The sequence below is a fragment of the Carassius auratus genome, chromosome 20 (assembly GCF_003368295.1).
Source record: "Carassius auratus strain Wakin chromosome 20, ASM336829v1, whole genome shotgun sequence".
In the NCBI taxonomy this organism is placed as follows: Eukaryota; Metazoa; Chordata; class Actinopteri; order Cypriniformes; family Cyprinidae; genus Carassius; species Carassius auratus.
This window is the reverse complement of record NC_039262.1, coordinates 15,445,876-15,498,510: the sequence shown is the minus strand read 5'-3', so window position 1 is coordinate 15,498,510 and position 52,635 is coordinate 15,445,876. Positions and strand designations below refer to the sequence as shown.

General features: G+C 36.4%; 2 protein-coding genes across 2 annotated transcripts; both read right to left on the bottom strand.

Moving 5' to 3' along the window:
- Window positions 1-17,933: 17,933 nt before the first annotated feature.
- LOC113037757 (tyrosine-protein kinase Blk) lies at window positions 17,934-27,676 on the bottom strand. The gene is made up of 15 exons (XM_026195107.1): window positions 27,333-27,676; window positions 26,930-26,966; window positions 26,634-26,731; window positions 26,468-26,555; window positions 26,086-26,122; window positions 25,776-25,869; window positions 25,295-25,393; window positions 24,957-25,060; window positions 22,405-22,554; window positions 21,845-21,997; window positions 20,328-20,507; window positions 20,152-20,228; window positions 19,374-19,524; window positions 18,865-18,996; window positions 17,934-18,764 (listed from the first exon to the last, which is right to left on the bottom strand). Exons 4-15 carry the CDS (start codon window positions 26,552-26,554, stop codon window positions 18,562-18,564), a joined length of 1,467 nt encoding a protein of 488 aa, XP_026050892.1. The 5' UTR covers window position 26,555; window positions 26,634-26,731; window positions 26,930-26,966; window positions 27,333-27,676; the 3' UTR covers window positions 17,934-18,561.
- A 7,561-nt stretch (window positions 27,677-35,237) lies between these two features.
- Window positions 35,238-51,673, bottom strand: rp1l1b (rp1 like 1b). The gene is made up of 4 exons (XM_026195262.1): window positions 51,041-51,673; window positions 47,507-47,684; window positions 45,791-47,134; window positions 35,238-45,378 (listed from the first exon to the last, which is right to left on the bottom strand). Exons 1-4 carry the CDS (start codon window positions 51,536-51,538, stop codon window positions 36,236-36,238), a joined length of 11,163 nt encoding a protein of 3,720 aa, XP_026051047.1. The 5' UTR covers window positions 51,539-51,673; the 3' UTR covers window positions 35,238-36,235.
- Window positions 51,674-52,635: the final 962 nt, after the last annotated feature.

Sequence of the window (52,635 nt, the reverse complement as noted above, 5' to 3'; positions counted from 1 at the left end):
TATAACCAATGGATGTATGAAAGTTTAAGGAAATTTTTATTAAGGTTTAGAAAAGTTCTGGCCCTGGCTTCTGATTGGTCACAACACTGATCCAGCCACTCTAAAATTTGGTTTGATTTGGTTTAGAAAAACATTCACATAGCATTTACTTTTTTAAAAAGACAGTTTATTGTTTAACTTTGTAAACATTTTATGACACAGTAGAAGAAAAGGAAAATTATTACAGTTATTTCCTTTCTTTCTTTTTTTAGAAGAACACTACAAAATATTTCAGACCCTGAAAATAATATAACTGGATATTCTGCCTTGTAAAGATTGTTAAATATGAAAGTATTTCAGGCTAAAAAAGTTTGTAAAATTGGCCGAACCAAATATATGAGAGCTAAGGTCAGACCAAAATGGCTTGGCTATAATCCAAAAAAACAACAAACAAAAAAAACTGTGTGTAAATGGCTCTTACTTGTTTACAAAAAGAACACAGGCTGTCTGTACCCGTATCCTAGAAATATCAGAATTGACAGTTTCTATTTTGTGTAAAATTTTGAAATGATTTACCTGTTGGGAGATGGAAAAGCCGATGATGATGTCACCCTCAGGCACCTCCCAGGACACCGTTGCTGAATCAGCTCTCAGGTGCATGACTGACACATTAACTGGAGCAGGTGGGCGGTCTGGAAATACAAAATTAATACTAATAACTTACAATCTTTGAACCCTAATTTATACATAATTCATAACTTGTCAGGCTTAATTGCCATTGTCAGGCCCACTTATTCTATGTTATTAATTAGAGGGAAATAGAGACAGGAATCATTTGCTGCAATAACTGAAATAATATATTATTATATTTCCATTTTAGTGCAGAAACTAGTGCAGCCAATGCTTCAAGAAAACTAACTTACTGTCGAACAACAATGTTATCATGGACAAGTTATTATCATGAAAACACACCAATAATCCACATGTTTGAAATATGTTGCTGTGCTCTGTTTTCATTTGCTGTCCTTTTAAAGACTGTCCAAGTCACTTGCCAAGAAAGCTTTCCAATCTGACCAATCAGATTTGGGATGTGAAACATTTACTCTGTGGCTTGATGTCTTCTCACCGGCTAGCTCTCTGAGGGGCTACAGCTCTCTCTAAAAGCAAACCCACTACAACACCCAGAGATGTTTATGCAAAGCTACATTTCTTTTTCCTTAATGCTAGTACATCCCCTCTGGGCAACATGTTTAAATTGGTATCTTGAAAGTTGTTTGGGTCCATTATGCTGTTTGCTATATCACCAGTTCACCCCTTCTTTTGTGATTAAAGAGTCTGCATTCAGAAGTGACTGAACTGAAATCAGGACAGTGGCAGAAATCACCAAGGATTTAATCAAAGAATCAGATATGTTTCACAAAAAAAAAAAGAAAGAAACTGATATAAAGATATACTGTAAAGCAGAAGTGATTTGCTCATGACTATATTTTATTGAAACTGCTTTCTGAAATTGACTGAATTTAGCACACTGTGTCCTATATGAGACTTTTATGCAGATCATTTTTTTTTTTTTTATTTAGCTCAGTTGTTGGGTGCTAAATCGTGATTTTGGACAAAATAGACCCGGTAATTAGTCTCACAAAAAAGCAGATGAGAACAGGTGGCAGATTCAATGCACCAGCACATGCCTCTGTCGATCTGGAAAATAGAAAAGCAGTGAACTAGACTGAACTGCGAGAGCATTTTCTAGCATCTCCTCTGTGCAGTGCTCTAATGGACTTTATGTGTTTGTGTGGGCGATTGCAAAAAGGGGAAGGGGTGTTTTTTTGTTCCTGTACACGAACCCATGGAATAGCATCAACAATGACAAATACAGACTCTTAGCTATGTTACGTAACGGCTGTTTTGAAACAAGTTATGGCTTGTTGCACAATTAATTCTGTTCCAGATCTGTATGATGCATCTTTACCAAAGGACCACGACATTAACAGGAACTTAACCAAATAATGCCTGAAAATAATCAGAAGATTACCCCCAGAAGAGTAAAAAATATTCAGGCATTACTTTCTTCAGAAAAAATAATGTATTATTAAAAAATATGCCAGAATGGTTCTTTATCTCTCTCTCTCTCTCTCTCTCTCTCTCTCTCTCTCTCTCTCTCTCTCTCTCTCTCTCTCTCTCTCTCTCTCTCTCTCTCTATATATATATATATATATATAATATTGCACTCCAAGAGAAAAAGCAGAAAAAAGCTAAAGAAACCTTTATTTATATTGATCAATAAAAAAATAATAATAAAAAAAAAAAAAAAAATATATATATATATATATATATATATATATATATATATATATATATATATATATATATATATATATATATATATATATATATATATATATAAATATATAATATTGCACTCAAAGAAAAAATCTGTCACTGGGGAAGTACCCTGAGATACAAAAGCTAAAAGGTGCATGTCCATACTTATCTACCCCTAAATTATACATAATAGCTCCTTAAAAGTTCATACAGTATTAGTAGACTACTTTAAAAGTACGTAAGTACAGTTTTAAAAGATAATATAGTGTGGTGTTTTTTAGCGCTAATATGTTTTTGAAAACTAAGTTAAGGTAATTTATGGATTTTGTAAAATGTTAGTTTCAATATAACTAATTCAATATTAGTTTATCTAAGATATCCAATTGTTTTCACTAGGGAAAGCATATACAGCAGAGGCATGCAGTTCATTATGAGTTCAGAGAATGGCTATGATTAATATTAACATTACTATAAAGTTCCTTGTTATTTTAGGTGTGACATAAGTATTACATAATAAAACATTGGAATATGTATGTAACTGCCTGTAAATTATTTATTTGCCAAACAATGGTAATTTCCTGCAAATCTGTGTAAGTTACAGAGGTATTCAGGTTTTAGTGCTCTGTGCTCTGTTGCTATGGATCGTCATTATAGTTTGATGTAAATCTCAACTAAATTAAATAATAAAAAAAAATAATAATTAATTAATAAAAATTGTACTTAAAACATATCAACATATCACTTACAACATGACAAGCACTGCCTATTAGGTAATTAAATAGATAGGTAGATATCCACTTAAAAAAATTACTCTTCAGCACTCAGTAAGTCAAGCAGAGGAGCTTGGATCTGCATTTGTCATTTGTCTGCTGTTCTCCAACGCTAATCATCAGCAACAAAACCCATAATGCATCACAACTCTGAAGAATCATACGCAGCATCAGACTGATAATCAATGCCCTGTGTTGACGCCCTAGGAGGTCACTAGTATGGCAGTATGGCATGAGTAAGTCATCTCTATGCAGCTGTGATACACTATAGGGGTCACGGCTGATTATGCTGGTCTTCCTTGCCCTCAGGAATGGCTGTGTAAATTGGATGGAGAGAGGTCTGACTCCAGCTCTGCACCAACGATAATCATTTGGAGGAGAGGGAAGGCCACCTCGGTGAAGGCTGACTGTGACATCAAAGCGTCTATGGGGTCACATGCATCAAACCTTCCATTTTAATGAGTTCCCAGATTTGCAACTACATTGTTGTTTTTGTGTAATTCTGTGGTTATTATGAGCTCTGCATCTACACTGGTCGTTATGTGTTACATAAGATATTTCTACAATACATGTGCAAATGGTAGTATACTTTGGGCTGTAAGCACAAGATAAAACAGCACAATTGTGAGAATTAACTATATATTTTGTATAATTATGCCAGTATATATATAGTTTTGTCCATTTGTGTAAGAGGAAAATGTATCACTGTTATAACGTGCTGTTACACACTAAATGACAAGCCAGTTTCACTCCATCTGTCCAGCAGATGCTCACTGAAGTGAAAAATTAAAGATTTTCATAAACTGATATCATGGAAGATCATCTACAAATGTATTTGCAACTATTAAATTATGTCTCATCATAACTGATAATTTGACACAGAAAATATTTGTACGCTGAACAAAATGTTCCAAAGTCAAAACACATCGTGAATTGCCAAGATTTGTTTCAATATATTAACCTAACAATATAATGAACTTTCTCCACTTACCAGGAATAGACGGATCTTATGAAACAATTAATCAGGTTTTTGTCATTTTAGCTCACCCCTTCCCAGCGAGAGCTCATTGTCCTTGAAGTAATAGAAATTACACGTGTCTGAAGGTAGCTTCAAATAAATTGTAAGACATGGCCAGGCATAAGCTCTTTAGTGATGTGGAAAATAATTGTTTAGATTAATGAAGACGTGAGTTATGGTGGTACTGTCAGCATTTACATTGCATTATCTTACTGTCTGAATGAATGAAAATATACAATAAAAATAAAAAAGACACAGTTCACCAACCCCACTGCATTTTCCAATGCATTATGCTGTACATCTCTAAGGTTTTGTCTTCTACATATGTTGATTTATACTGCTAAGCTGCATATAGAACATACATCATTTGTAATGATACGGTATGTGATATATTCTATATTTTAAATCTTACATAAATCATCTTCCACTTTTGCTGTAAAGAAAACAGTAGTTCTCAAAATTCTAATTTTGTGCATTCAAAGAATAAAAAAAGGAAGGGAAAGATGTAAAGGCGAGAAAATAACAATAAAATCTAAAATTTTCAGTGAACCATTTATGGGTTACAGCTAAAATAGGACAATGTGGAAACTATCAATCCATTATACATATCCTTAGATATAGTGACTAAACTACATCACATCAGAAGTTGGAGTATCTCCCAAATGTGCACTGCAAAGCAAACGTAGATGAATATACTGATGCAAGCTTTGCTTACTTCCATTAGCATCTGACAAGAAGTGATGCTTAAAGCTCTAATAAAACTTAAACCCACTAAAAGCAAGTATACATTTTATATAAAATAAGATCTAAAATAAGTCTGTCGTTATTTCAGTCATGTCTCAACCACTCAAGCTCAGATGCACTCAAATCTGTTACATAACAGAAAGAGGAGCGCAAGTCACCCTGGGTAAAACACTGAGCATACAGTTAAAAAGCAAGAAGGCATGAGACACACAGACACTCTGTCAGAGTAATTCACAGGAACCAGGCACATAGCACTTCAACTGTTCCTCATGATCTGAGAACAGACCAAAATCTCCTTCAACGAGACCTTCAACATGCAATCGCAACTACGATCCACAAGAAGAACACCCCATACTGCCCTTGAACAGTCAAAGAGGTTTTCTGAGGACAAGATGGAGAACTATATTATATATAGTTATATATATATATATATATATATTATATGTCCTTATATTTCAAGGCAAAACACTTTTCAAAGACACGTAATATAAGTATCACACAGAAAAAATAAACTGAACATGCAGAGACTGAATCCTTTTACGTGGAAATGTTGAAAGTCTTTGTGAAAGACATTTTCAGTGTCTGTCCAAACGTATGAAAATGTAATTGTGCTTTTTTTTTTTTTTTACTCTACAGACAAATACAATACTAATGAGATGAAACAGTCATGCATTTCTGCTCCACCATATCACCTGTGCACAAGTGCAACCTCATTTCCCACTGTCAATGACGTTTCTATGTAAACTCATTTCATTGGTTTGTGAAGGGTCTTGCAGTGATCCATGAACACCCCCCTCCCCCGGTCCACCAGAGGTGGAATTGGATGGTGTGTCAGTTTAAGGTCAATGTAATTGGTGACCACGGTCCACCAGGTCTTGCCTGGCGATGCAATTCTCTTGTCACCTCACTATGAGCCAGATGAGGCATTGGAAGTCTGACCATTTTTAACAGGAAACCAATTTCAGCACAAATCCTCTGGATATACACTGCATGGCCAAAAGTATTTGAACACATCAACACCATAGTATATGTGCTTGCTGAACATTTAATTTCAAAATTTTAACAATAACAGCTTCTACTCTGCTTGGAAGAAAGATTTTAGAGCATCAGGTCTGGTACTAATGGCTCACAGCTGCCATTCCATAAAGTTCTTCCCAAACTTAAAGTGTACGTAAAAAAAAAAAAAAAATCCAACATCAAATTCAGTCTTGATCTAATGTGGGTTTAAAGGAATAGCTTGCCCAAAAATTTACATTTGCCGTAAATTTAGAAATGTAGACGAGTTTGCATCTTCATCAGCACAGATTTGGATAAATTAAGCATTTCATCACTTGCTCACCAATGGATCCTCTGCAGTGAATGGGTGCCGTCAGAATGAGAGTACAAACAGCTGATAAAAACATCACAATAATCCACAAGTAATCCACATGACTCCAGTTCATCAATTAATCACTTATTGTGTAAAGTGTAAAGCTGAGTGTTTCGAAATGGAAGACGTATTAACTTTAAACTGTCTTTTCTGGCCAAAATATGTGTCTATAATCCACAATAACATCCATCCCTTGTTGTCCTCTCACTTAAAATCCACTAACAGATTTGTTTGACGAGTTTCTGCTTGTAAATTGTCCTTGGTCTGTGCATATTTCTCCCCAGACTCTTTTTTTCAGTAATGTTATAGACAGAGGCCTTGTCTGAAGAAAATGGCCTTGATGGTTTTGTATATTACATAGACACAGCTTTTAACTTCACAAACAATAAAAGATGGACTGTGGATGATGGATTATTGTGCAGTCTTATTGGACTGCTTGAATTCTCATTCACTGGAATGGATCCATTGGTGAGCAAATTATATAATGCTAAATTTCTCCAAATCTGTTCCGATGATGAAACTCATCTACATCTTGGATGACTTGAGGATGACTACATTTTCAGCAAATTTTGATTGTTTTGTAAACTATTCCTTTAATCAAGAGATATTTTGCTATAGTATTTTGTCTGCATGACACTAACTAATTCATTTCAGGTGTCTGTTGACAAGGAAAAGAAACCAAAATGAATTTAAATTATTCTCCCATCCTAAATCTCTGCAAAGAAGCTGGTCTGGATCATAAACTAGGACAGATTTTAAACTGTATGATCATAATTTCTCACATATCTTTAATCATATAGTAAATCATTACTTTTAATATACATCCATAGAGAATTAATATTGGGGTATTCTGTAATGTTGCCTCTGCAGGTGTAATCTAATTTCCAAAAGGAGAGATGTCTTGCTTTCCGAGAAGAAACTTTCAGCACTGAAAGTGTTCATATTTCAGCCAGAAACGCTGTGCTTGTGAGAACAGAAGTGCCAACTGCTGCCTTATCAAAGCTACCACAAAATCCCAGATGACTCAATCAGGAAAAAAGGGAAAAGGATTAGAACAATACAGGAATGCATTTTCCTGACATGCTTCCATACCTTCATCTCATGCTTGAAAATGCACTAATTCCTCCCAAAATATTCAAGAAGGATACAAGAAAAATCTGCTCAGTAAAAATATTGCCAGAATTTTACAAGGTACAACTATTCCTGTAACTCAAACTGTAAAGCATGATGCTAGCAACAGCAAATTCATGGGTTCGATTCACAGGAAATGCATAACCCTCTAAAATGTATACCATGTATGTATGCAACATTAGACGCTTTTGATAAAAGTGTTTATCAAAATACATGAATGTTAATGGTTATTTCTTGCTGTTACATTTTCTGTTATAAACAATGAACTTTATGTAATCTTCTATCCAATGCAATATATTGTAGAAAACAACTGCTGCTGATTGGTTAATTGTTATGTGACCAGCATTATATAGGCCAATTGTTATGATAGTTTTACTATTGATTTTATATTTTAGAATCAATTATTTTCCAATCAACTCATTTATTTGTGATATACTGCATAACCACTATAAAACGTATAATACGCTCAGAAATCAGACTCTGATCTGATTTGAGTCCAGTGTTCAATTGAATGTCAATAATCCAAAAACCAATGATAAAAAGTCAACTCTTAGCCCATTTAGTCTTAACCAGTCAAAGCACTTGAGCAATTCAACACGGATCTTTGCTATGTTAAAAATATTTAACATACTGGATGTTATTTAAGTATACCTGTCGTTCAGAATTTAAAAATCTTTATTTTTTGCAACCTATTGCATGACATGATTTTGCTGACAGGCGCACAAAGACCCCCAGCACAGAGCATCCTAGCAAAACCTGCAAAGGTTCGGTACATCTCAATTACAGAAGCTCACGTGCATCCATAAAATACAAGACAGAACACTGATTATCAGTCAAATAAACTTACTTGCTCCCACCAGAAACATTTCACTACCGAAGAGCAACAGTCCGACTGAGTTAACAAGGACAAGAACGCGAGCCATATCTCCACTTCGAGGATCCAAATAGATGTAGTTATCTTCTTTCGCTTCTAAACGGATATGTTTATAGCAACATTCTGAATATAAATTCATTCAAATAACACACATCTTAAATAAACTACAGTAAAAATCTCACGATGGGCATCATGTTCGCAAATCCTATTAAAACACGTGCCGGAACGTCCACGTCAACATCAGGTTTGATACTGACTTTCCTTCGACTTCCAAAATGCCTCCGTCTCACTACAGATCCATGCTCGATTATTTTAGGATTTCCTCCGAAACTGAAGGTTGTGAGGGAGCATCAAGTTCAGTGTCGGAGGTCTTCAGATACGGACGCTCGAGCATGTCAGTGTTGATCTCGAGCGAGCGCGCGGCGATCAGCACCACGGTCAGCTCCAGAGAACGCGAGCCAGAGACGCAGCTGATTTATTTATTTATAAATGTGCGCGCATCCTGACAGTGTGGAGATCTCAGCGTTGCTACATTCCTCAATGAACAAGACTCAGTGAGTCCACTCATTCATAACAAAGCCTTCAGAAACGAAGCATTTACACGAGTTTTCTTTCATTTTACCTCACTGATAGTGAATTCAGGCAGCCAAAAAATATTATTTTAAAACATATTTTGGTGTCAGTTTTGGAAAACAATGCCTTCCCAAGAAGAGTAGGATGTTTCTTAAATACCGGACAGTGCAGAAATACTACTCTTTAAAGGTGCGGTCACATGTCATTTATACTATAATTTTTGCAGGTGAAATACATCCATTTTGATCCATTCCTCCAGCACTGTCCTGTGTTGTTCACCAGAATTCACCAAAAGAAAAATGCTTGGTTTTAAATTAACTCAAAGCTTCATATGTCGTTGCAGAAGTAATGGATAATGGAACTTTTTTGTCTGATTGAACTTTAAGAAAAAAAAACCAATAATAATAATAATAATTAATAAAAAAATACGTCGAAAAAAACGGGAAAAAAGTTATCTGTTAAGTTTACAAACGTATTTTTTAACCCTAAAAATGCAACACAATGCAATTCAAAATACTGTAAATCACCTGTGAAAAATCAATGCAGAAAAATTCCTCTTATTAACAGAGTTCTACTGCATACACCTTTTATGAACATATCTTACTGTAGGCCTACATTTCACTGACCACCTGCATAATGCAAATTTATAGAATTTCATTGCTTTGGCCTTCACAAAAGTCTTAACAGTAATTTTGAATGCTGAAACTATGGCATTTTAATCACAGCAACCTTCTGACATAATTAAACTTTAGAGAGTGTCACAGGGTTGCTCTGCAATGATTACCATCCTTCTCACTTACAGGCAAGGGCTTTAAAGGTCAGTGCAGCACATCAGCTTCTAAATATACATTTTCAGGTATGTTAACTCCTTAAGGATTCAGTGATGTGCAGGAATATTGTAGAATCATAAAAGAAATCATCTGGAGTTTTCTGTCATTTACTGAATAGGCTCCAATCTATAGTGTAGTGTTAACAACTAAAGCCCACTGTGGCATTTTTATATAAAACTTTGGGTTATACATTTTTTTCAATCACTAAAAATACTGCATGAGCAAATATTTCCTTGGAAAGCTGTTAGTTTAAAACTGTAAAGAATAGTGTCTGTAAACTGTAATCATAACAAGATGTTGTGTGTCAGCTATATGTTCCCTTCTTTAATTAAATAATAATAATAATAATAATTAATTTCAACAAGTATTATATTTCGTTATAGGTCTTTGAGAGATAAATTCCTCATTGCTCATCTTTGTCTCTCCTTTATCAAGAGATAAATTGCCTCCTGGCAACAGACAGAACTGTCACTCTAAACATGTTTTCCATTAATGCTGAGGCATAACTCAATCATGTGACATATTAGTCTACTATTTTCTTCAGCCTCTGCTCAAGTCATATACATTATGCCAACAATTTAAGGCAGGCCCAAAGATATTTTACCTCTAGTTCAGGTGACTGCCTGCAGTACACAATGGTAGAAACTTAGTGTATTTAGTTAATGCAATATTCATCATTATCCACCAAATATATTATTGTTATAGTCTCATTAAAAGCTCTGTCCAGTTTTTCACCATCTTCACATAAATTCTAGCTAATCTTTAGATTTCGGGTATTATTTAAAAAAATGGGGGGGGGGGGGGTGATTGGTGGACCTATTTGGCAAATGCTTTAAGCACAAAACATGCTTTTCAAATTTACACTAATTGCTTTGCAATTTGATCACAAGGTGGCGCTACAGTTGATCACTAAGTAGGTTACAGTTGCAACTGAATATATTGCTAGGATGTTCTGCAATACAACAAATAATTCATCTTTTAGGGAATAACAAAGGCTGTGACTGCCTCTTTATTATAAATTATACTAGCAATTTAAAGTTCATTACAGTCTGAATAAAGTTAAAAATTAAAATCTGTGCATTCAAATAATATTTCCAACTGGTTTCAGTCAAAATGAAATATTTTCAAAATCAATGGAATAGTGAATTAAATAGCTGAGGAAGTAAATTCCCACCATGAAAGAAAAGCTTCAGAACAGTCTTATCTATTTGTTTATAAAAAAAAAAAAAAAAAGAATAAGCACGTACAGCTATTGATTTTTGCTGCAACAGGCTCTCTAGAGCCTTCTAATTGTTTCTGTGAGAGGGAGAGAGAGACCATAGTCAATTTCATCATCAGAAAGGACAGTATTCTAGGTCACAGAAACATTAATATTTATGCCAAGGATGTTTCTCCTATAGATTGATATTAATTATCCACATCCACTGGTCTGACTCTGCAATAGTTTACACTCCAGAGACCTGTATTGTTTCTCTGTATATTTAAGTCTCTCATTTTAATTGAAATGAATTACAAATCTGAAACTTGTATATAACGTTTTTACATTTTATTTATTTTGCTTTTTTTTGATGATAAACTGCAAAGGAAAATGAGAGGGGGAATGAGATAAACTGCAGGCCAGATTTGAACCTGCGCCATGCATGCCTACATATTTAATGTTTTAAAGTCAACATAAAAAACTATTATTAAACCCATCTTACATTACTTCTGTTCTAACATATTTCTGAATGAAACATAATTTTCATTGAGCTGCAACTAAATATGTTTCAGTTCTAATCATTGTTCTGATCTCCCATTCTCCCCATCCCCAATATGCTAGGAACATGCTAACATAAAAATGTGTTAAAGTACTGGGGTAATTTCTCAATATGCATTCAATCTTGTGTAGCTACTCAAGTTCAATTCCGCTACTCAAGAATGCAAGTACCTGGATGTGTTCTTGATGTCGAGGATGCATCAAATGCAGACTTGAGAGGACTGAACCATCAGAAATCCCAGAAGACACTGTGGGCAGATGACATACAAGGCTGTATACTTCAGACTTGGCATTCTCACTTAAGAGGTTCCCGCTGCATGCTCGTAAATACATTATGGTTTATGAGACCAAAATACACAAGAATGCAAAAACCATTCATTGCATTCTTGGAAGTGAGAAACAGCAAGCGGTAGCAAAGTGCTAAACATGCTAACAATAGGTTGCAAAACATGCTAGAATTCAGTTAAAACACATAACGTACTGTAGTAAACACGTAGTAAATTGCTAGTATGTTGTTAACATGCCAACAATGTTTTAAACACACCACCCACATGTTAAAATATACCAACAAAAGCCCAGGAAAACGCCTGCAACTCCTAGCAACCAGCTGAGAATTTCATTCGATTTTTTTATCAAATTATTTTTGTGGATTTTTAGCATTTTGATGAAGTCTGTATAGTCTAATATAATCTGAGTATTTATATGTCTGACTTTTCCAAATTTCTCTAAGTAAAACCTTCAAACTTTTTAAACCTCACTGATTCTTTTAATCTTGTGTAATCTATGTCTGGACCCACACAAGAACATGGACACACACTTGATCTTGTTTTATCATATGGTTTGCCTGTTCTTAATCTAGAGATATGTGACGCATTGTTTTCTGACCATATGCTTGTATTATTTGAGACTGCTCTTGCCTTTCATACAGCGCTGCTGCACGGCGCTGTCATATGATTAACCCTTCCACTGCTGTTCAGTTCTCGGTTGCTTTCAGTCAGAACTCCATCACTCCTGAGTCTGTATTGCAGACAGATGAGCTTAGCTCATGGTTTCACTCCACCTGCCAAACTGTTTTAGACAATGTGGCTCCATTTAAATCCAGGCAGCCTAAAACTAAATCTGAGCCCTGGCTAAATGACATGATTCATGCTGCGAGACATGAGTGCCGTAGAGCTAAGCGCAAGTTGGAAGAGGGACAAACTGCAGGTGTCTCTTCAAATTTTAAGGGATTGCTGGCGTCATTACCAGGAAACTGTGAAAGATCCTAAAAGAAAAAATTCTCAGATATTATTCTGGCGAATTTGTTTAACACCATTGACTCACTTTTAAATGCCCCGCAGAATGCTTGTATGGAGGCATCCCCTGCTATGTGTGAAAAATTCCTTTGCTTTCTTATTGATAAGGTCACTTCTATTAGGTCTCAGATTGTTCCTTGAGCTTCAGACTCTTCAATCTCTGTCCCCTGCTCGGCTGTCTTTGATCATGATCATTTTGATCATTTTGAGCCAGTGACTTTTTCCTCTTTAGAGGAGGTTGTTAGTCCCTCGGGTTCTGCAAATGATGCTGTCCCCCTTCGACTATTTAAGGAGGTTTTCCCCACTGTAGGACCATCTGTTGTTGCAGTTATAAATAGTAGTCTGACCTCGGGTGTGGTCCCTGAAATTTTAAAACATGCAGTAGTTCAACCTCTGATTAAAAAACCTGCTCTAGATCCATCAGTTCTTGCTAATTTCAGGCCTATTTCCAAATTGCCTTTCCTTTCAAAAATCATGGAGAAGATTGTGTACAGTAAATTATTGACCTTTCTGGAAGAACATAATATACTAGAGGTTTTCCAGTCAGTCTTTAAAACCTTTTACAGCACCGAAACTGCTATTTTAAGAGTTTTTAATTATATATTTTTAGCTACTGACTCTGGTGACTGTATTTTCCTTGTGCTTTTAGATCTAACTTTTTGTGTTAGCCTTTGTGTCTTTCCTCTTTCGTGTGGTGTCCCACAGGGCTCAGTCCTCGGCCCTCTACTTTTCTCTCTGTATTGCTTCCACTTGGTTCCATACTTAGAAAGGTTATGCAGATGACAGTCAGATTTATGTACCTTTTAAAAAGAAAAATGATAACTCTGTTGGACAACTACTCGATTGTCTAGACGACATAAAGGCCTGGATGGCTCTGAATTTTTTTCATTTTAATGATAAAAAAAACAGAAGTGATGGTTTTTGGAGGCACCTCTGGCATCCCCGCTGTAGATCTGGGCTCCTTGGCACCCTATATTAAACCTAGTATCACAAACCTAGGAGTTAAAGTGGACCCTGAGCTTAAATTTGACAGTCAGATCAAAGCTGTTGTCAAATCAAGCTTATTTCATTTGAGGCAGCTGGCCAAAATAAAGCCAATTCTGTCAAGACAACATTTCGAAACTGTAATTTCCACGCCTTTATAACTACACGGCTGGACTAATGTAATTCTCTATATGTGGGGGTTAGTTGGGACCTCCATCACCCGTCTCCAGATGAATGCAGCAGCACGTCTTTTAACGGGCACACATAAACATGAGCACATTTCCCCTATTTTAGCTTCATTACACTGGCTGCCTATTCAATTTAGGATCCATTTTAAAATTCTGTTATTTGCTTTTAAATCACTAAATGGTCTTGCCCCGCCATACCTCGATTTTATTTACTTGATTTAACTTGTTACTTTGAATGCTTTTATTGTGTGGTTATTAATTGTTTATTTTTTTCTGTACAGCACTTTGGTCAATTTTGGTTGTTGTAAAGTGCTCAACAAATAAAGCTGGTATGGTATGGTATGGTATATTGAACTATCAGACAAGGCTTTTGTCAACATTTTTTTATCAACTTGTATCTGTCTAGTACAGGTAAAAACTAACTACTATTAAAATATGTCCTTTTGTAAGGCACTAGTCATTAAACAAAGGGAGGTTTCGGTCAGTTTAGTCGGGTCTTTTAACTTTCCCCCCTCTTTATTTCCTTACTGTTTTGTAATCATATCGCTCTCTTTCCACTGATGGTATAGTATAGAAGCGAGGGATGAAGTGATTGTGAGGAGAAAATATTGGTCTTTCATCTGGGGTGAGTAAATGTAACGAAGCACAGCAAAGTCAACCCAAGGACAGAAATCACAATGAATGCATCTGACAGAGACCCTTTTGTTATGTGAAAACAATAACAGCAATCAGTTTAACAAGTGCATTTTCTCCCTTGGTATGACATAAAAATAGCTGTGAATCTGTCTGCTACAGTGCCCATTTGATTGTGAAACATGTCAGTCAGATTCTTTGTTTTGTTCTCAATGGTTTTGACTCAACTGCAATTTAGTAATTTAGACAATGTTGTATAGAGACATGACACAAGAGTATTTCTGTTTGAAAGACAGAATGACTGCAGGGAGGTCAGAGGCCCTGAAGTGATTTTTATCAGAAAAGGCAAATGATTGTGGAAAAACATGTTGACTCAAGTTCACAGACAGACCACCAGCCTTGAACTGTACACATATGATACAAAGATAGTAAAGGAATTCCCTTAACAACAAATGGTGCACGAATCAGACCGACTCCTCAAGTTCAACTCAGTGATCCAGTCGTGAAGAATGTCAGTGAGTAACAGTTCACAAAAAAAACATCATTTATTTTATTATTTATTTTAATTAATGCTTTGTTCCTCACACAAGACTATCGTACGGCTTCAGAATATTTTTTTTATTGTGGTTTTGATTCCCTTTTGAAGCTTCATAATTAAAAGGAGGGCCTTCATCTGAAATCATTATTCTACAGAAGAAAGAATATCATACAGATTTGGAACGACGTGTGGGTGAATAAATGAAGACAGAATTCACATTTATCCATTTAACTTATTTGGGATCAAATCCTGATGTCATATTGAAGAGAGTGACATTTATTTAAGAAGGCTTAGGGGGGGGGGGGGGGGCATTATCAGAATATTAATATATATTGTTATAGATATTGATATAGATTTAAACTTCTAATTAAAAGGTATTAAGGCTCACTGTCTGGCAGATGATTCTGAAGAAAAGTGCAGTGTTTGACCAGAGATATAATTTATGATGTCAAAAAAAACACAACATCACTCCTGTGCTGGACTACCCTCTGGTGGAAATGACTGAGAGAGACAGAAAGAGGAAATGAGTGTGCACAAACAGAATACATCACTTCAAGCTTTAGCCTTTAAAAGGTTCAGCCTCTTCTGATTGAGGTGGTTATGATATATTTTCTAATTCAAACTTTAAAAACACTCAAAATCTAACCAAGATTTTGAAACAATGACCACTAAAACCAGCACAGTACTTAAGGATGTCAGTCTCAAAGACCTATTTCCAAAAGTTATCAAAGCTTGTTTTGATGAATGTTCCTGTTTATTTATTTGTTTATTTTAAATTATTATCTTACTACATTATCAAAACAGTATGGGTGAATGGTCCAGCACATTCCAAAGCTGTGTTGCAAATGTAATAATTTGTAACTCTTTGCTTAAAGTGTTAAAAATTGCTGATGACACTGATCAAGTGGATTTTACAGTTTTGGAATTTAAAAAACGAAATCTTTGGCCTTACATGCACATTTGCGGGGGCTTAATTATCCAATATCAGGCCGTTTTCTTCTGCCAAGAGATGATGTGGAGTAAATGGATCCATAAAGAGAATTTGCAGCCTGATGGAACATGGCCAACCTTGATGTTTAAACTGCATATTTTTTACAGCGAAAACTTCCTTCTGTAATCTTTGTAATGGGTTGAAGTTTTTGCAGATAAGCAATTTGTGATGATGCATTAGAATAATTGGTCTTCTGTACATAAATCACACAGCTTAGAGAGCTGGCCAACACAGAGAGCTTGCTGACTACGAGTACCTCCTATTTGTCTTACCAAAAAAAAAAAACAACACAGCCATATCCGTTTCTCAAATCTAATGATGCATTCATCTAATATAGCAGTGAAAAGCTAGATAATGACCTGATTAAGGAGTATGACAGTAAAACGCACTCTCAGTAATGATTCATTTCCACTGCCACAGTCAACAAAGCCACTAATGTCAGTGATAAGCAAGTTAATTCATCAACTTCTGTTAAATATCATCATTCCATCAAACGAACGTTACTTACTATATGAACAGATATCAAATAAGCTTGCGTAAGTACCTCCTGCATCATTAACACATCTTGAGAGCACTGACGAATCAAAACTTGGTTTCAGCATGCACCTCCCAGAAATATTTTGCTTAAATGGAAACCTTTGCTTTTCTATGAATGCTGAGAAAAGCTTCAGCAGCATGTTTGGAATTCCGAGCCATAGAGTGCTTAGCTTATGATAGGAATGCTGACTCACTGCTTCCTGTTTCAGTTGCATACAGGCAGGCAGGAAACCACAGGAGAAGCTCTTGGGTGTTGGTTGCGTTCTTGGTTATCTACAAACATATAAAGCCCCAGGGGTGAGTTTAAGGCAGGAAGTGTAGCTGTATAAATGCTGGGCATTACCCATAAACATCCGAGTCACCAGAACCAGAGCTTTACACTGAGCAATTGGAGAGACGTGCCTCAAAGCATTTTAAATTAAGAGGGTGCTTTTTAAATTCTCTTAAAATTACACCTTCTATTAAGCAAACATTTTAAAAGACATGCAAAAATGAAATTCCTTTTTTTTCTTAAGGGTTTACACATTGTACATTGATCATATGATCATACGTTTAATTCAGCAAGGATGCATTAAATTGATCAAAAGTGACAGTAAATAAATTTTATTTAAAACTTATAAATATTTATTACAATAAATAAAATAAATGCTGTTCTTGTGAACTTTCTATTCATCATCTATTTCTTCTGAAAAAAAATGTATATATCATGTTTTCCACAAAAGTTTTAAGCCGAACAACTGTTTCGATAATACGAAATGCCAGTGGTTTCCGAAGGATCGTGTGACTGTGAAAAAGAGGAAATGTTCTCAGAACTTTGGCTGTGTTCTCAAAGTTCTGAACAAATGTTACATTAACAGAATGTTTGTTTAGAATTATCTTTAATGGTCTTTAATGATGTTCTCAAAACATTAGCAGAAAAACTTGATTCATGTTTCATTCATGATTTTGGCAATGGGTATATTTGTCCATCCTTTTGACCTACATGTTTTTGTACATACCCTTTAATATAAACTATATAATCTGAATTAATTATATTTAAAAATATGTTGAAATTGTTATTTGAAATTGTAATACTGCTTCCCGATAGTACTGTTTTTACTGAATATTTGATCAAGTAAATGCAGCCTTGGTGAGAATAGAATTTTTCTTTTTTTTTTACATTAAAAAAATCTTACCAACCACAAACTTTTAAATAGTAGTGAATAATCACAAATTCCTTGACTGTTATCTAACTATTTAATCTATTCATGGTGAGCAGAACATTCACGGTCTGTTATCTCAAGAGGAAGCCCTGTAAGTGTCCTGTAATGACTGATCATTTTATGGTTTCCTACATGAAACTTCACTGCTCATGTAGTCAGCTCATTTAAACACATTCAAATTATTTCAGAGTTCAAATGATTCATAGGTATGTGCAGAAATAATGTTTAATATCTGTGCATGCTTTTAAATTTCCAACTGAAATATAAGAGGATTTTGTTTACTCACTGTTAAAAACCGATTTATCAGAGAGTTAAAGTGTTTAATTTCTGTGAATAAAATAATCAAAATTAACTGCATAAATAATGACTGGTAAAACACTCCCCCAGTCTTCCAATTGGTTGGATAAAATGATAGCTCCGCCCCAATCTCGTACCATTGTTTAGGCTGGGCTGGTCAAATGCTCAAACAAACAGAGCCACAGTCTTTCAGGGGAATCAAACAAACGTCATATTTACATTTGTCTGCATACTTACAGCGGTGATAGAAGAAAGTAACTTATCGGAAAAAAGTGCACACTCACCTTTAAAAAAATAATGAAATACCCTAAGAAGCCCACAAGATAAAACAAATCTAAGAAAAAAATCTTGACAAAGCTGGCATACAGTAAATGTAAAAAAAAATGTTTTACTGATATACAGGGATTCATTATTGTTGCTTTAGTATATTCCCCATAATCCATATTTTGATCTGGAGTTTAGTCCATCCTATCATTCCATATGTTTTCGTGCATCCCCTTTTCAGTTCATCTATTGGTTCTGCATTGAGGTCATGGTTGCATCTCGTACTGGCCCTCTGTAGCAATGAAAAAGTCATTGAGTATGTCCTGCAGGTGGTCAAAGGTGGGCCTGTCCTCTGGCCTATCCCTCCAGCACTTCAGCATGATGTCATAAAGCTCCTCTGGACATCCATCTGGACACGGCATCCTGTAATCCCTGTCAAGATTACGGATCACCTCTGGATTCGTCATGCCTGAAATGTAATAAAGCCCAGCCAGGTTTTTAAAGATCTATACATCTATCCTACACTGTTCTGAATGGAATACGAAACCCAAGAGAGAAAAGCCCATTACCTGGATACGGCACTCTGCCGTACGTGACAATCTCTGTCAAAAGAACTCCAAAGGACCACACGTCTGACTTGATGGTGAAAGTACCGAAGTTGATGGCCTCAGGGGCCGTCCATTTAATAGGGAACTTTGCACCTGATTGGTAAAAAAAGATGTGATAAAAGGTGATAAATGGGATTTTGGAAAAAGCAATGTGCAAGCATGGAAAATTTGTATTTTGCAAAAGTTTATTAATGATCCAGAAATACTATAAATAAAGCCTAAAGTAATGAAAGAAATACTATAAATAAAGCCTAAAGTAATGAAAAATCTGCCTTCATGTGGTAAAATCAGACAACACGGAAATGTCACCATGGAAAGAAGCTGTTCAATATCAGTAGCTCATACCCAACCTTAAAGGTCAAATATGTCAGATCATCACATTAGAAATCAAATGTCAGCATTGACTGGTGCCAATGAATCTGTGGCAGTGGAAAAAACACTGCACTGTGGGAATAAACTGGTGTACTCACCTTCTTGTGCAGTGTATTCAGATTCTATGATCCTGGCAAGGCCAAAGTCTGCTATTTTACAGTGCAGGGTCTCAGAGACTAGAATATTAGCCGCACGCAGGTCTCTGTGAATGTAATTTTTCCTTTCTATGAAAGCCATTCCCTCTGCAATCTGTTACACAGAGAGAAATTAAACTGAATGTAATAATATAGGCAATATGTGGAATACTTGGTAATTTTTAAAATGCAGTTTCTCAAAAAAAAAATTAACTTAAAATTTTGTTTGTCAGTGACATTATTTAAAATCGCTACAAAAAGCATCAAAGGATATTGTTTGATGGCAAGAACAAGGCAGACACGTAAGTTAGCAGCAACATAGTGGGCTCTAACAGGAAGTTTCACAGAGAGCAAGAACAGAGTCTGGGGCTTGTTAGGGGCTTCAGGTCGATGGAAAAAAGTACGTAATATCCTGCCGGAAGATATTAATCTAAATTTGTGGTGGTGTTTCTAGAAGAGTTCAGATCTAAAAATGTGCAGGCCATGAGCTTACAAGACCAGAGACCATTTCCTCTACATATCCCTGACAGTATCTGGTGCATAACAATTCTAAAAATAGTTACAGAAGTTGAAAATGATGTACAGGGGTTGCATGAATTAACTAATTAATGTGCAGGTTTCCATGCAGTGCATTTAAATGTATCATGTTCCATAAAGATTCAAATCTGCAGCACCAGAGAAATAATTAATTGCTACTAAGAAGACAATCAAGAGAAATCCTGACAAATTGAATTATTCTTACTTGTGCAGCCATATCAATCAGCTTGGGAAGTTTTAATTGGTGGCCATCTTCCGTCTTCAGAAAGTCTAATAAGCTTCCTTGAATAGGAAAAGAACAATTTTAAAGTTTGGACAAGTTATGTCATCATTTGAATTACATATGGTTTAGGACTCTAATAATGTTCTGGTAATACCAACCATTAGCCATGTATTCTGTGACAATATATATGGGTTCTTTGGTGACTACAGCGTGCAGTTTGACCAGTCTCTCGTGCTGGAGCTTCTTCATCAGATTAGCCTCCTGAAGGAAAGCCTCTGGCTCCATGGTGCCTTCCTTTAAAGTCTTGATGGCAACTTTCTGGGAGTTTTTGTAGTACCCTACAAACAAGAGCCACAGGCACATGCAATTTCATCAACTTTTGGCAGCTCAATGAATAACATTTTTAGGACACATATAACTTTAGCCTCATGGTTAGATTGTAAAGAAAGGGCCTAGAATCAGTTATTTATGATCAGGTATGCTGTAAAAATCAAGTGTAATAAGCTCTTTTATATATATATATATATATATATATATATATATATATATATATATATATATATATATATATATATTTTAAACAGGGTATATTTACTGTCTGTTCTTGCTTTAAGCATATACCTAGTTATATAAAACAAATAAAATCATTAAAAAAATCAAATGTATAAAAATAAAACTATATAATACTGTATAAAAACAACAACAGCTAATTATACAGTATGAAAACAAATATTAAGCCATTCTGCTTCTCAAGTAAATGTATATGTATGTTAAAAGAATTTTAAAAGAACAAGTTGTTAAGATCTGCAAGAACGCACACTGTATAGTGGGGGAATATGGATTAGAGGTTTTTGCAGCTTCCGATTAATATTGACCATGGTGGCCAAAGTAAAAACCTCTTTGACTTTCAGTGAAATTATCATTCATGTGGCTAAAATGTGACAATACCACACAAAACCACACAAAACACTGACACACCCTTGAACAAACAACTTCAGGGCCAGTATAAAAGAAGTGTATTCTGAAGTGAGATGAATACAAAGACATATTGACTTTCAGTCACATTTTATTTTAAGGTCCAATTCTCCCAATTACCAAACAATTAACTATGACTTTTGCCTCAATAAACTCCTAAGTTGGGCAGTATTAAGGACGTAGAACATGGTCATGCAGATATTTGGCTTTTTAAGTACTAATAAAAAGCAAATATGTTAATAATATACATGCTAATAAGCAACTAATTAATAGTAAGAACTGGTCATTACCTCATTTTTATATTAATTAAATCTCTGATTGAATTAAGCCTCTGAATAAAATGTTTTAATTACATTTTGTAAAATAATTTTATGCATGTTATATCAAGGCAACACTGCTTCAATGAAAATAAATGACATTTTATAGTATTACTATAGTATTCATCTCAAGAATGAAAATCTTCCATTTTAATTATTGTTTATAAAATTTACTCTGTAGACTACTGTAGGTTTTGTAGCATTTAAATCAAGATAATGAATCTGAATACATACTACACAAAATTAAGAAGACTCTCTTATAAACTTAACTCAAATTGTCCAGAGCAAAAATATGCGTCAACCAACCATTGAGGCAGAAAAGGAAGAATAAAGATTTGTTACAAAGGCAACATTGCGCAACTGAACTTTCTTCTGCTTCTTACCCATCCACACTTCTCCAAACTGACCGGCACCCAGTTTTTTCACCATTTTCAGAGTCTCTCTGGGAATCTCCCACTCATCTTGAGCCCAGGGTCTCTGAGGGGCAGCGGTTTTACACGGACTTCCAAGCTTCTGACATAAACCATCTGCGGTCCCTTTATGTGCAATAAAAGAGTTTGAGAGAACAGCAAGAAGGTTGAGTGCTGATTATGTCACAAATGTAGGAGCAATTTCTAATTAATCAAGACTAGCATCTACCAATCTGTCTGAACTGAAACCATGTTTACTTGGTTTTGATTCTGTCTGGAGAAAAACACAAGATGTGCTCAAACCAAAACGTAGAAAAGGGTTTTTGCTACTTGTAAACAGTTCTATAAAAAGACACAACAAACCAAAATGGGGCAAGAATGTGGAGTACGAACTAAGACTAAAGCTGACCTATTTATCTGGTGGTTAAAGCAACTGTTTGTCATGTTCTCACTGCTACGACCACAGAAAGCATACAGTGGAAGAAACAGAAGAGGTCCTAGATACAGCAACAGTCTTAGCTCTGACTACTTACTGGAGTAATATTTGACTAGTTCCTGAAGAGAAGAAAAGGTTGTGGAGGGAGAGATGTAGAAACCACCGTTATCAAGGCCTCGGATCTTATAATGCTTGACAACATCACCATGCTCTGGGGTGGAGTCTCTTATAGACAGAGAGAAAGCACCTGCAGAGGATCACAAACAGCTGTTCAGTAACATGGCTGATCAGTAGGCTCTTCTCATTTTTATGAAGAACAGAATCACAACCAGCCCAGTTCTGTAAAGGTTTTTGAAATAGCGCACATTAAATGTCATCTGACAGGTATCACAGAAATATGTGGCCTAACAATATGAGAACCAATACTTGTCGGCCCAGACTCTGTAAAAAGATCAACGTAATCAGGGAAGCATTCAATACCTTTAAGACGGCTCTTAGAATCTCTGAATCATTTTGTATGTCAAGGATTTCTCACATCAGGTTTGCTTGTCTTTAAAGAAATGGCTGACATTGCTTATAGAATGTAATTTGCTAAACAGTAAACAGATATTTTCAATTTATTTAGTGATTTAACACTGCATTTTAAACACAAACTGTTTTTGTCTTATTTTCCAGAACAAATATCTAAGGCCATGCATTTGGTCAAATTATACACTCAGTAACCTCAGTTACTGAGAAATTTCCAGTGAAGTAGAGTTTCTGCATTTTCCATTGCTCTGCAAGTAGATAAATAAAATAAAAAGGCTATTAATATCTCCCCTCAAAGCAAAGCACAGATCTCAGTGCATGGGTTGACATTTATTTGCTCTTTCGGGCTCTCTGCGTGATGTGAACTTGAAAAAGAGCTGCAGATTCTGGAAACTTACGCACACTTTATCAGCGACAGATTTGATCAAAATCAAATAAAAGTAACAAAGTTTTGAGGCTGTGGGCCCAGTGCTCCCTTAAATGTTAATTTAGCTTGGCTGGCCTGAGATAAAAAATAAAAAAAAAGATCAGAAGAACTGAAAATATTGTGATGGTGTATTATACTGACTAATTTAAGTCATTTCTTTAGTATTTCCTTCTCTTTGTGGTAGAAACTGAACTAATGTTATAATTCTTGCTGTGTCTGGATAATGTAGTGATACACAGTACAAGCTGCTTAAAAATCACAGCCTCTCTAATGTTCCTGCTTCAACTCACCTTTGCAATATGTTTTTGGATTTTTTTAGCACCAAAATTGATAATATATGTAACCACGTAGTTACCACTCATACTTCTGCTGCCTCCTTCTTAAATATTTCTGCATTTTCTGGTATCTCTCTCTTTAACTTTGCTATTTAACTTGCTATTCTCCCAGTCTCGATGTAATATGGTTTAAAAACTGAAAGCCTCAACTTCCAGAGTTGGTCTGATACCATCTTGTCTGTTTAAATCATGTTTTTATTCACTCTCTCCTGTTGTTTTGAGAATTATTAATAACTCTCTGTGCACCGATGTTGTGCCAGCAGCACTTAAAATTCCTGCTGTCACCCCTGAACAAAAAACGAACAACATGGACTTTGATAATCTGAATAATTTTCATCCCATAATCTTCCATTCCTCACCAAAATTTTAGAACAAACAGTGGCTTCTCAATTGCTTTATCATCTTTCCTCTAATGATCTTTTTGAGCCACTTCAGTCTGGATTTTGTAAACTCCACAGCACTGAAACAGCGTTAGTTAAGGTCACTAATGACTTGTTAATGGCTTCTGGTTCTGGTTTATCTAGAATTTCTGATTTATCTATACTGATTCTTCTTGATCTTAGTGCTGCTTTTGACACTATAGATCACTCCATTTTAATCCCCCTTTTAAAGACTATCTTTGGAGTTGATTCTGATTCTGCATTAAAGTTTGTTGTGATGGGTGATTGCAAGTCTGAGGTTGGTGTGGTGTAGTCTGGTGTTCCCCAGGGATCAGTTTTGGGCCCTTTACTTTTTAGTATTTACATTTTTCCATTTGGCCAACTTTTAAGAACACTTGGTCTTAACTTTCACTTTTATGCCAAGATCTATATGCATTCAGTCTCTTCTTTCTCAATATTTTACTGAGATTAAAATTTTTTCAAGTGATGCTTATTGGTTCACCTCATCAGTTACGTAAAGCAGAGGCCATAACCTTAAGTGTGGATGGCTCTGCTTTACAATTCCAAACTACACTAAAAAATCTGGGGGTGATATTTGACACCAATTTAACATTTGACCATTATATTCGTAACACAGTCAAAGCATCATTTTTTCATCTCAGAAACATTGCCAAATTACGTCCCGTGTTGACTTCCTCTGTGGCTGCAAAGTTAAGTTTTATTTTATTGTTTGCTTAGGTTTACACTGCCTGCACTGTTATGTGTATCTTTTAATTTCATATTTTTTATGTAAAGTGCTTTGAGATACTACTTAAAGGCGTTATATAAAATAAAGTTTATTATTATTATTACTGTTGCAATGGAACTCTTTGAAATGTTGTGCACTTTTGTGCTTTTGGGCCTCAAGACGTGTACTGCTTGAGCAGCCATTCAATGATCACATGAAAACAAAGGGGAATTAATGTTACTGGCATCTGACCTTTGGTTGTTTCACTTTCTCTCACAAGAAATGCTCCAGGTTTGTTTCCCGGTGCCAGCAGAAGACGCTCTGTGTCTCTCCGACTCATGTCCTTTAAAAACCATCTGGAACAGAAAACAGACCCTTTATAATATCAATCTTTTACAAAGATTAAGTTTACAAATTATAAATCTGTTAGGTCCGAGTGTAAGAGTATTGATGTAATTAAGCATGACATTAATTCAGTGCATTGGCTGAAATATGGCAAGTGCTAATATTCAGAACAACGAACCACACTCTTGTCCATGCGCTACTGCTGAAACATATCCATATACTGGTAATATTTGTTACTACTGTACCTCTCCACCTCCATCGTCTGTGCTCTTGCCACATATGTAGACGGAATATATCCCTCACAACCAGTGACCAAGGACTTCGCCAACCACCATTCACCAGTCCTGAGAAAAACATGGGACAAGTTAGTCACTGTTATCATTTGGCTCTTTAATCTTTTTTTATGTGTTATTTGTGTGTGGTTATTTTAGTTGACATTCGCATGTAGCAAATTTAAACAGTACACAATATAAAAATTATTCACCTGGAATAACAAAAGCAAAAAGGTAAAATGGGTTGATATCTTAATTAGAAGTTTATTAGCCCAAAACTATGCCTACTGTGTTATACACACTTTATTAGGTTAACAAAGTACTTACCAATTATGATTAATTGTAAACATTTACAAGTGGAGATCCTCTCTAATATATAAATTGCTGGAAGTCTTTGCTGTATTTTAATTTTATACTCGTATTACCAAAAAAAGTAGCGGTATTTTTTACTCACTCTTTAATAATCTTAAGTCTGTCTCCTTTTTTGAACTGTAGATCATTATCACTAACAGGCTGGAAGTCAAATTGAGCAATGACTATATCTTCATCTGAAAAGAAAGTTAAAATATGCAATTCAAATATTGGAAAAACATTGCATTCTGGTGCATTACATGTGAACAATAACATGCCATGACAGTTTCTGGCCTTTTATTTTCTAATTTTTAATAAGAACACAAGATCTGCACCCAGCAACATTATTAATATAATGTATTCAAAATGGTTTTTGAAAGAAAAACGCTTTCCCGAATATAAAAACGTATTACCTAGACTGTTGCTCTGCTTCCTGTGATCTCTTGACAACTGTAAATAAAAGATTTCATTTTCATATTCATTAATGATTTCTAAAAAACTTACATGTAATAGAAATGTATTCATTTGCAATAATATACTATATATAATAGTGTGGTAATATTTAAAAAAAATAAACTGGAAATAGTCTTGTTTGTCACTGTGAAGCTCAGTAAAATAAAAAATAAAAAATAAATAAAAATAAAAAATAATATATATATATATATATATATATATATATATATATATATATATATATATATATATATATATATATATATATATATATATATATATATATATGTTCTCAGTAGAATTCAGCTGGTCATTAAAAACACTAAAATCAGCAATACTTACATGAAAGTTGTTAGAGTTTGATGAATTATTATGTTCATGCCCTTTAGAGTCTTTGCGATGTTTCTCGTCACTACAAGCACAACCCATCCTAAAAAAAACACATTTAATCAGTGTTCATTTACTTATATGTTATCAAATCAATTCTATTGCTTCCTTGTAATCACACCTATATTCACGGCTGTCAGTCTCCCCAGTTCTCTGCTCGGAGTCCAGTAACAGTCCAGAAGAAACCCAGAAAGGTCCAGAAAGGCATCATATTGGGTGCTGAATAAAAACATTTTTAAACTCACCCACATGAGCCAAACATGATCATGATTTTAACACAGTTTGGTGGTTTACACTTTAAAAAACTTAATAAGTATGATTCCATTAGTATAGTTGGACAATCACTGACAAACGCAATCCTATCACACAAACAAAAATAAAACACAAATATTAAAGTATTTATTAAAAAGTGCTCACCCTTATGAAAACAGATTCCATTGGATGGAAATATTAACTAGTGCAAAAGACAAAAAGATGGGATTTTTAGGTGTTTATCATTTTAACAGCTTGTCAAACTGAACTAAACGAAAGAAACATTTTCAACACATTTTCAGCTAAGGTGATAATTTGTGATGAGTTTTTAAATAACAGTTTCCATTCAGACTCTATATAAGCATAATCATAAATATCATTAAATGCAGACTACTACTTGAAAGTCAAAATATATATTTTTTTATTTTATTTATTTTATTTTATAGTTTTGAAAAAATGCTACCGATGAAGTAAGTAAAACTACAAAATGTTACCATTATATATCACAGGAATGTCTACTACTGTACATACAAAATATCAATTTAAAGTCAAATAAATATGTACTTACATTTTGTGTGTCCTTTAAGCATGCTTAAATATATTTAATAATCAAAATTCAGGTACTTAATTTATGAACTAAATCACGAAAGTATTTTTTCTCTTACACACACATATGAAGATACACAGGCAGCCCATCTACTGCAGGCACACACCCAATCTGCATGTGAGGCCTGGTATATGCCCTGAGAGACCGCATTAGTTGAAAGAGATAAATAGAGATGTTTATTTAGCATACCCCTCCCTCTCTTTCCTCTGTCAGAGCTTAATTCAAAAACTGTGCAAATGCCTTAAGTAAAGCACGCATTTGATGAGCATGTGATGTCAGACACTGAAACTGTAGACAACTTCATATTTGAACATCCTCATTCTTAGTAATGGTTTGACAGCTTTGAATGTTTATTTTTACTCTATGCTGTCCGTCAACAAGGAAGCCTGGTAATTTTTCTTGGAAACACTGAAATAACGATGTTTAAATGTGCTTCAAGAAACAAAACATTCTTTTAAAATCGTTTCAATGAATTTGGGAAGTTGTGCTGTCTTACGGGCATATCTCAAAGAAATATACATAGAACTAAATTCTCCAAAACTTCCCATGTTGTATGAGCATATGAGAAGAGTGAAGTACTTAAAAGCTACATACGATTTAGCTCACAGCAGCAACTTTGTCACAGGATGTTGTTGACTAGCCAAATAGACATGTTTCCCTTTATAGGCGCTGTGGTTTTCTTCCGTTGAACTTCAGTTAAGCTGCATTTACTCTGCAGCTGTAAAGTTCAGATTGAAAGTGTTATATTACAGGCCATTAGTGTGTTTGTAGTCAAGGTCCTGTTACATCTTAAAGATCCAGTTACACTGAAAATAACAGTTTAGATTTTAGCACGTCTATATTTGACCCTGGACCACAAAACCAGTCATAAGTAGCACTGGTATATTTGTAGAAATAGCCAACAATACATTGTATGTGTCAAAAGTTTTATTTTTATGCCAAAAATCATTTTAAATGAGGATATTTTGTAAATGTCCTACTGTAAACATATCAAAACTTTACTAACAACTTCATTTGGGCAACTTAAGGGCAATTTTCTCAACAACAAATAATTTTGCACCCCGAGCTTCCAGATTTTCTCATTGTTGTATCTTGGCCAAATAGTGTCCTATCCTAACAAACTATAAATTATGGAAAGCCTATTTATTCAACTTTCAGATAATGTATAAATCTCAATTTCAGAAAAATTATCCTTACGTTATGGTCTCATACTGTCATGTTCTCATGAATGTTAACATAATCCACATCAAGCAGATTCTTAATCTTTCTGTTCTACACAGATTTTTGTCCAATAAATTTTTTTTCTAGAATGAGTATGTTCCTCCTCTTAATACCAAATATCAAATTAACTTAAATGATTCATGATTTACAATATATTTAGGAGGCGGCATAATTAAGATGCCTACTTTTGGAACAACTTACTAACTTTTGCAGTGTACAGCAAATGTCACCATGGAAATTAGAAGTTAACTGTATGAATGTAAATGATGTGTGTAAAAAATATGATAAATAATAATGAAGCAGTATGAACTGTGATACTGACCTTGAAGTGAGACATCTTGAACAGTCTCAAGTAGCTCAGCACAATCTTCCCTCTGAGAAATCACTGTAACACAGTAAAAATTCTTAAATGTAATAAAATACTTTATATATTTTGTAGAATAGAAATGTCATGTTGTGTTTTCTCCTCATCTGCTATGACTGTATAGATTATTTAAATATAAAATATAAAATAAAATAGCAAAGCTTTCATTAAGAAATCATATTTTGTATAAAAAAAGTTCCCATAATCTGGCTGAAAAAATTAATATAATAAAATTACATTAGCTGTTCAATTTACATGTCTTACTGCTACTTTAAATAATAATTAAATATATAAATAAATAAAAATGTTATACTGGGCCAGTGAAAAATGTTGGCACAGTAGTTATAAACAGGAACCATGGCCATTAGAAAAATTCTTATTGATTTCCTTGAAGTCGAACTACAATAAAATTATGAAATGAAAAATAAAATAGCCCATTGATTTGCGTGAAAAAAAACAACAACAACAACAGACAAGATTTAAATCTAACGAGAGTGTTTGTTTACAGTCAGTCACCGACTGTATGTGTGAAAACAAGCGTGATTTGAGAAGTAATGTGTTTCCAGCGCCCCCTTAAAACACCTCCTCCTCACGGTCCGAAAACTGGTTTAGAACTGGAGGATTTTAGTTTGGTGAATGGAAACTACTTCCAGAGCCAAGCCCGGTGATAAAGTGGGCAAGTCGGTTTAAATATTGCATATATTTAAACTTTAAAATATTTTATATTGAGTAGGCCTCTTACATACAGTAGCCTATATATTTTCTACAACAAGTCATTTTTCTGTAGGCTAAATGAATTTTATGGTTGCTTCTGCAGTGTAAGAGCATTTTTACTGTCCTTTAGCAGCTCACTCTGTCACATACATTGCACCTTTCTTTTACTGTCTATGATTGCACCTCTAATGAAAAGCGGAAACATGGACTTGTTTACTGACACGTGCAAAAGTGTGCCGATTTCTGAACGTCCACTAGAGAGCAGCAAAGCCTATTATTGAAGCAGTTTAAATGACTTAAGCATATTGTATCCGATTTTACGCTGGAAAATGAGTGTTCCCAGAGACCTCAGTCAATAAAGATGTTTTAATTATTCTAACTTTAATTTTGCAGTTTTTTAAATATATATCTTTCTTTTTTTATTATTTTCATCTATTCATGGTAGCTGAATACAAGCATCGTGTTATAAATATTATCTGCTCGAATATCTACGTGCTACATTAATGTATTATTATTATTATTATTATTATTATTATTATTATTATTATTATTATTATAAATAATATGTTTATGGTTTAACATTAATTGTTTTCTGTTTCATTTTCATAATGAAAAATGTTATTCCATCTAAAATCTTTTGTTTTATCTGACTTTACATATGCTATTATCTTAATTATGATTCTACTAGAAAACTGATTTTAAACAATTTTTAGCTTGTGTTAAAGAAAATGTATACATTATATTCGACCTGGTGTGAAATTCTTTGTATTATGACAATGCCTATATGAGACTGAAGATGACATCATTCCACTTGATCATTTGAAGAATTCTGAGAAACAAAGGAAACAAACTATAAACACCAAACAATAGATTGTTGATTAAACATTTTATCCTAAGTGAATTCTGTTTTTCCCATACTGTATAATCAGGAAGACATTTATCATATTAATACGAGAACTACATAAACAATTATATCAAGGAAAGACCATTCACTTTAAATCACTTCAAAGTTGTTTCCTGTCAGTTCCTGTTTTCCTTTCTGAATCACTTTTTGATTGCACATAAATGGAGAGTATCAGCGTCACCGTCAGGCCAGCTTTTTGTGGACCACCTGTGTATGTGATGTAGCCCCTCTGACATGCAGTGCAGGTGTGTGATGGGAGTTTGTTGAAGGTGTCCTGGTAACACATTCATCTTTCTCCCACTCTGGTTTTCCCAGAGATTGCGGATACTGCGTCCCCACAACCCAGGTCCCCAGACGCTGCATCCTGTCCAGCAGTATAACCTGAATAACAGTGGAAACCAAGAAGCAGAGAGAGAGATTGTGGCTCGAGAGAACCTGTGTGCCCTGCCCATATTCACGACAATGTGCTAACCCTGCAAAATTCCTGCTCCGCCGTCTTATTGTGTTTGGTGTGTGTGAACATACAGTATACAGTATATGCCAAACAGGGTCCAGCTGTCATACTTACACTCTGCTGAATATTTCTTAGGGTTATTTATTGTTTATAAAAGTGATTTAAGTAAACTAATTAAATAAAACACACTGACATACAATCTGACAATAGTCAATGCTATATGATTGGCAATACTTTTATACAAAATGACTATATTTTATTTTTATAATAATAATAATAATGAATATATTTTAAATAATACATTTTTTTTCAATTACAAAATTTGTTGCCAAAATCAATGCATTGATATTTTTCTGGGTTAATTTTTTTTTTAATGAAATTATGGATGAAAAGCTTAATAGGCATTTTGTCTGAATAAATTAGCTTTTACATGTATTCATTTTTGCAGACGCTTTTATCCAAATTGAGTATACAGTGTGTATTTACATATACATATAAATATACACAGCCCACATACACATATATTATGTAAACTCAGACCTTTATTTTGGATGCAATTAATCGCAATGAATCATTTTGACAGCATTAAAAGAAATATATATATATATTTTTTAAAAAAAAGTCTGCAAGACTTTGACTTTCAAAAATAAACATATGCTCATAAAAATGAAGGTTCTAGAGACTTCAAATTATTTAAATATTCATTGCTCTAAGGAAACCACACTTCTTTTAAGAAATTTTCTATGAAAAATTATTTGGGGAGCCACAATTGTTCTTCTATGATATTGATGTGAAACAGTAGTAAATAGCCAGGTCAAAATGGCTAGTAACTGTGCATCTAGACTGTGAACTCTTGTGCATTGAACAACAGGTACTGCAGGCCTATAGTAGATGAGAGCCTGCTCTCTCATACTGTTTGCGTGCACCCAGTCCTAACTGTGCCAATCAAGCAGCACCTGAGGACAAAAGAGAGAGAGAGAAGCCCCTATTCACAGCCTTGTAGGGTGCTTCCTCAGTGGAAGGGGGAAAGCAGCCTGCTGTGAGAACATTTAATCTCTTCCTCTCACCGTGTGGGAAAACTCCTCTGCCCCTCTCACACATCGAGCCGGACAGGGACTCACTCATTTATTCGTCCTTTATTAAATGAGACCATGGACACATCGGCTACAATAGCAGTAAAACGAAACAATGCTCTCAAGGGCCTGTTGTTTAGCCCTGGCTTCCAGGACTGCTTTATACATGGTACTTCCTCTGTGGAATCAGTTTTTGTCAGGAGTTGGTGGTCTGAAAAGACATGTCCTTGGCACTGGAGCCATATCCTACAGTAAAAAGACATGCCAGGATTGATACAATGATCAATGATTGGCTTATTCTCATGCTACTTGTGTCCTGTTTGTGTTCCCAAGAATTACTGCTGATGTACCTGCAATTAACGGGAAAGATACTTCACATATTATTAGTGTTTCATATTATATTAATAATATAAATATATTTATATTTATGTTTTTTTTTTTAATTAGACAATATGTAAAATGAGCTTTACAGAATAGAGATAAACAACATTTTTGCTTTTAAAATTATTATATTATGCTTTATTTTATGATTTTCTATGGTGAGTCACTTCCTTTTTTGATAATAGTGATTGAATATTTTGTTATGTAATATTTTTATAAATATTATTGATTTTATTTATCACTGTATTTTGTCCGGTGAAGTTCAGTGTTCAGAAAAAACACAGTAGTCCCTTTTTTTAAAGGAAAATATTGACAACATTACATATATGTGTGTGTGTGTGTGTGTGTATAAAGTATAAATCATCTAAAATGTTATATATATATATATATATATATATATATATATATATATAAAAATTATATACACATTCTAAAATCGCTATAATAATAAAAACTGATTTTGATTTTATTTCTTGTGAATAATCTGTCTGAATGCTCTGCATGCTTGGGATTCAGAAAAATACCGAACAGGACAAGTGTGCTCTGTCATCCACCTGTGTAGTGTGTGAGGCAGGAAGTCCTGGCACACCGCTTAAAATGACTCTTCTCCTGACCGACAGGCTGGCACACTTGTTTTTCCTGGAACATCTGGAAGTCTGAGAGTGTGGAGTCGCTCTAAGCGGGTCTTTGCAGCTGGCTGCAGGCATACCACTCAGAGGTAAACAGGGAAAAACAGGGAAAAACCCCTCGTATTATCCTCCGGAATAGATGTCTGTATATCCCAGCATTGAGGATGGAAATAACTCTGTCAGGGAGCAGGTGCTTCCTCCAGCAAGTCTTATTTATCCACATTTACTGCCATGTTTGGGCAGCCATGGACATCAGCTCAAGTTCAAGCCCCTAAAGCCTCTTAATGCCAGCAATAGCCAAAAAAATTTAATGATCTGATCTGTCACATAGGCAATGGGCGGCTGAATGTGTTCTGAATCTTAATAAATTAGGATTCATAATCTCAAAGTAACTCCATGTTCTTCATTTGTCATCACTTTCTTCACTTTGATTATGATGCATTTAATAGTTATCATGTTCTTCACATAGGCAAAACTACTATGTATTTAAAACTATGATTGAAGTTTAAGATCAAATAGTATTTAGTTCACAAATGTACTTCTGTTGGTTTCATATGGTCTTGAAAAATGTTTTCCATTTTCAATAAAATGAAAAAACACACACACACACACACACACACACACACACATATATATATATATATATATATATATATATATATATATATATTTAAATTACACCATGAATTTACAACCTTAACCTGTCTTGTCAAAGATCAAATTATCCAATATTTCTAGAGTATTACTGACCTTCAAATACGGTCATCATGAGAGTTTTTATGATATCATTTCCCGTTTAATGTTTTTCCTCCAGCATGTTGGTTGCTCTACATGTTTTCGCAGTACTTTTAAAAATAAAGTTAAAAGTTAAGCAATAACCTAACTTCTGTATTGTCTGTATACTGGCAATTATTTATGTTCTTCCTTCCTGTTTTATATGATGCTAAAATGCAAATGGTCTCATCGTCTCTCTCTCTCTCTCTCTGTAAGGAGATGCAAGACACTCCAGGATATAGTCTGAACTTGTGAGATTAGAAAGGGCCCCCGAGTGTGGCACTCGGTCGATGGGAGTGACACCAATTATTTATGTCACGTTCCCTCCGGAAGCAGAGGATGGAAACTCAACAAGAGAGGACCATCCATCAGACTTGTCCAATGGGGCTGTATATACCTATGACTCCAGCAAGCAAAGGCAGGGAATGAAGTCTCTTAGGACAGTTTCAAATAACCAGCCACACACTTACCTGTCAGAAAGAGACAGTAATTAAAAGTCCCTGAATATACACACAATTTAGTCTACAAATATCCATATTAGACTAATGGATTGGACAGGTGATGTCATTTTGGGTGGTGTTAACTTGAGTAATTGGACTTGTCGTGGGATCCTAGGGCTCTGCCCCTGTTCAGCAAACCAGCCGGCCTGTTAAAAACAGCAAAGTCGGAGAGCAAAAACAAAATGCAGGTTGTTTCAGATGTCTCACTGGCTGGGAATTGACTCTTAACTAGGCGCTTGATGGATGAGGTGGGTCAGGTTATTAATAGTTTGCTGATTTTCACCTTCAATATTTTCAGGGGGTATTTTTTATTGTGTCATGAATGTCATAGTATGATCTATTGAAGGTTCAGGGACAAAGTCAGCTCCCTTGAAATAATTTCCCTGTTATTGAAAACTTCTGAAAGGCACCGTGACCAAAGCAACAGGGTTTTTGTTATGGAAGTAGACAGTTGATTTAATGAAGAGTAATTGAGTGGCAGGTGTCTGTCATAGAATATGCATTTCACTGGAAGACAAGTGAAAATAGTTATAGAGAGATTAGAGTACCATAGAGAGAGCAATGAAAGTCTATTTCACCATCAGCTCAGGCCAAAAGTATCTACAGGGAGTCATTCTTATAGTGCTAATGCTTGCTAATGACAAACTTAAATAACAATGACCCCATAATTCAATTATGCAACATCCCTCTGGAAGGATTCTAAGTACAGTACATCCCAGAGATTTGGGCCTTCTTTTAAAACCGGAACATTTTCTTTTTTTAGAACTAAACCTTTCTGCTTGGCAACTAACAATAAATAAATAAATAAACCTTTTAACCTTGAATATACAGTATTTATTTCAGGCAGGAAATAAGTACATTCAAGTAACAAGGAATTTATTGTATTTAAGTTAACCATTAAGCGCTTGACCAGCAGAAAAGAAACTGCAATGTAGTTAACTCATTTGTATAATCTGCATCATTTGACATTAGAGTTTTGTGTGAACAAAACACAGACAATACAGTCCAATAGATGTACAGTCCTTTATGTGGCAAAACATCTAAGGCATGGCTTAATGTGTGCACCTCAATCCTTATCATACACAATATGCTGTATATTGGTGATTTCTGGTGATGTCAATCATATACATCCGCATTCCGTGCATTTACTTTAAAAGTAAGCATTAGTGTACATATTCTGACTAAGTCAGTTTTAGCAGGGTTAACAAAAAAATGTTTTTAAAGGTGTGCTTTCCCACAAGCAACCTACAAGTAAATTAGATTCTTATACATTCATTCTCATAATCTCACAGTTTATGCCCCGTGATTTCCATTACATGTCACTATGATGTGTGATTCTTAATTTACACTGTGGAACATTTCTATATCAGTACATACATATACAGTATGATTCAGTAATACATAATTAACCAGTGTCAACAGTCCATCCAATGGCTAAGGCTTACAACTGAGTGAATTATATAAATAACTGCTATTAAATATGTTGTTCTGACATAAATATACTAAATTTCTAAACAGTTTTCCTTCCATCAAGTCAGAAGAGCTTAATGTGCTGTTCAAGTTTCAGCAGTTCCCTTTTTACAGTACCCGAGCAGTAATGCTGTGCTTTTGCATATATAATCTGCATATATAATGGAATCATAAGTGAATAATAAGTAAAGTGCATTATATGTTACTCTTTGGTAAATAAAATAAAGAATTAAAAGGGCTATTAAAAACGTATAATTATTATAAGGTCTAAGGATACTAGAGAAATAACCCCTCTGGAAACATTTTTACAAGCTAAAGAGCATCTTTGGTTCTTTTCTTTTATGCTGAAGTAGAATCCTACCAGTTGGCTTTCAGATGATTTAAACCTTTTTTGCCTGTTCCTCCTGAACTTCCTCAAAGGAACCTGGCTGAGATTCCAGTGATGACTTTGTTATCTGCTTTTGCAAGGAATTTCCGGACGATTCCCAGTCACGGTCCTCTGAATCATCACTAGTCTCATTTGTCTGGTCATCATCACCTTCTGATGTGTCCTCTGTAATATCTGAGAGTTTGGCCTTCTCCTTTCCATTCTGTTCCACCTCTTCTTTCTCCACACAGGAACTCTCTTCTGCATCATCACTGCCGTCCTCTGGGATCTCTTCATCTTCAACCTCATGTTCATTATCCTCTTCCTTGCTCTTTGGTAGTCCAGCGGCTGAGAGTTTGAGGAAGTTCAGAGAGTGAATGAGCATCTTGAAGGTTTTATGGGCAGTTTTCCTCTGTGGCTTGGTCTCTGACTCAGAACTCAAATCTCTGACTTGGTTGTGTTCTTCTGTTTCTGAGTCTTCTACATCAGCATCGGCACCATCTTCAAATTCTGAATTGTGCGTTACCAAAATATTAAATGAAGCTGCCCCATTTGGTTTGTCATCTTTTGGTTTTGGCTGTAACAGAGGCTGTAAAGGTAGTGTGTTTCTATTATGCTCCCCTTCATCTGGCTCTGTGTCATCCTCAGCTTCATCACCAGCTTCAGCTGATTCACCAGTGTTGCCCACATAACCAGTTTTGCTTGCAATTACCTCCACATCATCGTCTTCTTTACCACTTTCTTCACCTTTATCGTCAACACTATCTAAAACAATGTCACCATTGTTCTTAAGGGGTGTTTCATCTTCAGTTACCTCAAGGTTAGTCAAGACATGACTCTCAGTGTCCTCAATGTTAGAAAGAACATTATCCTCTGATGCCTCACAACTGACAGTTTCTATGTCTTCCTCATCATTTGACTGACCCTTGTCCATCTCATGAACAGGAGTTTGCTCTGCCAACTCTACCACAGCATTCTTGTCTTCAGCCGTGTTGCTATCTTCAACAGTAGCTTCCTTTTCAGACATCTCAGTTTCATCTTCAGTGGTCTTCTCATTTGCTGTTTCTACTTCAGAAGTCTCATTTTCCTCAGCTGTCAAACCTCCTGCAGTTCCTGCATCATCTGTATCGTCTTCATTTTCATCAGTTCCTCTTTCTTCAACCGATGTCCCCACTGCAGTATCCCTCTCTTCAACTGTCTCACTCTCTTCAGCATTCTGCTCATCTTCTGCTGGTTCATCATCATCTGTCTCACCCTCTCTTGCTTCAGCAGTTTGGCCATTTTCTGCCATTTCATCCGCAGCTGTTTCACTCTCTTTTGTGGTATCCTCCTCACCTGAATCACTCTCTCTTGCAGTTTCAGCTTGCCCGTCTTCTACAGATTCATTCTCAGCCATCTCATGCTCTTCTACAGTGTTGTTATCAGCTGTATCACTCTTTTCTGCAGTTTCATCATCACCTATATTGCTCTCAGTTTCTCCTTCTATAGATGCATTTTCAGCTGATGCCTCAGCCTCCCCTGCAGTTTCATCTTCAGTTATTTCATCCTCTCCAACAGTTTCTGTTCCAGCAGTTTGTCCATCTTCTAAAGTTTTATCTTCAGTCATCTCACCTTCTTCTGCAGTTTTATCTTCATCAGTTTCTCCATTTTCAGCTGTCTCGTGCTCTTCTGTAGTGTTGTTGCTTATTGTCTCAACTTCTTCTCCAGTTTCATCTTCAGTTTGGCATTCTTCTACAGTTTCATTTTCAACTCTTTCATGCACTTCTGCAGTATCATCATTAATGGTCTCACCTTCTTCTCCAGTTTCATCTCCAGTAGTTTGTCCATCTTCTGCAGTTTCACTTTCAGCTGTCTCATGCGCTTCTGCAGTTTCTTCATTAACGGTCTCAACTTCTTCTCCAGTTTCATCTTCAGCAGTTTGTCCCTCTTCTGCAGTTTCACTTTCAGCTGTCTCCTCCACTTCCACAGTGTCTTTATTAACTGTCTCACCCTCTTCTCCAGTTTCATCTCCAGTAGTTTGTCCATCTTCTGCAGTTTCACTTTCAGCTGTCTCATGCTCTTTTGCAGTTTCTTCATTAACTGTCTCACCTTCTTCTCCAGTTTCATCTCCAGTAGTTTGTCCATATTCTGCAGTTTCACTTTCAGCTGTCTCATGCTCTTTTGCAGTTTCTTCATTAACTGTCTCAACTTCTTCTCCAGTTTCATCTCCAGTAGTTTGTCCATCTTCTGCAGTTTCACTTTCAGCTGTCTCCTCCACTTCTGCAGTGTCTTCAATAACTGTCTCACCTTCTTCTCCAGTTTCATCTCCAGTAGTTTGTCCATATTCTGCAGTTTCACTTTCAGCTGTCTCATGCTCTTTTGCAGTTTCTTCATTAACTGTCTCAACTTCTTCTCCAGTTTCATCTTCAGCAGCTTGCCCATCTTCTGCAGTTTCACTTTCAGCTGTTTCATGCTCCTCTGCAGTGTCTTCATTAACGTTCTCACCTTCTTCTCCAGTTTCATCTCCAGCCATTTGTCCATCTTCTGCAGTTTCACTTTCAGCTGCTTCATGCTCTTCTGCAGTTTCTTCATTAACGGTCTCACCTTCTTCTCCAGTTTCATCTCCAGCTATTTGTCCATCTTCTGCAGTTTCACTTTCAGCTGCTTCATGCTCTTCTGCATTGTCTTCAATAACGGTCTCACCTTCTTCTCCAGTTTCATCTTCAGCAGTTTTTCCCTCTTCTGCAGTTTCATTTTCAGATGTCTCATGTCCTTCTCCAATCTCGTCTTTAATCGACTCACCTTTTTCTCCAGTTTCATATTCGGGAGATCTTCCATCTTCTAGAATTTCATTTTCAGCAATCTCATGTTCTTTTGCATTGTCATCATCAACAGTCTCACATTCTTCTCCAGTTACATCTTCAGAAGTTTGTCCATCTTCTGCAGTTTCATCTTCTGCTGCCTCACCATCTCTTAAAGTTTTATATTCAGCCATTTGTCCATCTGCTGTCTGACCCTCAGCTGTATCACCTTCTTCTGCAGTGTCACAACCAGGTATTTCATTCTCTCCAGCAGCTACTGCTTCAGCAGTGGTCTCACCCTCTTCAACAGATTCTGTTCCCGAGTTTTTCCCATCTTCAGCAGTTTCGTCATTGGCTGTCTTGTCCTGCTGTTCTGATTCTTCCTCAGTGAGTTCTTCAGATGCTTCCGCCTTTGCTGCTTCAATTTGCATTATATCATCAGATTCACCAATGTCATAATTTGCCACAACTTCATCTAATTCATTCATCTTAAAACTGCTTGTACTTTCTTTGACAGTCATTAATTCAGAATCAGTCTCAGGCTTTTCTTGCTCTTCATCTTGTGCAAATTCATCCACATCTTTCTTTAAATGTCTGGGTGTGTCGTCTTCTTCATCCTCCTCACATTCTTGTTTTTCATCTTCAATTTCTTGAGCACTGGAAGCAAGAATTTCTTTATCTGCCCCATCTTTCTCATCCTCCTCTTTGACAGCCTCAAGCCCTGCATTTTCTACTTCTATCTCACTTGCTTGTTCATTGGCAGTCTCCTCAATCTTTTCATTGTTTGGGGCCGATTTCTTCATCTGAAGAATTCTCCGTAAATCAAAATCCATCATCATAGGGGCAGAATTAAGCATTTCCACAGGTAACACATGCTTGGATGCCATTTTCTTTTTCAAGCATGTGTCACAAGGACAATATTCATCATCACTTCGCTGATCGCTGAAATCGGTTCCTGTCATTGTGTAATCATCGTCACTTATAGCAGGTTGAGGATCAATTGATTGGTCGCGCATCACTTTCAGACGTCTTCGCCTTTGCTCTGTTTGAATGGTAGATTCACGTGACATTGTGTCTTTTGGTGGTCTTGGTTTTCCAGCTCTGCCTTGGATTTTCCTCAGCTCCCTGTCTATACTCGACTGTATCCGTCTGCGAACTTCATCTTGCAATTCGCATATCATTGCATCAAGTTGCTCGTTGTCATCCAGATTCCAACGGACTTTGAACTCAGCCATTGCGTTAACATAATGTGTCATAAATTGCTTTTCTAATTTGTTCAATAAATTCAGAACCCATATAGGATCTGGATCTTGAGAAAGCCTTTTTGATAGCTGACCTCTTTGTTGTTTTGGAGCACTGCCTGAACTTGTGTCCTCTTGTTGGTCTGATTCAGTGTCCTCTTTTTTGGGATTATTCCCAGAACTCTTGTTTGAGGAAAGAGGTGTTTCAATGAGTTCCCTTGGACTATCATTACTCCTGATTGTCTCTTCAGAGCTTGGGACATCATCTTTTAGCTTTCCTTCATCTGTGTCCTTTGTCTCTGGGGTTAACTGAGCTTGATTTGCTCTATCTGGAGTGGCTGAATCCTGTTTTGATCCTGGCGTTTCTGAAGCTTCCCCTTCTACTGTTTCATCAACTTCCTGTACCTTTGTTAGGGTTTCCAGGACTTCACATTCTGTGTTGATTTGTGCTTGGGTGCCATCATTGACACTACTTTTCCCTGAACCTGTTGAGCCACTGTTAACATCTACCCCTGAGGATGACCTGGCTTTGAATTCCTCATCCAGACACTTGTTTCTTTGCCCAGATGGTTTCTCACTGTCTTTTGGGTCACAAAGCCAAAGAGACTTGAGCATGCTCATGAGCTCCCGGTATTTTTCCTTTTTACCATCTTCAGCGCTAGGACCAAAGTCTAACAACTGAAGATTTGCCAAACAATCCAGAAGACCTTGCGCTGATGCACTGAGCTTACGTCCATATACAGAAGATACCTCTGGTAGGCTATTGCATCGGTCGAGTTTGGGGCTCAACAAGACTTTCATCACTAGAACCGAAGAATCAAACATCTTTGGTTCATCCCTTCTCTGAGAGTGATCACCCTCAGACAATGCAGGAGATTTTTTGTCAGTAGCCCCTTCTGTATTCGCCACCTTAGTATCTTCCATTTCATTTTGCGTTTCAATCTTGGTAACATCACTTGGCGGCAAACTTCCATGATCATTATCATCTCCTGATGGCAAATGTAATGTGCAAAGTGGCTCTATCGAATCATAATTGTCATGGAATTCGTCGCCCAAATCACACAAGGTGGTGTCTGATGGGATTTTCTTCAGCCATTCATTCACCACTTCAGTTGGAGAAGCATTTGGCAAGGAAGAAGGACTCAGCTCAGACATATCACCATCCATCTTGTGGCAAGAAGAGCCACTTCCAATTCTTTTTCTACATTTGCTACTTTTTTCACTTTTAATTTCACTGACATTTGTATCTGATCTACAAGACTGAGGTTTTTCTGCTGCTGCATTCAAATGGTCAATATATTCTTCTTTTGGTTTTGGAGCAGGAACGTTCTGTGATAACATGCTATCATTAGAGCTGCCAAGTAGAATAACAGGTTTTTTGGATTTTTTAGGAGACTTTGGTGGGTTAGGACTTAGCTGGTTTCCTGATGCAACAGAAGTCGCTGAATGACACTTGAGTGCATTGTCCTCAGTTTTCTGTGTTGACTTGGTTTTTAATTTATTGCTTTTTTCATTAACAACTGTAGCTTCAACATCATTCTTTTGACCATTTACTTTCAAACGAGAAGATGAACTGGATTTATTGCTCTTTGGTCTGTCAGTAATTTCTGCATCACTTCTTTCTTTAGTTTTGGATTTCTCAGAGTCTGTGATTGCTGAGGCACTTGAAGCATGTGAAATGGTTTCTATCTTTTGTTTAGAACTGCATTTTGAACAGACACTTTGAGATTTATGGGTAACATCTGGGCTTTCAGCTTTCTCTTGACCTCTGATTTCAGTGTGTACAGACACATTGGAAGCTTTGCTAGATGGACGAATTCCCCGGGTTTGAGAGCTCTGCCGCATTGAACTGTTGGCTGATGGTTTGCTTACAGATAAAGTCGTTACATACTTTATTTTGGAGGATTTATTACTTGCTACATCATCTCTTTCCTGAATTGTATCTGTAGGACATGTAGAGCCACAGTGAGAGCTTTTGGATTTCGATTTACCTGATACATTTGACTTGGCTGATGCAGAACTTTTAGGTCTTTCCTCTGGTGTCAGTGTGGCTTCATTTGTGATTTCTACTGGAGATTCTGATAAACACTGGTCAGATTTACCACATATTTCAGTAAGTGAAGAAGCAGAGTTAATTGAAACAACACCTCCATCTATTTCCTCAACATCATCAGCCTCATGATCTTCAACAATCCCAATAGAAACGGAGGTGCTTGTTGGTGTAAAAACGCTTTCATAGGCAGAACCAACTGAACTGACTTCGGACTTTGCTGACTTTTTAGACAGAGGACTTGTCGGTATCTCTTCATGGTCGAAGTTTTTTTCAGAAGATGCCACTGGACTTGATGGTTTGTTTATTGCACCACAAATACATTCATTTGAGTTCTCTGTTTGAGATACTTTTGAGTGATCAGACAACGGACTCTCATCTCTGTTTAATTCTGTATCTTCAGTGTTTGTGTGTGTACGGTCCTCACCCTCAGAAACTTTAGACTTCTTGGACCTAGTAGAAACATTTGATTTAACTGACAATCTGCTTGGTGAATGGCTTGCTTTTGTGTTCACACCTGCTTTAGACATTTTAGTTTGTGCAGATGCATTAGAGGCCACACTTGTTGATCTTCTGTCAGGCTCTTCAGCTTCTGAGAGGAGGGATTTTGCAGAAGCATTTGATTTAGTAGGCACAGCACTTGATTTAACAGTGGCATCAGATGTTATGGATGGATTTGACTTCACAGACAACGAGCTGGTTGTTCTGTCTACCATTTTACTTGCTGATTCATCTTCCTCTGTTGTTCTTTCTGAACATTTTGATTTCTCAGATGAACAAGATTTTGCAGACATTGCACTTGATGTTCGGACATCTCCAGTATCTGTGTTTCCAATTTCTTTAGGAGCTAATTCTGAAATATTTGACCTTTTAGATCTTGCAGATCTTGCAGATGTAACTGATGCTGTACTTGATGCTCTCTGCCCTACACTGCTATTTATTTCAGAATCTTCTGACTTCTTTGATCTAGCAGAAATTGAGGACAAAGCGCTTTCTGTTCTTGCTTCCTTTTCTTTATTGACAGGGTAATTTGGATCAGATCTTCCAGAGGCATCAGATTTTAATGACCTAGAACTTGGTGCCCTCTCTACCTTTTCTTTATCTGGCTCATATATGATTATTCCAGAAACATTTGATGTTCTGGATCTTACAGAGGAACGTGATTTTGCAGATGCAACACTGGGGGCCCTTTCTTGGATTTCACCGTCATTTGTAATTTCATTTTCATCATGTGTGACATCAGATATTACTGAAATTGAACTTGGAGGTCTCTCTATGTTCAGAACCTCTTCTTCAACACCCATTCCTGAATGCTTTGACTTATTAGATCTTACTGAAATACTGGATTTAGTAATGCTTGGTGCTTTTACTTCACTTTCTTCATCATCGGGCTCTTCTGGTGGTATTTCTGAAACATTTGATGCTTTGGATTTTGCAGAGATACTAGTTTTGGTAGAAATATCAGATCTTGCTGACATAGCACTTGTTACTCTGTCTCCTTTCTCTTTATCATCAGCTTTGACGTCTGTTGCAGAGGCTTTTGACTTCTTCGACTTTGCGGAAATGCTGGATTTTGCAGACAAAGCACTTGAAGCTCTCTCTTCTTGGTCTTTCACATCAACAATCTCATCAGTTAAAACATCTAACATTTTGGACTTATTGGATATTGCTGAAACACTTGATCTAGCTGACAATGCACTCTGAGCTCGTTCCTCTGTTTGGTGTTCTCCTGCTTGAGGCAAAGCAGTTAGCACTTTTAAATTATTGGATTTCTTTGATCTTTCAGAAGCATTGGATTTAGATGACATGGCACTTAGTGGCCGTTCCTCTGCAACTTCAACTGCCTCACTTACAGTCACTCCTGACCGACTGGATTGTGCTGATAATGCACTCTGAGCCCGTTCTTCTGTTTGGCCCTGTGCTTTTAAAGGCTCTTCTGTGACCAATTCTGAGACCACTGATTTCACAGATACATTTGATTTAGAGGACATTGCACTTGCAGATCTCAAATCATCTCCATCTCCAGCTACAACATCATCAGCCATATCAGATATTTTGGATTTATTGGATTTTGTTGACAATGCACTTGGTGCTCTTTTCTCTTTGTCTGGTGACTTCTCTGTGCCTATGCAGGGTTCTTCAGGTGCTGTGCTGCATTCATTTGATGCTTCAGAGATATGTAATGCTGCTGCAGATAATTGAGCATCATCTCCTGCCACCTCTGACATTTTGGACCCTTTAGATCTCACAGAAATATTTGATTTAGCTGATCTTGCACTTGATGGTCTTTTCTCCATTTGCTCTACATCGGACTGATTCGATTTTTTTGACAATGTGGACACTTCAGAATTAACAGACAAAGCACTGGAGGCCCTGTTTTCTATTTCCTCCTCTTCCATCTTAGACTTATTTGATTTTAAGGAAGCATTTGATTTCACTGACATAACACTATGAGCTTTTTCCTTCATTTCTTCTCCTGATTTTGGTGTTGTTTCAGATTTCCTTGATCTTGCAGATATAGTAGACTTTACAGAAATAGCACTTGATGCTCTTTCCTGAACATCCTCTTTTTCCTGTGCTTCATCTTGTTCTGCCTCAACATTTTTGGATGCTCTGGATCTTGAAGAGATATTTGATTTTGAAGACACAGAGCTTGGCGATCTCTCCCCTGGTAGCTCTGTTTGAAGAGCTGCTTCAGCTTCAGGTGTGTTTAATTTCACTGAATTTAAAGATTCATCTCCTTGGAAAGATGCTGCTTCTGACATGTCAGACTTTGATTTATGCGAGACATCTGATTGAACAGAAATGCTTCTGGGGGCTCTGTCTTCATCTTCAAGTTCGCTCAGCTCAATTGACATTTTAGATCTTGCAGAAATATTTGATTTTACCGAAATGGAGCTGGGAGCCCTCTCCAATGTTTGATCATCATTTGTCACCGCTTTGATTCCAGACTTGTTTGATGTTCCAGATTTAATACTTGAAGCTTTTTCTCCTATTCTTTCCTCTAATGACCCAGTCAGACACAGAGTGTGGCTCTTCAGACTGACTAGATGTATCAGAAATATTAGATTTAGATGACACAGCGCTTACGGCCCTCTCCTCAACATTGTCTTGTAGCGGCTCAAAAAAGCCAACATCTGATACTTTTGACCTTATGGATATATTTGATTTAACAGACATTACACTTGATGTTCTTACTTCAGAGATTTGTTCCTCAGACACAATGTCTGAGATGTCGGTTATTCGTGATTTGTCAGATTTCTGAGATTTTACTGACATGGCACTGGGTGCTCTTCCATCCTTTTCAAGTACCTCTGAAACATTTGTTTTATTCGATTTTCCAGAGATATTGGATTTTATGGAGATAGCACTCGAGCATCGCTCCTCTGTTATTTCACTGTTTGCTCCAGTAAACTCAGCGTCATTTTCATTCTCACAAGAGGCTGAACACTCAGACAGTGACTTCACAGAAGTTTTTGATTTGGCTGACAGCGCACTTAGTGCCCTTTCGTCTTTTTCTTCCTCTTGCACATCAGTTCTGTGTTGAATGTCTTCGAGTTGATCAGTTGATTCAGAATCCCCTGGAGATTCTAAGTCCTTTGTGACCAAATATTTGAGTCTGGATGATGCTTTATGTGCCGCTGATGCTTCAGACCTGCCCTCTTCATCATCTACTTCTGGACTGACCAACTTTCTGGATCTTTTAGACTGTCCTAAAGATGAAGCTTTGCTTGGTGGTCTTGGTGACAAATGTGACGGAGATGCAGGAGATTTACAGGATGTAGTAGAACATGGGTTTGGTTCTGCATCTTTGCTCTCCTCGTCTTCCTGTTGCCCATGAGATGTTCCTGAGGTACTCATAGGAAGGTCAATATCTTCATCATCTTGATCTTCCTTCAGTAATGCTAAAATTTGAGAAGAAGAACTCACAACAGATACAGGCCTCTCCTCTTCCTCAACTGGCTGAGTAATCTGAACACTTAATTGATCTTTAGGGAGGTTAGAAGATATGACATCAGGTCTGTTCTCATCATTTTCAGATACATGAGCGTTCTCAGGCTTGTCTTCTACAACACTTGTGCTCTTTGTTTTAGGCGACATTGAGCGTACTTCACTTCGACTGCGGCAATGGTTGATGGTACATTGTTCGACTGTGGAGTCACCCTGCTGCCCAAAGGTCCGTTGAATGCAAGTTGCCTTTTCCACTACATGCTCTGTGTACTCCTCACTGGACATTGTGCGTATGCTGTCAGTAGATGCCATTTTGCATACTATTCTCCGCGAGGACGCACTTGAGCTTGAAGATCTGATGTGTCTTACTGATCCTTGATCAGGAGGAACAGGATTCTTCCAGATATCATATCTCTGACAGTGAGCACAGCAGTGCTGGCAATGTGGCTCCTCAAAGTGTCGCTGGTAACGTTTGGTGCTGTATGCCTCATCTGCTTCGCCAGCAGCGAGAGAATCGGCTTCTGAGCAGCTCTCAGCACTGCCATGCGAGAGGGAACGAGCATCATCATGGACAATATGGGATTCGTTAAAAGTGCTCTTTGCCTTCTTCACTTCCGTGGACCAGTGCAATGTCTCGTTGTGTAATAGTCGAAAGCGCACTTTCATCTCCATTGACAGGCTTCCGTCTTTGTTGACCAGAACTCGCTTTTCAATGTCATCATCCATCGTATTTTCACATTGATGAGGACAAGCACCTCTGTGCCCTGGTGGTAAAGAGTTAAGTCCATTGGGAAACAACTTTTCAGATGAGACGGACAGTCTTGCTGATCTGTTGCTTGAATCACACCTTGGATGGATGACGCTTCTCTTAGTTTCAAGTCCAAAGTTGACTAGAAGTAAGAAAGTAAACAAAGTAAACAACTTTTACAATACATATACAAAATAATCAAATAATTGTATAGATTTTCTTACTTGTTTTCTATTAAATAAGCATCCTGTTTAAGCTGTATAAGAAATCAAGTCTTGGTATAAATGTAAAGTTTATTTTTCTTATTCCAATGGCAAATACTTTTTAATGTTTTAAGCATAAGTTTAAGTGTATTTCGTAAAACAAATAAATAAATACTTTTATAAAATAAAATTAAATTTGAACACATGGGTTAGAATTTTCAAATTTTAGCTTCAAGCTAATTTATGTAGTTTTGAGGATTTTTGTTAATTTTTTTACTGTAAAGTAAGAACTTTTTTGCAGTGTGACCTACCATTTTTCCTGGTCCCCTTTTCATCACTGCAGACACTCGAGCGTTGCTTTGTGTTCAGCTTTGGAAGTTTGTCGTAGGAGTTCTTCCTGAAGTTGTCCAACAGGAGTGGGTGGAAAGGCTCACGTCCCACACAAACTAAAATGCTCGGGCAATGCAGCAGACTTTGCACACTGTCAATCTGAAAAACATGCAAATCATTTGCTACTTTACATGCTGCTGCTGGTTGATTACAATATGACAGAATCTAATTGATTAAGATCAGCAATATCTGGCTGAAATTATATCAGCAGGGATTATTACAACTGCCAAGTTCTGATGAGGAAATGTGTTATAATGGATTAAAGCCATATCAATTAAAGTTTAATGGCCATGGGAAGTCAACCCATCTGGTGTATACATTTTCCCACACTAATTTTTGATCATGAAAACAGTGATCTGAAAATGTGTGTGATCCATTATGCAGGGTGTTTTAGGTACATGCGTCAGTACCCATGGGTCAGCATAAACAAGAAGTGTACAAACAAATAGTGCACAAATACACAAGCCATGTTAAGCCTAAAATGTGTTTTAATGTCACTGCTGATGAGGACTGTATGATTTTTGATTAACATTGATCTTTAAAAACAAGATATTTAAAGTGTACATTAAGTATACTTGCAGTAGTTCCAGTTTAGCTTAATTAGATACAGTATACTTTAGTTGGACTACTTCCGCACATTTAAAGCAGACTTTAATAGTTTAGTATACTAAAATCACAATTGCAGGACATTTGAAGAAAATAAATATGTGAATGTATTGTATACTTAGTATGAAATCAATGCATTTCAAATGCAGTTTTCACTAGGTTAATGAAGAAATAACTGTCTTCTTTAAGGCTTTTGTGAAAGAAAAAAGCTAAGAAACATGAGTAGTATGTCTGAAAAACATTTTTAATTGTAGTAATCTAACAACATCTAATGCAGAATCAGTTCCAAACTCATGAAAGCATAATAAACTGTATATATAGGGAGTACAAAACACATATCTACATGACATAGCCCTCTTTAACACAATACTAACCTTGTGTTAAATCTGCATGCTCTGCAGTTTTATATTTTCAAAACTTGTCAGGTTTGGAGTGGGTTTGATTGAAGATAATTAACTGGAACTGTAGAGGATGCGAGTATCTCAAACTGTATGTTTTCATGGCATTGACCTGCTTCTGCTGGTTCAAAATAGCTCTGATTTGAGCAAGATTAATAGTTATTCTCTGGATGCTGGTGCATCACTGCTGTGCAACAATATCAGTAAAGGAATATCCTGATCATATCTACTGTAACAAGAACAGCAAGAAACATTTATTCAAAGATATTTAAAAAGAGTGTATCGAAGATGAGAATGCTATGGTCAAAAGCATGAATCTTAAATGGTACACACACAAAATAGTATAAAACTAAATAAGTAACTCAAGTTATAAAAAAATAATGTTACAAACATTATGTACACAGAATTAACATGTGTTTATCACTTGACTAAGATGGTTGTTTAGATTTGTACTGTATTTGTGGCATAAATAAATGTCACTCTTTTTTGTAAGGATATTACTGCCTATTTAAATATATATTAAGATATTTATTTAAATATAATATATTTAAGTGTAAGTGTGTGTGTATTTTGTTTATATGGTTTTAGTATATCGTCCAATCCATCATTGGACCTCACTATGCTAATCAATGACATAATTAATTTTTTTTAACGAATATATTTTTTATATTCTTTACAACAAGTAATGGCCGTTGGTTCATTAATAATGGAACATAATTTTCAAATGACTTCGTATTAAGTGGGAAATCAGTCACCGTTTTGTGATTTGTTAATACATTTATTTTGACTGACAGATTCAAAAGAATTGCTTCACAATGGCTTTTTCCAAACTGTCATTACTAGAGACTACATTTTAAATCAAATTTACATTAAACTGTCAAACTTTTTGTGACCATTTTATATGCAGTCCAGAGCCCTGAAAACTACCAGTATACTCAAATCTCTTTCCCAGCAACCGAAGCACAAAACTTTATATCTTCTAAGACACACGAGGGTCATGCAGGATTTTGTTCTTGTTCTCTTACATGTTCAACTTTCAGCCAGTGACAAATAAACCTTAACACTAGTGCTGGTCGAGCTATTTCTGGCATTGTCTCTTTGCCATTCGTAATGTTATCCATGTATCAGTCAGGCCCCTGTTGAGGGGTGTGTGCAACTTTACAGCATGTTTTCTATGGGAAGTACAGGCCTGTGGCAGTGCTAATAGGATGTGCCTGCTCTAGACCCACAGAGGACCAGCAGCGCTGACCAGAGTCAGCAATGACTAGCGAGTCCAGCTCTGATGGATAGGAAATTCCTGGAACGACTCCAGACATTCTGTGGACTCCAAGCCAAGAAGTGTTCCCCTTTTAAAGGGACAGCTAGCGCTTTCTCTGTGTACAGTGTGATGCCACCATTAGCCCCGTAGCACACTGCGCCGTGCCCATTGCGTGCAAACACTTCGAGACGTGTCTTGATTTTGTGGAACAGCCTCTGGTTGCCCCTTGGGGATGTATAAACTCCTAGCCTCTCACCTTTTATCAGGGCTGCCATAGCTCTGTCCCAGAGGGGCTATTTCTTACACTGCCCGAGCCACTCTGTCCATTGCTTATCTACCCAAACCACCTGCAGACTGTAATTCTTTATTTTTTCCTCTTCCGTGGTCTGTGGCATTTGCCCTTAAGCGCTAGTGGGAGTGATAGTAACTAAAATGAACTTTACGCTGACTGATCTGCTCAACTAATCTTGTTCTCAGCATTATGAGCGCTTCATAAATCAAACAACTCAATTTGTGGCGACCGTCACTTTGTTTGCTTGACTGAAATAACTAATGTACAAAAATCTAATTAAAGAGTTCAAGTTTAGTGGTTCCACAGCTTTGGGACTTTCCAGCTGTCAGACGTGGAGTCACTAACAAATACCTAGCTTCCTGTAAACACGTGTTTTTAACTAAAGTGAGAGCTGTGAAGGAACAACAGATCTGCTAGCCTAACTTCTCCAAAGCCTGTTGATTACTTGTATCAGAGCCTCCGGTTTCAGCCACTAGAGGCCTCTGTGTCCTTAAAACATTTGCTGCTCCTGCACAACAGCATTCTTACATAGTTTGGGTCAGTTAATATACATGTAAATAGCTACATTTTATAACACTTATAATGTTAGACACAACCAGATAGACACAAATAAGCAAACCTAAAGACTGACTGACAATATTTAGTGTGGAAAGGGGCTTAATGGCCTTTTTTTCTTTTTTTTTTTTTTTTTTTTCTGATGCTGCTCAAGAAACATTATTGTCAAACACTATTATGTTGACATAAAAAATAGTTGAACTGCTTTATATATATATATCTTTACTGACACTTTTGCTCCATTTAACGCACTCTTGCGTAACACAATAATAGTGTTAATTTTGTAATAATTTCTTACAGACCCCAAACATTTGGACGTTAGAGTGTATTTTCAGAAGAGACTCACCTTGTGGCCTTCCAGTGTGTAGAGCTTCCTGATGAGACACTGCATGAGTTCAGAGACCTCGTCCATGAAGAGCGCCAGACTGCGCAGGCTCCTGCGGCGCAGCACGATGCTCCTCCGGACAGACGGGTCACTGTTTTTCACAAGCACAATCTTCCTGGAGTGCCTGTGAGGATGGTGATGGTGGTGATCTTCAACGTGCCCAGGAGCTTCCTCAGGTCGACTGGACCTCCTGACTGTATACTGCTGAGAGTGTGGATGTGTCTGGAAATGATACCATGGGTTCGAGTAAGCTCCTGTGGCCTCTGAGGCCATCGCCTTGGCCTGCTGGTGATCAGCACAGAGATAGCATCCATGAGCCTCCAGCGGCTCCAGTCTGGTCGAACCGGATGAGCCTCTGAAGGACGCTGAGGAGCTGTGTCCATGGGGGAAAGGGGGCTTGAGAGATGGGTCGTCTGTGATGGTGTCAAAGCATTGAAAGCTTTGCTTGTGAGAGGCCATTTTAATTTCATCCAGTGGCCTGTAGTTGATGTCAGTTGACTATGGGTTTAATCAGATGATAAAGGGACCACATGAGAACATAGCAGGGCTATACTCTCTGGCCTAGCAGATCACACTCATTCATCCTCTCCTTCCATTCTGTAAAAGACAAAAGCATAAAACATATGCCCAGGTTAATATCACTAACAGTGCATTAAGTAATTCACTGTCAAGCCCATTAGGTTGTCAAGCCCAGTGAACATTAGAACAATGATGCAAATTGAATAGAAATGCAACTGAAATGGTTTGGCCTATGAAACAAATTATATTCAAGTATGAACTATGTAAGAATGTGGGCTGTATCTGAAATTTAAAATATAATTCAAACCTGGAACTAAAACAGTTTTTCAGATTCAAGAATAAAGTAAAAGTATACTAAAATGCTAGGATCTAAACTGAATAAGAAATGTGAGATTCTGCACTATTTCTAGGTGATTTAATTAATAACTATACATATTTCAGATGTTCTCACTTCCACTGGTGCTCTTTGGATAACATGATTTTAACACAAGTGCTAGTGCTTATGTCTTTAAAGTAAATAATTAAGAAATTCTGGAATTCATGTTGATTTCATTCAGCTTTATTACTCGTTTTAAGAATAAAGGTATCAAATAAAATATCTAAAACAACATAGAAAAGAAAAATATTTCCATAAAAATGCTTTATAAAATTGCAAAATTCCAATATTTTTACTACAAATCTGAGACGTGGATCACATTTTATGCTTAGATTTTATGCACACTTGCAAATTGTGCATGTTGCATACTTTCTCAAATGAAACAAACACAAGAGCGTTGATCATAAGAAGTCATTTTTTTACCTTTTCACTGCTAAGTGAGCCAAACACAATATTGGAACTCATGAAAAGAAGAGTTTTTGGATTACTAATTGATACTTTATTTTTAAATTTGTACCTGAGCCCACTTTTCCTTCCAGAATCTCATTAAAGTCTTTTCTCAATCACTTCCATGCACAATCAAGCTTCTTTACATAAGACACAGTACCTTTAGAACTGAAATGGGCACAGAGTCAAAGTGCTTTATGCCCATTGCAACTAT

Excerpts from the sequence above, each read along its gene's own strand:
- rp1l1b (XM_026195262.1), bottom strand. The coding sequence starts at position 51,538 with ATGGCCTCTCACAAGCAAAGCTTTCAATGCTTTGACACCATCACAGAC. Across the intron at positions 47,685-51,040 it reads ACACACTGGAAGGCCACAAG|ATTGACAGTGTGCAAAGTCT; the intron begins GTGAGTCTCTTC and ends CATGTTTTTCAG. Across the intron at positions 45,379-45,790 it reads AAAAGACGAAAGGGCACTAA|CGCTGTGTCATCTAAATCTA; the intron begins GTGCGCTGTCAG and ends GAGGGCCGTAAG.
- LOC113037757 (XM_026195107.1), bottom strand. The coding sequence starts at position 26,554 with ATGGGTTGTGCTTGTAGTGACGAGAAACATCGCAAAGACTCTAAAGGG. Across the intron at positions 25,394-25,775 it reads AGACTTAAGATTATTAAAGA|GACTGGTGAATGGTGGTTGG; the intron begins GTGAGTAAAAAA and ends TGTTTTTCTCAG. Across the intron at positions 19,525-20,151 it reads TGATTGATATGGCTGCACAA|ATTGCAGAGGGAATGGCTTT; the intron begins GTAAGAATAATT and ends TCTGTGTAACAG.